We start from the raw sequence: 72089 nt of genomic DNA, 5'->3' as shown, positions 1-72089 counted from the left end.
CCCTTCTTTTCTCAATGCTTTAATTAGGTATTTTATCAGTTTACTACTCGAATGATTTCAACATTATTTTGTTCATTACTGGTTTTTATGTTAAAACCTAATGTTGATTGCGAAAAAAAAAATTGGTAAAAAACCAGCATAATCTTTAGAAATTAAAATGTTACAACTAAAAGTGATAAAATTAGTTTAAAAAAATCAGTTTACACATAAAACGATTAAAATCGATTTAAAAACAAAAATTATGTTTGCCATAAAGTTTTATTTAATTTTGTTTAATATGTACCATTGTGGGATTAAATGACAAAGTTTTAATTTTTAAAATTGCTTTAATACTTTTTGTATTAACGCTTGTACAAAAATTATCAAATAATTTTAATGATAGGTTAATTAGCCTTTTAGGCCAATATAATTTTGTTTTTATTTGTAGGTACTGTGCTGGCTTACACTGTACTGGTTTAGACAGTACTTAGTTTGGGCTTTGCTTGGTGTTTGGACTATGCTGGGGTTAAACTATGGGTTGGTTTGTTTGTTTTTTTTTTAATGGTATAATTATTTTAAATAGACTTTATCAAGAACCGAAATCAACCGAGGACCTCTTAAACATCTAAAGATGTAGTAAATACCTAAGTAGGAAAATAGTGTGTATGCGTATTGTTCAACTAATAAAGCCAAATGTATGTTCTTATAGTTTATGCGAAAAATATAAAGACTACTCGTGTGTTAATAGGGACAGCTTGTGATAAAAATGACTTGCACCTGGTAAATAACAACGCGGTAGCAGTCGCGGCTTTTTGGATGACAGAGAACAACAACAATAAAATAGAGAGATCGGTCGGTAAAAGGTATTGAGAAATAATTAAGTATATTAAATCGCTTATGGTATAATTTCATAGAGATTCGTCAGGTATAATTAAAATATATTATGAAAATTCAAATTCGGCGTGGATGAAATTCGATTGGGGTTAATTTTAGTTTGAAAATTTCAAAGGGACAGAGGTCTCTCCGTACAATCTAGGTTATAATATCAATGTCATAAGCAGAAACATATTGTGCACGTGTATTGTTCAAACAATAATGTGCTTTCATGTGAAACTAAAAAAATATAAAGGTTATGAATTTACAAAAAGTTGTTGTCAATAGAGAATACACAGGTGTAAGAGGCCTCTTAGTGATGTCGATGTGGATTTCGTTCGGTAACATTAAACAAGGCCTATGTATTGATTCTGATAGCATAAAAACTCGAAATAAATTTATAATTTCTTTGAAAGTACAAAACCGATAACAAAACAATCAGCTTTGCCTAAATTGATAGATAAATGTATGCTAATTAGCTAATTCCGACCCCTCTTACTTGTCGTAATTATTATAAATTATTGTAAATAAATTACATCTCTTTCCTTTTTTTTTTTATTCTACCATGGATATAGTTTTTAGTTTTTAATTTTATAACAATAATTGTTACTATTATTATTAGATAAGATAACTCGTGAAAATATAATTAGTTATAGTTTTGTAATTAAAGTGTAAATTGTAAATATATTTTATATTATTTTTACTGTGCACTAATACCAGCCAGTAGAGTAGGGTTTAGGCATAGTAGGGACGGAGCCTATTCGAATAAATAAGTATATTCCTGAACACATTTAACCTTGCCGTCTTTAATAAGCTATGACGCAAATAAACCCCGACTTTACTTGGTGGTTTTTTTAAATTTAAACAATTGATGTATGTTTTTTTTAGAAAAATTGTAATATTCATGTACAAAATCAACGCCAACAATTTTAGTTATTTCGCTACAGTGTGTGCACTTTAAACAAAATCATAAGTTGACTAGTGTCTCGAATCAGTCATCATATTTCAGATTTTTTCCATACAGATGTTTCGGTATATTCTTTTGAAACTGCTATAGGTGTTGTTTGAATATAAATTTAAAAAAAAATTATTTTTCATTTTGAATAAAATCGCCTGTAAAACACAAAAAAACCGATCATGTGCCCCATAATAATGTATGCAAATTATACACATTGTCTTTTGGTTTGATATTTGTTTTATGGCTACGTTTTTATGGCTTCTCTTGTCAGTAAAATACGTGCTGTAGAAGTTTCAGAACAAAAGCAAAACACCTAGAAAAGCCAGTACAGCAGGGAGAGGACGTGGGGGGGGGGGTAACGGAGTATATTGAGACGGGGGGTGAGGAACCATGGGCTTATAAGAATTTATCGGTTGTTTTTCTCGATCGAGTATCGTTTTTTGTGTGTACAAGTGTCCCACACTCTATAACGTTTTAAAATGTAACGACTTAGGTTAAAATTGTTAGGAAAAAAAAACTGCCGTCCCTACAAAAAAATAAATGAACACGTACGCGTAATACAGGTGATTTGTTTATCATGAGCCGCTCAATATATCATAGGGTTTAATAAGCAATTAAAATTTGTTTTTTTTTATATTGTTTTTATACAATATGAAAATAAAAATTGTAATTTCTTATTCAACCCTATGAGATATTGAGTGACTCGAGATAAAAAAATCACCTTGTATACAAATAATAAAAAAAAATTCCTAGCTACTCCTAAACGGCATGTATTTAAAACTTGTTCTAAAGGTAAACAATTCCTCAGGAACTAATTCGACTATTTCAACGGTTTACAACTTATTTTAAATTCGTAGAGCGCCGGAATTTTTAAGTTGAAAATGCAAAATTTGAAATATTTTATAAGAACTCAAACGATTAGTTAAAAAAGATGTTCTCCCTCGAAATGGAGAAAAACACCCAAAAATATGTTCACATTTTCTAACTCTAAATTACAAAGCACTAATACTTTTTCAAAAAAATAATCGAATTAGTTCGAAATTTGTATGAAATATGTTTTTAACATTGTACTACCAATAAACGTTGACAAACCAAAATAGTAATATAACGGGAACTTTTTCTTTACATAGCTTTTTTGATTTTAAAGTCTGATAATTAGACCTAAGGTAGATCCAAATTGGATCTATAACATATACAATTTTCTATATAATCAATCTTCTTTTTTTAACTAAGGAAACCCCCCCCCCCCCCAAAAAAAAGGAAGTTTTTGAACGTAGTCAATTACTTGGCTACTATGACGGTTTACCCTGTGTTTGGTTTAGATTGTGTCAATTTATACTGTACTTGGTTTTGGACTTAACATTGTGCTTGGTTTTACTGTAATCGATTCCAATGGTCTAGTTTTCTACTACACTATTTTTCTTAGTTATTTTTTACTGCGCTGGTTTCTTACTATCCATAAATTCTTATAGAAGCGTAACAATACATTATAGTTTGAAATTATAGTATTATTGTCATACAATGAACTTACTTAGCTTATCGTTTAACTTAAAAATCATACTAAAACAATTATACTTTATTATTCTCACTAAAATCGACCAAATATAAAATATATTTTTTTTAAACAGACACAATACTTAACCCTGCGTCAGTCGCGCATTCTACTTTCGTTGTACACCAATAATACATTTTATTTTAAATGGTTTTAGGACTTCCTCATCACAATGATAATTATAATACCTTTAAATGACATTATATAGTTGATATCTGTTATGATTTCGGACTTTATTTTTTAGTGTAGTTCTGTATATTGAGCGATAAAGTTACATGTTCTACTATTGTAGATTACGCGACGACTCAGGAACATAATTTTTATACATTGTACGTTTATGGGTATATTTAAAATTTTATATATGGATGTTATACATTATATTATAATATATATATAGATACACATACATAATAAATATATTATATATATATATTTGTATAGACTAATGCAGGGTTAATATTAAAGTTAGCTAATAACCTAACGTAACTTTATTCAATAAAAAAATTAATTTATCCGTTAGCTATATTAATGTTTAAAAAATATAATGTTAGGTAAGTTTATTATAGACAGACGACTAACTATAATTGTATCCACCATTATACTAAAAATACAATATTAAGTGAACTATTGTTTCTACAATGCTGAAATCAAATTTTGTATGATATATACCAAACATAAATTCAGACAGAAACGTTTTTCTTGAAAGTGATTTTGTTATTGTAGACACTGGATTTCACTTAAATAATTTTTACTGTGCTTAGTTTAGACTGTACTGGTTTGAACTTACTATCCACTGATTCGCTTCAAAGCGTTTACTTAGAAACATAATTTATTGAATATGTGTCTCTAGAGATCAACACATAACAGGTATTTTTTTTGTACTACCAAGTGTTTCAATCTCATAAATTATATTCAAAGAACTATAAAATTATGCAACGGTTTAACAAGTTTTTAGAAATATAATAAATTAATCTCCATTCTATAAGGGGTAATGTGTTCTGTGAATTATAATATATAAGTATTAATTACACTAACATGTATTTACAAATTGTTTCCTCCCCATCTCATCTCCAGGATATGAAAACCATAAATTAGCATTTTTTTTTATCATGAAAAAAAGCCTTTTACTATTTTATAAAAAATATGATATTTTTTAACTTAAAATTGTTCAAAATGTCAGTTGAAAAAAATAAAAACTAAAAAAAGTATATTTTCGGGCACAAATCCTAAAATAGTATGTCTAATGCGAAGATATTGTCAACCTATAATTTATTATAGCCTTCGAATTTTAATATACCAAGTTATACACAAATTAACAAGCGCTCATACAAATGCAAAATGAACAAAATTCGAAACTAAGTTTTGTTACTAATAAATAACAGATTTTGAAATTTTTTTAACAGCTAAAAAATAGCAGTGCCGATTGTTAAATTCTTTTTTTTTTTTTTAATGCTGCCATGTTTTTTATTTAGTTTATACTGATTTATTCCACCTTTTATTCGGACAAAATGCATTTTAAAAGAAAAGAGTTCTTAATAAGTGTTTTGTGCAACAAAAATAAATTAATATAATAAATCATTGCTTGTCTATATCGATACATTGGAGCACACAAGTGCTATGTCCACTTAAGATCATTTTTGAGCTCTTTAAAAAAAAACCCACAAAGGACATAGAATTTTACGGTAATTTGTAGTTGAACAATTTTTTATGTTCTTTGGACATATCACTGGTGTTTATTCGATTCAGTTTTGTATCACGAGCTCAGGGATACCCAAAATCACGATTTTGAAAAAAAAATAGACAAAAAGAAATGAATACAATAAATCGTAGCTTGTTTGTATGTTATATACAAAATATTATCGTTATAATATAAAACGCGATGTAAGTACGAATGTTTCAATGTAGTTTTCATTTTAAAACTAATAATTAAAATAATATTTTAATTATTAATGCAAGTTAATTGTTTGAAGAAAAATATCATAATTGCCATGGTGGTAAACCTACTCCAAATCATATTGTAAACTTATTATGATAAAAAATTACATTTCTTAATAAACCCCATAAGATACTGAGTGGTTCACGATAAAATGATCACCCTGTATGACATAAATAAACACGAACCACAGTAAGTACCTACGAACTAGTGACGACGATAATTATAAAACAAAATATATTACAGTTTTAATAAAAACACTTATAAAAACTACATAAGTATAGTGATTTTATTGTGTATCCTGACCTGTAATTTGTACACATTAAACTTATTATTAGTATGTTTATAGTTTAAAAAAATATGACTTGGTAAAATACTGTCGGATCGAGTACTAGTTTATTAGGAATGTTCCTGACTTAAGACCTGACTTTTTATGTGTAAATATTATTTAAACAAATTCTTCTGTGCGGAAGCGAGTAAGGTGATTTTTCGAATACATTTAAAACTTTTAAGCAATGTACTTGGATTGGAATATTTGAAGTATTCGATATTCGTATTTACGGCCTTTTATATATTATTCGAACAAGAATATAATATAATATTATATTAAATTAAAATATTCAGTTATTTGAAAAAGTATAAAACCGCGTGACACACGTGCCCAAACACAAGCTCGCTCTCTTTGTACGTACAAAGTATATGGAATTTACATTATACACCGAGTTTTATTTTATATAGAATATCCTTGAAATAATGTACTGTCGATACATGTTGTCAAAACCAAAAAAACATCTCATAGAAATGGGGTACTTTTTGTAATTTAATATTTTAGCTATAGTTTTATAGTTAGCTTAAGTTCTACTTAACCCCTAATACTAAATATATCATTTTAAGCAAATTATAAATTTGTGTCTGCTTGTACAGTGTTTTTATAGATTTGTGCGATTGGTTCTTTTGTGGGTCAAAGAAGTTTTCAACGACGTTCCTTTTCCTATTCTATTTTTTTAAATGTTCCTGTAAGATATTCGATATTGCCGTTTAGGAGTACAGCAATTTGGTTTTGATATTTGTATAGTGTATACGTGTTCATTTATTATTTGTAAGTACTAGGTACGTCCGTTTTTCTTTTAAATAATTGTATTTTATGATGTTACAATAAAAAACTTGGTAGATTGTGAGACACTTGAATTCATAAAATTAATACAGGTTGATCATTTTATCGTCCACTAAATATCTCATAAGGTTTAATAAGAAATTTAATTTTTTTTTTATAAGTTATAAGAGTTTAAAGCTTAGGGTCGAATGGAAAGTAGGTACACTCCACCTTTCTTTCTGTCCTAAACATCAAAAATAGTTATCCAAAAATGATTATCGACCAGTTATAGTTTGAAGTACATTATTCTCAATTAAAAAAGTTAATGAAATGGGTGCGTTGCCATTTAAGTTTCATAAATATCTAAAAAAAAGTACTAAAGGTAATGGGGAGCGGGTAACAACAAAAAAACATGGTATAAAATTGAAATCACATTGTATAAAAACATTGTAAAAAAAAAAATTACATTTCTTAATAAACCCTAAGAGATACTGAGTGGTTCGCAGACATATTATAGTAATAAAACAAATATCAAACTAAAAGACGACGTGTACAAATTATATATATATTAAGGTATACATAATCGTTGTCTGTGATTTTACATGTAATTTTATTTTAAATTAAATTAATTTAATGTTCAAAAAACACCTATGGTAGTTTCAAAAGAATATATCGAAACATCTGTAAAAAAAAAATTTGTTTGTGAGCTATAGTTTTGTACAAGACATTTATTTCAAGTAATTAACTGATAATTGTTAATTGATTTCATTCATTCGTCAGTTTTTTTTTTTGACGTTTTAGACCAAAATTCAGACTGTCTGATTTCAATTCCATTGAAATACGAGTTCTTTGGCAGCTTTACTAGGTTATGAAGGAAATCATTTTTTATTTTTTGCACTTTTTCATTAAACAAGTAAATCCACTTAAATATTATATAAAGAGAACTGAATGCAATCACACTGATTAAGATATATTATTATAGAATTACACACCCTAATAATTAAAGGACTGAGGACATGTCAAATCATATAAGAAACCGGAAGGTTAAAGGTGCTTAGGAATAAACTATTTTACTTTGTAAATGATGGGACCACTTTATGATATTTCATCAAAAATTTGTCAAACTTAAACAAATGCTAACAAAATATAATGGCAAAATGATTTATTATTTCATCAAAACTACATTTCTATGTGACAAAGTACATGTATAATTAAAAAATAATAAATAAATCAATACATTCCAGGAAAGAAAAAATCAATAACGATGAATAAAACTTCGTCACTAGAAAAACTGAAATCTGAAAGTAAAAAAATATACATTTTTTTACAAACGAATCAGGTCAATTTAAATGCAAAACAGTTATTTGAAATGCGGTACACTTGATAAATATTTTTATTTCAAATAATTACAAGTGAAGGACAATGATGTGTAAATTTGATTTTTTACCTATTAGTAAAGTTTAAAAAATGTAAAAAAAAAAATGATCATGTACCCCACATAAATTTAATTTTATATTACTGTTTTTCAATATTTTGTCTGGTCCGAGAATTATGATTTTTAATTTAAAAAATAAATATTATTTCCAGAAATACAAATGACAAAACTCCATAACTAAAATGTTTTTTCAATAATTTTGATCAGTTTATTCAAGACATTTATTGATTATAATTATATTGTTAATTACCCGATCTCGACAGTTTGTACGGTACTGCCGTTTTCGCATCTTCGAGATATGAAAATTTGGGCGGGCTATCATTATAACCCGCTGGTATACGTCCAAGTAGTGTTTTTAAATCAACAAAGGATATTCCATCTTGTTGTTGACACGAAGAGTCATTATACAGGTCATCGATCACGTGCTATTGTTTTTTTTAAATAAAAACTAGACATTAGAGTTTTTCAATAAAATTTAAAAAAAAATTGACTCAGAAAATGTTCAAGCATAACATTAATTCTCCAAACAATAATTTACATTTTTTACAATTCATCAAGAATATTTCAAAATTAATTTCAATCTATTTGAAATAAAACAGTAGAATTTTGGAATATTTCTAGTGTCCTTCACATACAACTTAACGGGCATTGTTATCTTTTTTTTATTTACCTCCATTGCCTGATTTAAGAATGTACAATTTAAGAGTTTTTTGACATATCTTTTACAATCCTCCACTGAGTATCTATAAACTGAAATTTCAAAATATTGCAGATTTTTATTAACCAAATAGGACAAACATTTTAACACGAAGAATTGAAAATAATAATGCGTAAAATGATAACAATAATAATGTGATATTATAGTAGACTGTTTTATCAAAATTTATAATGTTAAAAAAAATTATTTTTGTATCTAACATTTTGCTAAAATAAATTTTTCATCATCATAAAAAATTCCGCTAATTTCTAATATTTTTTTTTGGTTTTAATTTAATAAAATAATCTACACCTATATAAATGGCAAATTAAATGTATAACTGATTAAATGTAATAAATGACTTGATAATTAAAATATTTTTTCAGTATTTTTTGAATAATTTACATATTATTAGTTTATTGGATATTTGTCTATTGTTTATTACGTGATCCTATCTCTTTCAGGTCTTCAAAACGGAAAGGTTCATAAGGTCTGTGGAGTCGCCTTGCTACTAATTCAATGATATCGGCTACACCTTTTAAGTTTATGCACGACCAGTCATTATCACAGCCCTTGGATCTTGCATAATCCCAGAAAATGGTATTAATAGTTGCCTATTGTTTTCAGAATAAAAATTAGACATTAAATTGTGTATTTAAATTTACTCGTAAAAATCAAAAACGGGTTTTTCAGAGTAAAAACATTAATTTCACTGTAGTTACCACATTTTTTCTAATTGTTATTATGTAATGTTTATAAGTGTAAATATCACTTGATAAAGTTAAAGCGTTAAATAAATTATCCAAGCAAAATGCATAATACATTTTGCACACGGGTAAACGAGAATCGCTGTAGTTTCTATAAATCGTAATTACTAAGCGCTTATTATACATACAAGTTGTTCTGGATTACAGTGACATTGTAAAAAGTATAATTCCACGCAAAAAAACAGTATGACAGTTTTTAAATACATTTCAAATTTTTAAACAATATACTTGGATTCAAAATATTTAACTATTAGTTTTGGAAGTAAAAACTGTTTTGAAACTATTCGATAACAGTACTTAATACTTATGTCGATTTTATAATGAAATGGGAGTGTTGTATCTTTTTGAATTATCGCAAGACTTTCTATAAGAAAATATACTTCAGGAATGTAACGGTTTCAACACTGTAAATATTGAGCCGTGCGATTTCGCTGTAGACAAAAGTTGTTTACGACGTTCTTATTTCTGTTGTTCGTCATTTTCAAGACACACACTCTCTTACTGTTATTTTTTAGTAAATAATATATTTTCCAATGTTGATGATGTGTACCAAAGTCTGACGACTTTGGCTTGGCGTTCGTTGCAGCACGGTTTTCAACCATTTATTATTTGCTAGTAATTTTAAAAACAGTTTTGACTCAAGTTGTAACAAAAACGTTATGCATTGTGTGGCACAAGTATACAAAACAAATGATACCAACACCTTGATATTTCAGTATGTTGGTGAAATAATCATTAGATTATTACATTACCTACTACCTAATTTCAAAATATAATTTTCAAACATGTTTTTAAAATGCTTTGTTACGGATGACACCAGGAAATGTTTAATCCACCAAGCACTAAAACTAAATAGACACATCGAAATTGGGTGGTTGTGGGTGTTAGGAAATTATGATAACTGAGAGGGAATTTATTATTTATTTAATTTATTTATTCATATGAATTAAAGTCTGATCTAGTAATCTTCTTGTCGGATAATCTTTACATGAACCAATTCAGATCCAGACAGAACAGTAGTTTCAAGCCAGTACAGTCCAAACCAAGCACAGGGTAAACCAGCAAAGTTAGAAAGTATTTAATTGAAGGGCTGTATTTACAAATAAGCTTCAAAGCGTTAATTTGAAAGTGGTTTTATCCGATAGGACTAGTACAGTACATTATAGGCATAATGGAATCAAAGCATAGAGGTTACAGGTCCAAATAAATATTTCTTATAAATTTCAGCTCGATTCGACACTTTTTATTGAAATTATAGCCAGTAAAATTTCTAACTTACAAACTTGTATAGGTTTTTTCAAATTTCGACTGTGAAGAAGTAAACTTTTTCTACTTATATCCCCCCCCCCCCAAAGTACCAACTAGATGAAATTTGTGATTTATAGAGTTGCTACTCGACGGAATTGGTCCAGTATTAAAAAAGTTACAGTATATACAGACACTGCTTTGCAGCTGAAAAAAAATTTTTGGGCACAAATACTGAAATAGTATGTCTAATGCGATAATATTTTCGCCCTATAATTAATTATAACCTTTGAAATTGAATATATCAAGTTATATTAACAAGCGCTCACGCAAATGCAAAATAAAGAAAATTCTAAAATAAGTTTCATTAGTCATTACTAATAAATAACCGATTTTGAAATATTTTTAACAGCTAAATAATAGCAGTGCCGATTAGACCATTGTTTTTTTTTTTGTGTAAGCAATTTACTATGTTTCTTATTAAGTTTATACTGATTTAATACATCTTTTATTTGAACAAAAATGTGTATAACAAAAAGAAATGAATACAATAAATCGTAGCTTGTCTGTATGTTATGTACATAATATTATTTTTATAATACATAAAGCAATGTAGGTACGGGTGTTTCAATGAAGTATTTTTTTTAAAACTAATAATCAAATATTCTGAACTTAAGTTAGTTGGTTGAAGAAGTAAAATGTATTCGGAAAATATCATAATATTGTTTTTCTGCGTGGCGTTGTATTTTTTGCATTGCCATGGTGGTAATCCTACTCCAGAAGAACTTGTAAGAATGACGAGCACTTAGTATTTATGATTATTAGAAATTGCTTAGATTCTTGTAATTATATACAAACCCTAATTATATTATTTAGAAAGTTTCTAACGAAGAGTTTTTTTTTTTTTTGTAGTTTTTATTGAATTATAAACAATTTTTAATATCAATTAAAGCTTTAATTCCCAATAACATTATATTTGACATTTTTATTTCTCTAAAAAAGGCCGAGTTTTAAGTGTAAATTATAATATAAATTTTAAAGCCTTTTCCGAAAAATGTAGGAAATGATAAGGAACGCATTCGTACAACATACCAATCTTCAATATCGACGAATAGACGTTGGAGTTCTAAAAAAAATAATCGACGACGTAGCAGAGAAATCGGGCACGACCAGAGAACCTCCCAGTCTTGAACAATTGATAATGCAACTTAAAGGTAATTAACAATAGAAAAATATTCAATAAATATGTTAAACAAAATGTTCCACTACAATTGCAAAGTAATTTTAGTAATCAAGTTCGTCATTTGTATAGCCGTGAATAATTATAATTGTTTTTTAATTAAAAAATTATAACTCGGGACCAGTAAAAAAATTTTAAAAACATGGGATTTTTTTTATGGTAAAAAAGAATAGAAAAAAAAACATGGGACCTTTTTTTGATGGTGTACAAAACAAAATGTATAATTTATTATTTGAATTAAATAGCTTTGCATGTGTAACACGTTGTTATTTTCAATTCTTTTGCGGTCAAATTTTGATTGTTTTAGTTATTTAAAAAATGTACGATATTTTTTACTTTCAGACAGTAAATTTACATTGGCCGATGTTGAATGGCTCGTCAAAGAATATTTAATTACCCAAGATCCGACAATAACGGTAAATAAAAAACAATAATACTATATTACAGATAAAAGGCTCGTTAGATTTTTTGTGTGGGGATATTCGCAATATTTTAACTCACTATTCTCATAAGTAAAAAAGGTTTAATTTAATCTTTTAGTATGTTAAGTACTTTGTATTTATGATTAATACAAATTAGATAATATTTTTATGTTATATACATTTACAAAATGTAAATTATTTTCTTAGACAATTAAGTATGACAATCACTTAGTATTTATGATTATTAGAAAATTCTGAGGTTCTTGATTTTTAGTATGTTAGTTAGGGGATCCCCATATTAATTTAAGAAGTCACACTTGTTACTTTGTCCTTAAATTATTATTTACTAAATATCTCACCTGCACTTATAATCAAACATTATAACCAATTTAAAAAAAAATGTTTAATAGAATTAAAATTGTTTTAAACAATAGCAGTGTCGATTGGTACATGTTTTTTTTGATAAAAATCTGTCATATTTTTTATACAGTTTATATTGTATGTTTCTGTCATTTATTTCGATGACAAATTACAAAAAAGAATACATTCTTATACAAGTGTTTTGTATCACAATTACAAAATTATTGTAGTGAATTAATATAAATCATGGTTTGTCTTATGATGTTATATACATAATATTATCGTTATAATTTACATATAAAGCAATGTAGTTTTTATTTCAAAATTAAAACAAAAAATATTGTGTATTCAAGATTTTTGTTTGAAAAAGCAAAATATATTCGAAAAATATCATATTATTATTTGTCTGCGTGGCGTTGTACTTTTTGCATTGTCATGGTGGTAATCCTATCCCAGAAGAACTTGTAAGTATGATAAGTGCTTAGTATTTATGATAATATGAAAATGGCTCAGATTCTTATTTAACTATATACAAAATGTAAAATGTTGTTTAGAAAGTCAATGTAATGTTTTAACCGAAAATTTCATTTTCAAAGTGTATTTTTCCTAATAAAATGTTATTATGCTGAAACAAAAAAAAACGCAAGACATATAATACGTATGTCTGGTAGTTTGACAATTTGATTTTGCTAAATATGGCTCAGTTTTATGTGTAAAATATCAGAGTATACGATTTATCTTTTTTTTTTTTTGTTCTGAAACAATAGGAACTGATAAGAAACGCATTCGTACAGCATACAAATCATAAAAATGTGGTAAACGTTGGTAGTTTAAAACGAATAATCGATGACATAGTAAAGAAATCAGGCACGTCCAGAGAACCTCCCAGTCTTGAACAATTGATAATGCAATATAAAGGTAACTAACAATAGATAAATATTCAATAAATATGTTAAACAAAAAGTTCCACTACAATTGCAAAGTAATTTTAGTGTTCAAGTTCGTCATTTGTATAGCTGTGAATAATTATAACTGTTTTTTAATTAAAAAATCATAACTCGGGACCAGTAAAAAAATTTTAAAAACATGGGACTTTTTTATGGTAAAAAAGAATTTAGCAAAATCTAATCGCATTTCATTTAATCATTTTACTCAATGTGTATAATTTGACGTTACATAATTATTTATAATTCACAAAAATATTTGAATTAAAAATGTTTTGCAAGTGTAACACGTTATTATTTTCAACTCCTTGGCGATCAAATCTTTTCTGTGTGGAACGGAAAGCGCTATTTATTAAGAAGCAAAAGATATTTGACAAAAAATTAAAAAAATGTTATTTTGTATTTTCAGATGATAGTACATTTACAATCGACGAAGTTGAACTCATCGTTCAAGAATATTTACCTTCCCAAGATCCGAAAATAATGGTAAATAAAAAACTATAATACCTACTATATTTCAGAGAAAATTCTTATTAGATAGTTTGTGTGGATATTTGCAATAATCCAACTGTCATTTCTCCTAGAATTTGTGATTAATAAATAATAATCATTAGATTAATAATTCACTGTGATCTTAATTTTTCTCAATTTTTTAGTTTACACCCTCTTCAAACTTAGTTTACTTTTATAAAAACGTTTCAAACTTAAAATAAAAACGCATACAATTTAGTAAACTTTTTTAATTGAGAATAACATACTAACAATTTTGATAGTCGACAACCAGTTTTGGACATCTATTTTTAAGTTATAATATTTTAAAAGTTAAGACGGGAAGGGCGTCTGAAGTACGCCTGATAAGTGTGCGGAGATAAAAATAATACTACACTCCACCTTTCATCCTGTCATAAACTTGAAATTTCTAGTCAACATTTGTATTACATTGTTCTCAATTTAAATATTTAAGTAAATATCTTTTAAGTTTCAAAATATATTTTTAAGCACAGTATTGTCATGAAATACAATATTTATATCGATTACGGTAATCTCTGCCATTATCGTTTTTAATCTTAAACCAAAATATTTATACCTGTCAACAAAAAAGCGATTTGATTTTCTTTGTAAATTATTTTTCCAAAAAAAAAAAAAAAAATTAATAAAAGAACCATTCCTGAACGATATTTACCAGTTTTTTCTCCTGGAAGGAAAAAATTAAATAATAATGTTTTATTCTAATAAAAAAATAAAGTCCTTTCACTACTATGAAATTAATGTTATCGCGCTGATAAATGCACGTATTATGTCTAAGAGTTGGGCATTTTTGTTTCGCTTAAATCAGTTTTTATGTAAAATGTAATATACATTTAAATGTCTAATTCTTATTATGCAAACAATAGGAAATGATTAGCAACACTATCAAAAAATATAAAAGGACAACTAGCATAGACTTTGAAAGTGTAAAAGATGTAATTAAAGAAGTAGCGGATAAAACGGGCATATTCAAATGCATATCACCCTGTCTTGATGAACTACAAACGGAGGCGCCAAGTATTAAACAATATAAAAATATTCAATGAATTTGTTGAATAAAATGTTATGTATAATAGAAGTTTTAATTAACAAGTTTATCGAAGCTGTTTTATTTTTATAAGATAAGGAATAACAACTTGTAAATACAATTAAAAAATGTAAGAATAAGGGATCTTTTTATGATGATGATCAAAAAAAATTAGCATATTGTGAGATTTTTTCCTTAATTTATACATTTTACTAAAATTGTATAGTTCAATACTATTCAATATTATTTACACCATTATTCTTGAATTATAATAATTTAAAAAAAAAAACATTAATTAAGTTTAAGTTAATATTATTATTCTCAATCATTCCTTTGTCGGTAAATTTGCCTAAATTTATTTTTTAGAAAATTTATAATATTTTGTACTTACAGACCGTAAATTCACAAAGGACGAAGTTAAAAGAATTGCCCATGAATTTGTAGTATTTCAAGACCCGAAATTAACGGTAAAAAAAAAACTATATTACAATTATTATACTATCACTAGGCTGTTTAAGTGGGGATACTCAAAATATAAAAAACGTTTAATTCTTCTATGTAAAATAGATTAGGTTTAATCTTGTAAGTATAGCAAGTTGCGAGTATTTAAGATCATTAAACATAATGAAAATTCTAATGTTGTGTAAAAAATGTAACGAATTATTTAGAAAATTAATTTTATGTTTTGTACCATACCGATAGTAGTACCGAAGGGTTTGTATTTTTAAAAAATGTATGCACTTTTAGTTTGTTTCTCTATTTTTTTTTTTTATCTTTTTGGATCTTGTACAATATCGTTTTTTTTCGATTGCAAGCGGTATGTTTTTAAGGAGTTTTGTATAGGCAATATTTAAGAAAAAATATGTTTTAATAAAATTCGACCGTGCCAATTGATTTACCCGGTAATTTGTATAAGCTTCAAGGTGTTATTTTTAATTGAAATAATTTTTTCTATGAGTTAAAGCCTTTTTGATTTACTGTAGACCAAAAAGCCAGACAAAATATCGACTACGTAAAATGGTCCAATTTCAATTCGGTAAAGAGATTCAAGTTCTCTGGCTACTTTACTAAGTTATGCAGACAGCTGATTTTCATTTGAAAATTTCAGTTTCTTGCAATGAAACGAAATACATTTTTTGGTCTAGTACGTCAAAAAACCGACCTAATGCAATCTCCTAAAACTAATACTTTTTAAAATATATACTTTTAACCGGTAAAACGATACGGTTTTCTTAGTAAATGTTTTAGTTTACGATTTTTTATCTTTAAAGGAAACTAAAATGATTAAACGATTCCTTCTGGTGGTTGATCCAGAGGGGAAAACTAACATAAACAATATTTATTTTCCTTTTTTTTGTTGACATAAAAAATAACGCTTTAAATACATCGTAATGTTTTTACGTTAAAAAAAACTCAAGTCATATTTAAGCCTTCTAATTAAAAAATGGTTTTTCACCAAGGAAACTACTAATATTTACATTTTAATGTCCGATTCTTTTTCTAAAAACAACAGCAAATTATTAGAAAAATAGTCAACAAATTTGAAAAGCCAGATGACATGAACTTTAACGATGTAAAAGGTGTCATTAAAGAAGTAGCAAAAGTAACCGGGCTACCGGAAGAATTTCCCAGTCTTGAAGAATTGCGAATGACTGGATCAAGTAATAAACAATAAAATAATATACAATACATTTATGGAGTTAATTCTTGAAAAATATCGAAAAAACATTTTAATATTCAAGTGTATTATTTGTATAACTGTAATTTATATCAGGTTATTAAACCAAAATACACAACTTGTAAAACAGAAAAAAATAAAAAAAGACAGGTGACCATTTTTATTGGTGTACAAAATAAATTTAAAAATTGTGAGTTTATTTAAAAAATGTTACAAATTTTACTAATAATGTATAACTTATTATCACATTATTAGTCTGTTACAATAATTTAAGATAAAAATGTGTCAGAGGTGTAAGATATTATTGTTCTAAATTGTCTAAATTTGTTTATAGAAAAATGTATACTGTTTTGTAATTTCAGACCGTAACTTCACAGCGGATGAGGTTGAAAGAATCGCCAAAGAATTTTTAGCTTTCCAAGATCCGAATTTGAAGGTAGATAAGAAACTATAGAACCGTATTATTAGACAATAATATAATCTGTGTAAAATATTGTTTGATTTAACCTTGTAAGCATAACCAGTACTTAGTGTTTATGATAAATGAACAATACTGAGATTGCGTGCTATTGTATACAAAATTAAATTATTGTTTAAAAAAAATAATCATATGTTTTTACCATACCCATGTTCGTATCGAAGGATTGTTTTTATCTTTTTAAACAGTATTTTTTTTTTTCATATAAATCGGATGTGTATAATAAATATAAACATCCGGCCAATAAAATAATGTTTTTTTTTAGTTAATTATTTTTTACATTTCAAACAAATGAATGGAAGTACCATTCTTGAACGATTTCTTCCAGTGTTTACCTTAGAAAGGAAGAAAATTGTTACCTTTCCTATTTTTTTATTGTAATATAAAAAAAAAATTTAATTACAATGAAATTGATTTACAAAAAAATAAAAAGCCTACAATATGTCTGATAGTGAGATGTTTTTATTTCGCTAACAGAAAATCAGCTTTGTTTGTTAGTTGTAATTATGTATTAATGTCTATTCTTATTGTGACAACGACAGAAAATAATAACAGAACTATTCGACCAACACGAAAAGCCAGATGGTATAGAAATTAAAGAATTAAAGGGTGTAATTAAAAATGTTATAACGGAAACGGGCACAACTACAACATTCTCCGGTGTTGATAAACTGAAAAAGGCAATATCAGGTAATACCAGTAGAAATATATTCATTAAATGTTTTGACTGAAATATTAAAAAATTATTGAAAACACATTTTAATAATTAAGTTATGAATTTATTAAAATGTATATTTTAACAAAATTATTATTATTCTTATTTTTATTTTTAAAATAAAAAATTATAAATTTTACTAAAAATGTACTATTTAGTATTACAATATTGTTCTGAAATTACAAACATTCGATATAGAAAGTGTTTTACACTTGTATTGCAAGTGTAACACAAATACTTGTTTGCTGTTAAATTGGCACGATTGGTTTTATTAGAAAATTTATAATATTTTATACTTTCAGACTGCAAGTTTACTGTGGAGGAAGTTGAAACCATTGTCAATGATTATTTATTTTGATTTAAGTGTTTGTCTATTGTATTATCTGCTATTAAATAATTGCATGTATGTAGTATGTCATGTACAAATACAGTCTTGATTATATATGTGTGTTTATATACAGAGTGTTCCACAATGATTCGACAAATGAAATAACTTTTGTTCTAGTGAGTATTTTTTTTAAAAATTAATATATACTCATTTGCGCTATAAGCACCACGTTTTTTATTACCTATCTTACTTTTTTTTAAATGTTTTATTTTTTTTTTTGTTACATTTTTTTTTAAGCTTCAAGAACGGTCGAAACCATTTTCCCCACACTGTAAATCACGTATATAAGCAAAAAAAAAAAATCCGTTTTAGTAGAAATACCATTATTGATAAAAAAAATTGTACCTAATTACAATACCGTGATAAAAAATGTATTTTTGTTATTTTTAGGCATATTTTTAGCTTCGATGCTATTGGGTTTACCATGTGGTCTTTTTTGTGTCTGTATACACTGTAACTTATTTAATACTGGACCAATTCCTTCGAATAGCAACTCTATAAATCACGAATTTCATCTAGTTGGTACTTTTGGCACTATGTGGGGAGAGGGGGTGGGGTAAAAGTTGAAAAAGTTAAACTGCTCGGTAAACTGCGTTTTTCGAAGATTTTGTATAATTTATCAGAACCACCTTAAATCTTAAAATAACTATTGTGGTGGACGGTCGTCGCCGCTATCTCGTGTCATAACCGAGCGAGACAATGTCCTGTAGTAACCCGATCATGTTTTGCATACAACTTAATATACTACTTAATAAGCATACTTAATATACTACTTAATCCCATATTGTGCACACGACCGTGACGCTTTTTTTTTTTAATTGTCCCTTGCTAGAATTCTTTCGAATAGATTCTGTACTTGCATTTAAATATAATATTTACGTAAAACGGCACAGTCTTGAATCTTTTTATAAGATTTCCGATGCACGGTAGACCGTTTGTTTATCATCCTATTATATCTAAAATTTAAATTATGGAGTACAAACGATTGAAAAATAAATCATCGACCGTTCCAACTAAATTTAACAGGACTGATTGATCATGTGTTATTTGGGTCACTATGGTTTTACCAAAAAAAAAAAAAAGCCAACAAAACGGGGTGGGGCATAGTTGGGATGGAGCAGAGTGGGACGGGAAGTCACAGGTTTACAGGAATTATTACAGCAATAAAAACGCATCGATGCGAAACAGTAGTTAGTATTTTCAAACCAAGCACAGTATAAACCAGCATTGTAAGAAAGAATTAAAATGAGGTGCAGTGTTTATGAATTAGCAACAAAGCGTTTACTTGAAAGTGATTTTATCAACCATTTCAATAATAATTCCTGTAGACCTGTGACCTCCCCGTCCCCACGTTTTCAAATGTAACGACTTAAGTTTATACTGTTTAGAAAAAGAACAACGGCCGTCCTTGTGAATAATAATTGAACACAAACGCATTATACAGGGTAAACCATCTGATGTAAGTCGTTAATTTTCTTTATTATTTCTATATGAATTATTACTTCTGAAAGTGATTACAAAAATTAATATGAAGGAGTTGCTATCAATGTTTAGTGCAAATTTCAATTTTTTAAAAACGGGTTGAGACACCAAGTACATAGAAGGGTGACAGATATACATGAATTATTACAACTTATAGTGATAGCATCACTTTTAAATAAACAATGTGATGAGAATCTGTAATAGTAAAAATACATACATCGTTAAAAGGCGCCTTGTACCCAAAATTAATTAAAAAGTATACTTTAAAAATTCTTGATACAACGTTAAAAAATAAAAAGGTTTTATAAAAATTATATGTTCACAATATTCTCGAATCACTCAACCTATTTAGGTTTTTTCACACAGATGTTTTGATATATTTTTTTCAAACTGCTATAGGCGTTATTTGAATATTCATCCAATAAAATATATTAAATTTTTAATAAAATCACCTGTAAAAACACAGACAATAGGTTATGTGTACCCTAAAACCGGATCAAGAAAGAAATGTATAAAAACATACACATGGTTGTGATACGTAGGCGATTTGAAGGTATGAGGGAGATAGACTGGAGACAATAGAGAAGTAGATGTGTACTGGGTGATTGGTTAACTGTTGACCTGTCAATAACTTGATAATAGACTTTTTTTTTTTTTAATTTTTTAGTTATTAGTTGGGATAAATTTAATTAATTTTTTAATATTATAACATGGTCCCTTATATATTAAAATCTTATAAACTTGCGTTTTTTTTTTAACAGTAACGTATATATTTGATTAACTTTTTGAATTAAGAATAGTTTGCTGAATACTTTGATTGGTTGATAACCAGTTTTGGATAATTAGTTTTAAATTTAGTACGGGAAGAAAGGTGGAAAGTATAGATGTTTTTTATCTGCGCGCATTACTCAACCGCCTTTCACCACCCGTCATCGCTTTTAAAATGAAATAACTTGAAAACTAAACATCCAAAACTGGTTATCGACCAGTCAAAATGTCAGTATTTATTTCTTAATTTAAAATATTAATAAAATATATACGTTACCGTTTAAAATTCTTAAGTCTTAACAGTTTTAACATATAAAGGATGTGGTTATATTTTTCAAAAATATATTTAATTTGACCCAACTAATAACTATAAAATTATTAAAAAAAGTCTAACAACTTCTATAAGTTACTGTCTGGTCCATAGTTAACCAATCGTCCAGTACACGTCGTCATTTAGTCTGATATTTGTTTTATGACTATAATAAGGACGTGTTAAATTTAAAACATTTGTGATTACAAAAATGTAATATTGTATTTTCTTTATAGCTAAATACCTGTTGAAAAAGTTTTATAACAAAAGCAAAACTAAAATAGGCAGTAAAGTGAAGAGGGAGACGTAGTGGTAATGGTGCACTATAGGGCGGGACGAGGATCACATATATATATATTAAATGTTGTTAGATTTGAAGAAAAAGATTGAGAATATTGTACTTAAAATGTTGACTGGTCGATAGTTAGGTTTCGATAACTATTTTGAATTTTAGAGAAGGAAGAAAGGCGTAGTGGCGCACTTCCCCTCTAAAACTAAACTCTCTTCCCCTCTGTAGAAATATCTGTCTTGATACCGGAGAAGACGTTTTGTTTCTTCAGTATTGATTAACTGTATATCCGTCAGTGGAAATTTTAATAAATCCCTAATAGGTCTAGCCGGTGGTTTCTTTTTTAAATCCTCTCAGAGCGATTTTTCCGTTGTGTCAGATGTACTACGGTTAAACCGATTTTCTATTTTGTTTAACTTATTAGGATACTTGGTATGTTTTTCATAACAATACGTCCTCAGCATCCTCCCTATCTCTCTATTCACCCGCTCTAACACATTACCCTGTGGATTATATACCGCCGTAAGTAGTGTTTAAATATTTAATTCGTTCAAACGTTTCGACCAAATTTTGGACCTACAATGAGCATCGTTATCAGTTAAAATGCATTTGGGAATGCCTTTTATAGGTATAAAATCAATAGTTATGCGATTTAATATTTTTATAGCATTGTCTTTCTTAACAGCATATGACCTTATATATTTCGAAAAAGTATCAGTCATAGCTAATATTATAGCATCCTAAGCTTTAAACTATTATAGAACTTATAAAATACATTTAATTCCTTATTAAATCCTATGAGATTATGTGAGTGGTTCACGAAAAAATGATAACCTGTATTAGTTTTATGTACACAAGTGTCCTATAATCTACAACGTTTTTTAATGTAGCAACTTGAAATAAAATTATTTAAAAAAAAACGACTGTACCTAGTACTTACAAATGAACACGTATACACTATAAAAATATTAAAACTAAATTGCTAGAATCCAAAGGGCAATATCGAATATCTTAAAGGAACATTTAAAAAAATTAATAGAAATAAAAACAAATCCTTTTCTGAACCAAAAAGAATCTTTAAAACAGTTTATGATTTTTAAAGTAAAAAACATTTCCATTTAAATAATTATAAAATGATAAAAATGAAATAATCTTCGAGTAATAAAAATTGAAATGCGTTCAGTACCCGTTTTTTCAATTTTAACCTTTTTTAAAAGGGGTGGAAGATCTTTTGATAATTTTGTTTTTGAACTGTATTTAAATTACAAATGTATTAAGTACAGCGTTCTAAAATTCTATGTCGTCGACATTCAATTTTACATACTTTATTTTTATTTAAAAAAAATATTAAACGTACATAGGAAACAACTATTACTTAAGTTTTAATGTGTATAAAATAAAATCACATTCTACGTTCTTGATGAAACCATATTTTTTAACAATTTATTTGTTTTTAATATGATTTTGAATATAAAAGTTGATCTTGTACACACTATTTTTAACGTTTTAATTATGTTTTAAACCTAGTATACAAACATTTTTTTTTTTATTTCAAAAAACACATCCGTTTATACCTGTTAAATACTGAATTAAGGAAAGGGCTTTTAGTGTTACCTATAATTAAGAAGAAGTATAAATATTAATTGTTTAAGACAGTTTAACCGAAATATTCGTAGTGCATAAAATGCATTATATAGGTTAAGATTAAAGCAAATGTTAAAAAACCAAGAAACACCTCCCTGCAATCCTAAACTTCTAATACCCACAACTAGCGTTTTGTATTTATTTATGTATCTACTAAAAAAATTACACTATAAATATTATTTAATATAATATTTAAGTATACCTAATAATTGGAACAGTCAATCAGTAAGTATGTGTACTAATTCTAAAATTACCATTAAAAACGAGAAATAAAAAATTATATTGTTGGCAGTTGTCCGTTCAGCGTTCTGGCAATAGTACAAAGGATTGCGTTCCATTTTTTTTCCGGATAACACTGACCAGAATAGGTGCCTCTGAAACTTAAAAAAACAAAATTTTTGAAAGGCTGCAGGGAAAAATGATCAATGTAAATTTTTTTTGAAAATGAGATTTTGGTATCAAATTATTTGTATTGGCGTAGGTATTGGTATCTTTTATGCGCTCGAACCAGGGAAAAAACAGATTAGACGAGAGTAACGACCACCGAAAGTTTAGGCGTACAGGCAAAATGTATAACGTTTTGAAATTGAAAACATGATTTTCTCAGAATGTACAAAAAATGTACAAAATTTATTAATATTAAAATCATAACTTATAACATTATAAGTAAAGTAGTTAAATACATTATTTTATTTTACATATTAGAGATATAAAAAAAAAAAAAAAGGATTATATAATAAGTTAGTATTTCATACACACAATTAATTACGAATATTTTTTGTAAAAATCGAAGTAGTTTTTGAGTAAGCTAGTGTAGAGCGTTAAAAGAATCACCCTGCACAAGTTTCACACATTGCATAACGTTTTTGTTATGACGAGCTAAAATTATTTTTAAAATTATCGGCAAATAAATAACAATAAACGAACACGTACGCGCTATACAAATATTAAAAACAGTTGCTAGACTTCTAAATGGCATTTAAAGAACCCAATACCTTACGAAATCATTTAATAATATTAAAATTTACAAATGTATGTTATAGTAGTATTTATAACAAATTGTTTGGTCTAAATGTGTGTCTATAATATGGGCTCTAAACATAACAAAAACAGGGGAGGAGACTCGAGCTTTTTTACTAATGCGATCCAGTCCAGAGATAATATTCGACTATGCAATTTATATACTCTATATGTTAAAATGAATTATTGTGAAAGTATTAATATAAGTTAGAGGGCACTCAAGAGTAGTTTTCAGTAGGATAAAATTTCGCCTATTAATGATTACGGGATCATTGCAATCAAATAATGTATAAGATATCCAATTGAATATCATTTTTGAAAGAGAAACATTTGTAACTGAATGCTTTAATATTTTAATGTAGGGATTCAAACTAATTTCTTTAACAAAGGTCTACAATTTAAATTAGCTCATCTAATTACAAGCATAGTTATCTATAAACGTATTTGAACCGTCTATTAAAACATTAATATTAGTCGTATTGGATAACACGGGGTTTGTTTTTCATTTGAATTGGAAGCTATTGGATAAGTTATTTTTATTTCAGACCACTGTGAGGCGTCCGGCCGCGGTTATTACCTAAACAGGTTCGAGTCTAACTTAGCACTTTCTACATTAAACTTGGCAGCCTCCTAACTATACCCCACAGAATTGTTTGCATTTCGTTTCCACTTCTAAAACGTAATAATAATAAAGGTTTTGTGGCCAAAACATATTTTTTTTTTATCAAAACTAATATTTAATATTACAATTGTGTACACTATAGTCTATATACTTTGTATTTATAAAGAGAGCGAGCGGTTGTTTGGGCACGTGTGTAGACATGTCATACGTTATAACTTTACGCATGCCCAGCAAGCTAAACACTTGCTGATTTTTGTTCAGGGGTTTTGTGTTAAAAAAAAAAAATGAATATAATAAATCATTGTTAGTGTTTACTTCTTTTTTTTTTAATTTGATTAATGTTGATTAAAATGATATTATATTCTCGTTCAAATATCATATAAATGGCCGTAAATACGAATTTCGAATAGTTTCAAATTAGTTTTCACTTCTTATGTTAATCTGCTCCAAATTTAAAATGTACTCGAAAATTGTAATACTGTTTTTTTGCGTAACGTTATACTTTTTGCAATGTCAGGGTGTTCGCCTAACTAAACAACGTCAGGTAAGTATAACGAGCGCTTATTAATTATGATACTCGACTAATTATGTGCAATAATAATACATGTATTTAATATATTTATGTTATAATTTTAAATAAAATATTTAAAATATTTAACCTTACCAGAGTACGCGCCGAAGAGTTTATTTAAATGATTTTTAGAATTAAAAAGAATATAATACGATAACAATATAAAAAAATGCCTTAAATACTATGAATTTTATGCAAATACGCTGGAAAAATCCTTAAAGCATATATTATGTCTGGTAGTTTTTATGTGTAAATTGTAATACACATTTTAACGTCTCATTTCTTTCCTGAAATCAATAGAGAACTATTAAAAACATAGTCAATAGTTATGCCAAACCAGAAGGCATAGTCGTTGAAGCAAATAGAGAACCGACCATAAACTTAAATGGTGTCAAAGATGTGATTGAACAAGTAGCACAGCGACTCAGCATACAGATAGAACCTCCTAGAATTGAAGAACTGGAAACTATAGGATCAAGTAATAAACAATAGACAAATATCCAATAAATATAATAAGTGAATTATTCAAAAAGTATTGGAAATTAATTTAACCAAGTAATCAAGTTTGTCATTTGTATAGGTGTAAATAAATTTATATTTTTTAACAAAAAAACTCAAACAGCTTTTTAGCAAAATGTTAGATCAAAATTAATGTTTTTATTAAAATATTATATATTTTGATAAAACTGTACGATATAATATCAAATTATTATTGTAATGTTACGCATTATTATTTTCAATTAATTCGAGGCAAAATCATTGTCTTATTTGGTTATTAAAAAAATGTGCTATATTTTGTGATTTCAGGTTATAGGTACACATCATGGGAAGTTGATAGACACGTTTGTAAATACTTAGGTTATGATGGTGTTGTACCTTCGCATATGAGGGTAAATAAAAAATGTCATTACAATGCTAGTTATGTTGTATGTTTAGGAAACTCGATATATTCCATGTTTCAACTATTCCACATAAAATAGTTTGAAATTCATCTTGTAAGATTCTTGCTGATTTTAACAAAATATAAATAATTGTTTGTAGAATTAATGTAATGCTTGAATATTTTGAATATAAGTGAATTTTTTGATGCCTCACACTAGACAATTTGTTCATACTTTTATTGATAACATTCTAGTATATAATTTTTATTCTAAAAACAATAGATGACGGTAAGTTTTCTGTACGGATCGTTCGACCGGCCAGATGGCATATGCTTTCATCAATTAGAAGACATACTTAGACGTTTACGAGAGGGTTATGATAATACGATTGCCGAATATGTATTTGGTGATGAACCGAAAACTGCAATACCGTACAAAACGGCAAGAGCAGGTAATAAACAGTATAATTATAATCGATTAATGTTTCGATAAAATAATCAAAATTATTAAAAAAAAGTTTTGAGTAATGGAGTTGGTCATTTATTTTTCTGAAAATTATATTTATTTTTTTAAATAAAAAAAATCCTAATCCTCGGACTAGACAAAGTATTGAACAACTATTGGTGTAGAAAATAAATTAAAACATATGGGGTACAATATGATAAGTTTTTTTTAAATTGTTTTAACTTTACTAATAGGTTAAACATAACATTTGCATTCTTTTTCTTCACTTCTAAAAATTTGAAATAAAAATATTTATACCAAAGTGTAATTTAAGTTTATCGCATCTCAAATAACTCATTTGCTGTTAATTTCATCTGATTCGTTTGTTTAAAAAAGTATAATATTTTTTACTTTCAGAGTACAAGTTTACAAAGAAAGAAGTTATATTCATGGTTGTAAATTTTTTCTTTCCCGGAGTATATTGATTTATTTATTATTTTTTAATTATATATGTACTTTGTCACATAGAAATGTAGTTTTGATGAAATAATAAATCATTGTGCTATTATATTTTTTTAGCATTTATTTAAGTTTGACAAATCTTAGATGACATATTCAAAAACTAGTCGCATCATTTACAAAGTAAAATATTTTATACCTGAACACCTTTAACTATCCTGTCTCTTATAAAATTTGACAACTATGTCCTCAGACATTACTTATTTCTTAAGATAATTTTTTTAAGTTAATTTTTTTTTTTTAAACTACTTATAGATAAAAAAAACTAAACTTACAACATTATTCTACACTTAAAATAATTTAAAAAAGAAATATTTAGCGATTGTATCGCATCTCAAATAAGTCATATGGTAAAAGCATATAAAGTATACTTCTCCCTTAGTAAACTTGTATTCTGAAAGTAAAAATTATTATACATTTTTAAACGAATCCAGTCAAATTAAATTCAATTCATTCTTTTAAATTGACTGGATTCGTTTGAAAATGTATAATAATTTTTACTTTCAGAATACAAGTTTATTAAGAGAGAAGTTAAATTCATTATTAAATTCATTTAACTGATTATTTCTTTCCTGGATGTTATTGATGAAATTATTATTTTTTGATTTTATATGTTTGTGTATTTAGTTTGTTACATACATATGTAGTTTTGATGAAATAAAAACAAATTTTGCTTTTATTTTTTGTTAGCATTTATTTGACATTTTTTTAAATAAAACAACTGGTGTAAGTTAAAAAAAATGGTAATATCGAAGACAAAATTCTTCATTATAATATTTAAAGGATATACTTTGAAAGAGTTATCAAAGCATTCAAAAGTTACGCGTTATAGTTACAAAAAAGAAAATATTATTTATTATTTATATGTTCAACACAATACTTAAAAATCTATGTAACGCTAACAAAGTAGTGATTATCTAGATAGGTACTTATAAATATTATACTTTAATAAATTAATTTCAAAGTAGGTTGCTATACTATTTTTTGATAACACGTTCAAACTTTAAGTCATATTAAAGTAAAAGTTGGTAACGGTAATCATGCCGCAAGAGTAAAATAAATTAAATGATTTACTATTGTTATGGGTTCTCTTTAGATGTCTTTCAAATAATAAAACATAAATGCATTAATACAGAATTAGTACGATACACAGATTATTGTCATAAGTTGATTGTAAATACTAAAATTTTTTTTCTGAAATTGCATATTGTGCGGTTTGATTTAAACTGTACTTCGTAAGCAAATAAAATATTTCACAATTTCTAGTAGTTATCTAAAGCAAATAATAACAAGCAAATTGACTGATTACCTACTTTGTAAGAAAAGTATCACCGTTTTAAACGTTGAAACAGTTTACAAACACAAGTTATAACGAAATCGATTTTAGTAGTGTCGGATAACATTTTGATTACATATTAATCTAAAATTGAATTAAATCGGCTTGTCAATGAAAACACGTTGTAAGTATTTGTTAATCGTAATTGTTTAGGGTTCCAAATACCCCGAAAGGATTGGGTGACCCTAAAATATAGACTTAGGACTGGCCCTAGAAAAACGGGAAAAATGTTAGATATGCCAATATAATATCACGCTGTTATTATTATAATGTTAAACAATATTATTTTCAATTCACACAAGGTAAAATCATTGTCCTATTTGGTTATTTAATAAAAATGTGCAATATTTTGTAATTTCAGGTCATATACATATACATTGTTGGAAGTTGAAAGATACGTTTGTAAATACTTACATTATAGGGAATACCTAAGCATATGACGGTAAATAAAAAATTATAGTACAATGCTAGTTAAATTATATTATGTTGACACTCGAAATATTCCAAAATTCTATTTTCAACTATTCAACATAAATTATGTTTAAATTTATCTTTTAAGATTCTTGTTGATTTGAACAAAATGTAAACTATTGTTTGGAGAATTAGGGTTATGCTTGAACATTTTTTTTAGTTAATTTTTTTTTTAACTCTCTACCCTAGACAATTGGTCATTACTGTTATTGGAAGCAAGTTAATGTCTATTTTTTGTTCTAAAAATAATAGAGGTTGGTCAGTTTCCTGTTCAAGTCGTTTTTCCGGCCAAATGGCATAAACTTTCAACAATTAGAAGAACTACTTGGACGTGTACGAGTCGGTAGTAATAATACGATTGACGAATATCCATATCCTAATGAACCGAAAACGGCAATACCATACAAAATGGCAAGATTAGGCAATAAACAATATAATTAATATCCATAAAATAAGTCTGAATGTAAAACATTATAGTAATGGAGTTTGTCATTTGTATTTTTGGAAATAATTATTTTTTACACTAAAAATTTTAAGACCCGACAAAATGCTGGACAATTTTCGTTGTAGAAAATAAAGAAAATCATGTGTGACATGATCAGTTTTTTTTAAAAAAAATTTTAATCTTTATTAATTGGTTAAAACTTAAATTTACATTAATATTCTTCACTTATAATAAATTGAAAAAAAAAATATTTAGCAAGTGTATCGCATCTCAAATAACTCATTTGCTGTTAAATTGACCCAAATTGTTAAACAATTTTTACTTTCAGAATACAACAGTTTACTAAGAAGGAAGTTACATTCATCGTAATTGATTACTTCTATCATGGATTTTTTTTATCTAATTTGTATTTTTTAATTATATATATTATGTATGTATGTAGTTTGTCACATACCAATGTAGTTTTGATAAATTAAAAAAGCACCTCCGAAAGAGGGCACGAGCTATCGTACCGTTCCTTCATCTTTGCTAAATCTTTCTTTACAGATGCCCTATAGCAAATCTGATATCGTCTCTGTTGTCCAAGCCACCGATACCGAGGATCTTCATAATAATGCGTCTAGCAGCCACTCGGACCACAACGTCTAAGTCTAGCACTTTCTCAACCTCTACTTTGATTTTAGCAGACTTTTAACCTAACCTAACCTACACCTCAGAGAATTGTTTGCACTTCTTTTCAACTATTAAAATGTTAAAATAATGAAGTTTTGTTGCGGAAACATATTTTTTTAAGCAAAAAAAATTTCACATTGCAATTGTCCACATTATTTTGTGTATTGTATATTCAACATGACGTTGCTATATATATTTATACATACATGTGTATATAAATATATATATATATATATTTATTTATTTTATGTGTATTATATACAAAGAGAGCAAGCTAGTGTTTTGTATTATAAAAAAAATAAAAATTATAAATCGTAGATAGTTAATACTTATTTTATTTTAGTTTAACTAATGTGATCAAATAATATTAATAAACTCGTTGAAATATTATATAAAGGGCCATAAATACGAATAACGAGTAGTTTCAAATTAGTTTTCACTTCAAACCTAATAATTAAATATTGTAAATCCGAATTTATTGTCTTAAAAACTAACATGTATTTGAAAAATATTATACTGTTTCTCAGCGTGGCATTATACTTTTTGCAATGTCACGGTGCTTACCCAACCCCTGAAGAACTTGTAAGTATATCGAGCAGGTGTTATCAATTTATACGATTTATAGAAAATTCTGCAGTTCTTGCTTTATTATGTGCCAAATGAATATAATATAGTTTAGATAATTTATTTAATGTTTTAACTATTTATCTATTTTTCACACCGAAGAGTTTATTTAAGTAAGTTTTTTACTTATAAACAATACATAATAGCAATAAGAAAAAATGCCTTAACTACTATTGAATTAATGTTACTACGCTAAAAAATCCTCAAAACATATTAAATGTCTGGTAGTTAAGCGTTTTGATTTTTATGTGTAATTTATAATTTACATTTTAACGTTATATTATGTTTCAAAAAACAATAGGAAACTATTAAAAACATTGTCAAGGAATATGGAGAGCCAAATGGCATAAACATTGAAGAAAATGATGATCTAACCATAAACTTGAATGGTGTAAAAGATATCATTAAAGAAGTAGCAGAGCGCCTCAACATACACAAAGCACCTCCCAGTCTTGTTGAATTGCAAACGTCATTATCAAGTAATAAAAAATAGAAAAATGTCCAACAAATGTATTGAGTTATTTGTTCAAAATACATTGATAAGACATTTTAATTTATCATTTGTATAGCTGTAAATTATTTTATATTTTTGAACAAAAAATCTTAACTCAATAACCAGATAAAAACATTAGAAATTAAGAGGACATTTTTTTGATGGTGTACAAAAAAAAAAAGATAATGAGATACATGATTAACTTTTTTAAAAATTTATACATTTTGATAAAACTATATAGTATCAAATTATTATTATTTTAATGTTACACATAATTATTATTCTTAATTTCTTAGAGTTAAAATAGTACTAATTTGGTTATTTAAAAAATGTGCAATTTTTTGTGATTTCAGACTATAAATTCACATTGAGCGATGTTAAATATTACGTCGAAAACTACTCAGGATTAACGGTGTTGAGACCGGAAGTAATTGTAAGTAAATAAAAATCTGTATTTCAGTAAAAATGCTATTAAGGTTATTATGCCAAACAAATCCCCAATGCACATATGTCTGGTAGATAGACAGTTTTATTTCGCTTAAGAAAATTTATATTTAATTTCCTACCGACTAATACCTTAAATACCTACCGACTAATTTTACAGTAATTACATCTAATTACACTAGTTTATACTTAAAATAATTGACCCTTTGTTGTTACTCTTTTAGAAAATATTCTAATGTGTTGTTTTTATTCTGGAAACAATAGGCAATAGTAGAACTGCTATTCTTTTTTTGTGAAAAGCCAAATGGTATAAACTTTGAAGACTTAAGTGTACTTCTTGGCGAGATACAGGAGGCATATGCGAATTTAGTTGCCGAATTTCGATATATTGATGAACCGAAAACTGCAATACCGTATAAAATGGCAAACTTAGGTAATACAAAAATATAATTATAATCAATAAACGTGTTGAGTATAATTATTGAAACCATTAAAAAAATATGTTAGTATTGCCTTTTGTCATTTGTATGGCTGTAAATTATAATTATTCTTTTACTAAAAAAATATAATTTTTATAACAGGCAAAATATTGAACCATTTTTGTTGTAAAAATAAATAGAAAACATGAGCTTTTTTTAAATTTCTTAAACTTTACTAATAATGTAAAATGTAAGCTATTATTCTTCACTTATAATAACTAGGTATACAAATATTTTGCAACTGTATCGCATCTCAAATAACACATTTGCTGTTAAATTGTCCTGATTCGTTTTTTTTTTTAAATATATACATAATATATAAAAATAATTTATACTTTCAGAATACAAATTTACTAGGAAGGAAGTTGAATCCATCGTCATTGATTATTTGTTTTCTGGATAGATAGATATAGTTATGAACTTTTATTAAACCAATATGTTTATGTATGTCGTTTGTCATGTACAAATGTAGTTTTGATTAAATAATAAATCATTCTGCTGTTTTATTTTGTTTGAGTTTATTTAAGTTTGATAAATCGTGGATGAAATATAAATAAAATGGACCCATCTTTACAAAGTGGAATAGTTTACTCCTCAACACCTTTAACCTTCCCGTCACTCATAAGATTTGACACCACGAACCCACGGAGATATAAGGATCTCCAACCATATACTTTACAGTCAGATCTACAAATGAAAACTATAACCCAAGTTGTCAATGATTACTACAGTCGTTATCACAACTCTCTGTAAAACCATCCAAACCCTCTTGTGAAAGACCAAGACAATAACTTCTACTTATAGTTATCACGTACACTTAATGTACTTAAGTATAGATTTTATAATTTAAAAAAAAAACGTGTGTATACAAAGAGAGCATTTGTTTGAGCACGTGTTTTGTGTGGGTGTTTTTTATTATAATGAAAAAAAGGTTGATATAATAAATCATAGTTAGAATATGATACTATTTTTAATTTTCGGTTTGATTAATGTTAATTAAATAATGTTATATTTTCGTTCAATTACTATATAAAGGACCGTAAATACGAATAACGAGTAGTTTCAAATTAGTTTTCACTTCAAATATTCTGATCCAAGTATACTGTTTGAATATTTAAAATGTATTCGAAAAATGCCATACTATTATTTTGCGTGGCATTATACTTTTTGCAATGTCGTGGTACTCCTCCAACTCAAGAACAATATGTAAGTATAACGAGCGCTAAGTAATTACGATTAATAGCAACTTCTGCGATTCTTGGTTAATTATAAACAGAATGTATTGTATTGTTCAAAAAATGTATTTAATATTTTAACCTTACCCATTATCACACCGAAGAGTTTATTTAAGTGACATTTACACTTTTAAAAATACATGATAACAATAAGAAAAAATGCTATAACTACAATAAAATAATTGTTGTTATGCTGAAAAAAATGTTTTTGATTTTTATATGTAAATTTAAATGCACAATTAACGTCTAATTTTTATTCTGAAAACGATAGGAAACTACTAAAAACATTATAGAGGCATATGAAAATCCATATGGCACAGACGTCGAAGAAAATGGCGATCGGACCATAAACTTGAAAGGTCTAAAAGATATCTTTGTAAAAGTAGCACAGCGAATGAACATACGCAAAGAACCTCCCAGTCTTGAACAATTGCAAACGACAGGATTAAGTAATAAACAAATTATTGAGTAAATTGTTCAAGAAAAACTGAAAAGACATTTTTTTAACAATGAAGTTTATCATTTGTATAGCTCAAAATTATTTTATATATTTTACCAAATAATATTAACTCAAAAACCAGTTATAAAGTTTAAAAAATAGGAGAACTTATCTTGACGGTTGTACAAATGTAAGTTATAAACTCAAGTTTTTCAACAAAAAAAAAAATGTTAAATTTAGATAAAATTGTAATATATAATATCATATTATTATTATTATTATTATAATTTTACACATAATTATTTTCAATTTATTCAAGGTAAAATCATTGTCCTATTTTGTTGTTTCATAAAAATGTGCATTATTTTGTGATTTCAGACTATAAATACACATTGGTGGAAGTTCAAAGATACGTCGCTAAATACTTAGGTTATGCGGAATTAAGTCAGGGATTATCGGTAAATAAAAACCTATATTACAGATAAGTTAGTAAGGTTGTCTATGCCGGTCACTCGAAATATTTCGTTTTAACTATTCTATAACATAAATTACATTTAAATTAATCTTGTAAGATTAATTCTTGCTGATTTGTACAAAATGTAAATTATTGTTTAGAGGATTAATCTTATGCTTGAAAAATCCATAGCAAACTAATACGTTTATTATGTATTTAAATAACAAATACAATAACACATTTTGAACGAATTCTTACAGATTTTTCCCCAGAAGGGGAGAAATTAGAAAAAAAAATTATTGTTTTTCCTCATTAGAAAAAAATGCTTCAAACGCTATAAAAAAGATATATTGATTATGCTAAAAAAATGCTGGTGGTTAGGCATTTGTATGTCGCTAAAGAAGAATCTGTTTTTGAATCAGAAAGAAGAGTTTAAATAACAAATATTCATCTTCCACATAAGTGAGATTAAATGCTATGACATCGATGATATTATGCCAAAAAATCCCCTAAACAAATATGTCTAGTGGATTGACATTTTCAATTCGCTAAAGAAAATTTAAATTTATTTGCAAGATTGAGTACCTAGTGATTTGTCGAAAACCCTACATTAGTTTATTCTTAACGTAATGGACAATTTTTTGTTACACTTTTTGAAAACATTCTAATGTCTATTTTATACTTTAAAAACAATAGGCATGGGTAAGACTACTATACTGTATGTATGAAAAGCCAGTGATAAACTATCCAGAATTAAAAGATCTACTTAGCCAAATACAGGTAAGTAATCCAAATAGGACTGCCGAATTTCCATATCTTGAAGAATCGAAAACGGCAATACCGTACAAATGGGAAAATTCAAGTAATAAACGTTGTATTTATTAAAATAATCAAATTAAATGAATGATTAAATTAATAACAAATATGCAATTGTTAAGCCATTATAATATCCAATAAAGGTTATTATGAAAAAAAATGAATAATGAGTAAAATGATCAAAATCATTAAAAAAACATTTTGGTATTGAAGTTTGTGATTTGTACTCATGTAAATTATAATTATTTTTTAAACTAAAAAATCATAATTTATTGTTGGTGTACAAAATAAATAAAAAAAAATATGTAGAATACATGATAGGTATTTTTAGACTTAACGAATAATGTAAAATTTTATTTCACATTATTATTCTCCGCTTGATATAGTTTAAAATAATAAAATGTTGCAAGTGTATCGCATGTCTATTAACTGAGTTGCTGTTAAAATGACCTGATTCGTTTGTTAAAAAATGTATAATATTTTATAGTTTCAGAACACGTCAAGTTTACTAGGAATGAAGTTGAATTCATCGTCATTGGTTATTATTTTCCTAAATAGTTTGTTTTAATTATAAAATAAATAAATATGTTAATATTATTAAATATGTTAATATTTTATTAAATAAATATGGTTATGTATGTAGTTAGTCATATACAAATGTAGTTTTGTTTAAACAATAAATCATTTTGCTCTATAATTTTGTTAGAATTTATTTTATTCATTTAAGTATAATTAAATAATGAAGTCATTCATAAATTGACTATTATAAATTTGCTTATTTTGAAACGAAAAACTAAGCAAAATTCTAATCATTTTTTCAAAATCTTTTGTCGATTCTATTTTGGCGCAATGCCGTTCAAGTGACACTATAATTAAAGAAACGAGTAGACTTTTTTGATATAATTGAGCAATTGCAGTAAACATTTAAGTATAAGTATAATTTATATTTTGTAGGAAAGTTACACTTCCAAGACACAACATAAAAAAGTTTAAATAGTAGGTAGATAAATACATACAACAAACTCAAAACAGATTTGTCAAATGTCACTAAAAGTACGATTGGTCCTTATAAACGATATGATATAATATAATATAATAGAGTTATGATGTATAATAAAACCTAACATAATATTATTAATAAAAATATTATAATACATTTTGTCAAGCCAAATCAATGATTTTAAGAAACCAAAATTAACCTGATTTGGATTGCCATACAATAGTCGAAATGTGGATAAAATACAAAAAATTGTCCCATTTTTCACTAAGTCGAAGAAGTTACTCTGGTTGTGTATACAATTTTAGAGAGCGGGTAAATGTTAAAAAAAAAAACTGTTTTTATTTTCAATAATTTCTTCGCAAATTAATGTTTTTACTAAAAGTGATAATATGTTTAAAACTGAAACTGTAAGTCACATATTTTATAAATATAAATAAAATCAAAAATATCTTAACTAAACGTTTTTTTTTAAATATATATTTTATATATTATGTTAATATTCATTCTTTCTAAGACTCATGAAAATATTATTAGTAATTATTTAGTAATTCAAGTGTAAATTGCAAATATTTTTACTAATACTAGCCAGTACAGTGGAATTGAGACATAGTAGGAACGGAGTATTTTTCAAATAAAATAATTTATTCCTGAACACTTTTAACCAATCCATATCTTAGAAGCTTTGACACCAATGTGCCTAGACTTTACTAGGTGATTTTTTTAGTTAAACAATTGATGTACGGTTTTTTAAAAAATGGTAATATCGATGACTCATTTCTTTGTTGTAATAGTTTTTCCAAAATGTATACTCTGACTCACCATGCACACGTTGTATATTTATAAAATATAACATATTCAATTTAAAATGAATTGTACAAATTACAGACATAGCACACATTAAAATCGTTTTGCGTAAATCATTTTTACGCGTTATTTATACAATTGATTTTATGTATAATCAAAATAGTATTGGAAAAAAATGTATTTAAATATTTGTGAAGCAAACCCTAAAGTAGTATGTCTGGTGGGTGGATATTGTCGACCTATGATTTATGATAACCTTCGAATTTCAATACATTATCAAGTTGTATGAACGAGTGCTGACAATATAGCGAAAAAAACATGTCAAGGCAACGATATTAGAGTAAATTTGTGCGATTTTAAGTATAAATAAGCTACTACATTGTAGTTGAGGCAAGAAGTACATTACAGGATCACAGTTGTACACATCACTTTCAAATATATGCTGTGATGTGAATCTGTAACCGTAGAAGTACAAATATCAATAAAATAAAAGCATTGTACCCAATAACATTATTATTTTTCAAAATATATTAACATTGATATGTTTTTGGGCTGGGCGTCTTCCAAAATTACAAATACAAAATTCGTGTTACAATTTCGCGTTTTAAGTAGATAATATTCTCTAATCAGTCATCCTATTTTAGGTTTTTACCACGGAGATATTTCGATAATATATTCTTTTAAAACTGCAATAGGTGTTAACTACCGTCCCAAAAAATAATAAATGAACCGGTGTACACCCCAAACCTTTCACTGAACACTTTCCAGTTATCGATAATAAGAATTTATAAACAAAAGTTAACTAGAGACCAATTTTTGCATGCTAAAATTTCGTTAAATTCATATTAAATGTTTAGAACTTTTAACTTGTTAATTTTTATTATTAATTAGGTACATATATATGATATAAGTAATTTATAATTTCTTTAAAGAGGTACAAATGAATTGAACGAAATATGTCTAAATCGTAAACAGAAGTTTTGGAACTTTATTTTGTTTGAAAATTAAATTGATTAAATTCCTTCTCAGTTATGATTATTTATTAACGCACACAACTATCCAATAATTGTAATGTACCTATTTAGATTAAATGCTTGTAAAACATTTTCCGGTTTCGTCTATGATAAAAAGTATTAAAAACATACTTCGAAATATAATATTACTATTAGTATGTAATGTAATAATCTAATGATTATTTCTCAACATACTGAAAAATTAAGGTGTAGTTATAATTGTTTGTGTATACAAGTGCCTTACAATCCATAGCGTTTTTTTAATGTAACGACTTAAGTTTAAATTATTTTTAAATCTACTTACAAATAATAAATGAACACGTACGCATTATACAAATAATTAAAAACAGTTGCAAGACTTCTAAACGGCATTTATTAAATTCAATTACCTTACAAAAAACATTTGGTAATATTAAAATCTACAAATTTACGCTTGTTACGGTTTTTTTTAAATTGTAAACCATTTATATTATGTCTGGATTTATCATCGCATTTTTTTTTTCTATTTAAAGATAATTTACTGTCTATGCTATTTTAAGAAAATATTTACATTATTATGTATACAGAAAAAATAAAACGTTGATATAATACGAGGAGGTAGGCCATCCAGTGATAAAACCCAACGTGATTTTTTCCTAATTATTTTTAATTAGATGAAATTAATCATTGTTAGATAAATAGATCTCGACACCAACATCTTTGGAGTCGGCGAGTGCGATTTCTGCAAGCTGTGATATTAAAGGGTTTGAGTGAGTTTGTAATTTGGAATGGAATTTTTGGTAGTATTTGAGGCTAATTGGTTTAATGATTCTATTTTAAAGTCGTATTGAAGTGTATAATTGGATACATACAATGGGACGGAAGAGATTATAAGTAGAGTGTTGGATTTGATGGCTTGTGAGGTACGAAGTTGTGATAGTTTTGCACATCCCCAAATTTGGATTGCATAGGTCCAAATAGGGATTTGTATATTATGATCTTAGCATGGAAAGCAAGGATTTTTGATTTAAGGATTGGGCCTAGTAAATGGAGTCTGCTGTTAGGACTTTTCTTTTAGATTTTATGTGAAGGCCTAAAGTTATCGAAGATATCGGGATAGGTAATCCTTGCAATTGGGGAGGGGATCGATCGGATTTTTCAGCGTGAAAGGGCCGTATACTGATTTTTCAGGATTAATGTTAACTCTACATTCGGATGACCAGTCAACAATTAGATTTAAGTGTGTTTAAAGAATATTGGAAGTTACTTCAGTGGCATTTCCTGGGGAAAGTATTACAGTTTCATCTGCATAAGAGGCCATAAACTTGAAAGGTGCAAAAGATATCATCGAAGAAGTAGCAGAGCCAATCAACATACAGATGGAACCTCCCAGTCTTGAAGAACTGTAAACGATAGGATCAAGTATTAAACAATAGACAAATATCCAATAAACTTATTAAGTAAATTGTTCAATAAATATTGAAAAATAAAGTTCGTTATTTGTACAACTATAAATTACTTTATATTTTTTTAACTAAAGGGTCATAGCTTATAAACTTTGTTCGCGTACAAAAATTTTTTTTTTAAATATGATAGATATTAAAGTTTATTTTTAAAAATATTAATAATTTTTACTAAGAATGTACAATTGATATGACGTAGTTATTAATAAAAACTCAAAATTGTAATAATTTGGTTATTTCAAAATTGTGCAATATTTTGTGATTTCAGACTATAAATTTACATTGTGGTCAGATATTGGTGGATTACGAGCTGTATTTTACAAAAGTAGCAAAGTCCAAAGAGTTTTCCGGTAGTGATGTATTGCAAAGGAATAGTAAACAATAGGAACAGTTTTCTTAGGAAAATACTATAGCTATTGAGGAATATAATACAGTGTATAATATGTACCTACAAGTGTCTCGCATCGGATGGACCACTCCGTATGAGGATTTCTGGTTGCCAAAACGGTAGGCAACGGTGATCGCCTCGTCCAGGTGTGTTTGCAGCTTTGCTCCCGAGTGGCGTTCTACTTGCGACTGGTCCAGGTGCTCTTCGACCCTGACCAGCTGCCCTTTTTGGGGGGGGGGCGATAATACAGAACGGGGAGGGCGCACGTGGTGGATCCACGGAAGTAGGTGTCGACTACGCGACCGGGTCGTACACAATGGTATGCACACAAACGTGTGCTCGTCAAACAACGACGATATGTGCCCGTGTACAGGTATTTATGGTACAATTTATGTGTACATTAGTATTTTCATTTTTGTCTATTATATTATGGCCGCGCTTATGCGGTGTTCGGCTTCCGGAACACATGTCGGCACGCGACCGACAAACCGGTTGCACGCGTCCGGCACATGTCATTATTATTACTATTGCACAGGCCCGTCGCCTTGTGTTTGCCACCGACGAAAAGATGACACGAAAACTGTCCTTGGAGCAGCTGCACCGCAAAAGGGTTACGCCAGGTCGGCGAATTTCGAAACGATTACCCGTCGTCTCATCAGCGTGTAGTGTTTGAAAATTTCATGAAATATACAATTTCCGGACATTTCGAAAACGGTGAAATATTTCAATTTTTGTTTTTTTTTCGTTTTTTCGTTTTTTGTCTGGTAAAATAATTAAATAAAACAAATTAAATATTTCACCGTTATACGATTTTTTGTCAATTCACAGTATTTCGTTTTATTTAGCAATATTGAAAATATTCATTTTCTTTATTCCGAAACACCTTATGAATTTGAACTCTGTGTTCACCCATTATACATTTTAATATGAAGATAAAAATTAACACATTAATTACACTTAATTGAACGTAAAAATTAAATAACTTCAATGCGCGATAGCGATAGCGCGTTGAAAAATGATAATACTGTTATCTAATTATCCGGATGCTTATATATGTAAGGCAGTAGGGCCAAAAAGTGAAATAATTAATAAAAAACCAATATTTCACATTTATAATAATATTGTTGGTTATTTAAGTGGTACAGTTTGATTTTGTTTGTAATTAACTTGGTAAAAAATTTAACCTAATGATTTAAAGCTCTAAATCTGCAGATATAATTACAATAATTTATATGGACTACTGTTCCTTTTCGGTAGTTTTTCTTGTAGTTATTTTACTGAAATATCGCTATTTTCAATTAACCCAATTGTCCAGCTATCCTAACAGGGTGCTCGTGAATAGGTTTTTAAAATATTTAACGCCTTATGGTGAAAATGTAAACCATGTCACGATGAAAACCAATATTAAGAGTTTCTACAGAAATGTTTGGAAATAAAAAAGATAATCAATGAAATTATGAAATTCAAAAAGGTTTTTTATACATAATTTATGCTTTTAAACATAATCACAAGAGATTAAAATATGAATATTGTATTTATGTAACGTATTCTTATAATTTGTGTGACTTTTATTCAATATTTAATCTCAAATTTGATAAAACAAATAACAAAACAAAAACGCATACCTATTGAAGAAATATCTCATTGACAAATAACGTTTGATAAAAACATCCAAAAGTAATATATCATTTAATATATCATTATTATTATTGTGTAAAGGCCCACCCTGTCCGTCTGCGGGGCCGATCGTAGTCCGGATAACGTCCCAAACCATTTAAAACCAAAATATATTTTTTTATCCTAGTCAACCGTCGAAATGCATAATATTATAATATCGGTGAAATACGACCGAATGATGGTGTTTAAAAGAAATGTCCCAATCTCAGCGGGCACCGTGACAAATTGGCACGCACCGGTAGTTTTTCTTCTATAGGTGGTCCGCGGTCGGGTATTATAATATGTCCTCTTGTACGATCAGACCGCGGTTATTTGAGTATAATAATATACAAAATATGTATTTTTTTGTTAATAATTTCATTAATATTCTCAGATACGAGGTATGCACACACACACACACACATAATATCATCTACACTCGATCCGGGACTTTTGGCCGGCTAGTTATGAAATTAAATTAGTTTACAACAGTGACGTCGTGTAAGATGATAATAATGTAAATGTATTCACAAGCCCCGGAGAAGGATATGAGAAGCTCCCGTTGTGCATGACAAATCGATTATCCATCATAGCTAGGTATGTGTTTTATTTTATCGTACATACCTCTTACACGGGCTGGCAGTGTGTGACCTATAAGATTTATGACCGTCGATCAAAACACGGTGCGACATATTCTATTTTGCCGCCCATCAACCGGATCTGTGTAGTTTGCCGTCATCACTCGGCAGGGACGGATCTAGAAATAAAAAGAGGGCAGAGGGGGGGGGGGTGCTAGAAAATAATTCACTTCAAATACATACACAAGCTAGCTATAGTTATTAATACATTCATTGGACTTTTGAATAGAACCGAAGTCGAACCGCAATATTAAATTGAGAGACTATGCAGTTAGCGTGTTGTAGGTTGCATTTACATCGGTATCGTTGCAATCTTTAAAATAATATTAAAACAATAATATTATCATATGAACGTTAGATATAATTATTTATGATGTTTCACTTCAGACCCGGTGGTCGCACATTTTGTGCATAATATAATCATTGACCGCAGTGGTTTGGCATGGCACCAAAAAAAAAAAAAAAATATTTATTATAGATATATTACAATAAAAACGTCAATTATTATACGTCGATAGTGCCTAATAATTATTTTTAGATTCAGCCGGCTCGAATCATTTGGATAAAATTTACAATGTACAGGGTATATTAGATAATATTGAATTTTTTTTTTTTTTTCTAAAACCCTGTCGAGTTTTGAAAATTAAAATATAGTAACGTTTTTATTTAATTATCTTTTTTAATTAAAACAAAAAAAAAAATAATAAGAATTTGCTGGAAACGTTGACCGGTCGACGACCAGTTTAGGACAATAATACTTTCCATCTTTGTTGCTCCCGTCCTCCAAACGTTGTATCTCAATAACTTGACCGGTCAAAAATGGTCAGCAAATTATTCTTAATAAATTATAATACATCAAATACATAAGTTATCGTTAAGGATGGACACATATTTTTTTGAAAAACGTATCAAAACTGGACTACTTATTGACCTATAATACATAGTATAATATTTTTAAAAAGTTTTACTTCTTCGGAGATATCGTCGCCTGGGTCGTAGCTAACCAATAGCGCCCTGTGTATATGATTATTTTTTCACGCTAATGACCGTCTAAAATAATAATTTAGATTCGGCCGTTACAAATCATTCGGATAAAATCTATTATACGACACGGTGTGAACATAAAACGAATTATTCTACTCCGCGCTACGGCCATCGCCGGTTACCGGTCCTTTTGGCAATAAATTCAAGTATAGATTTCACCGTCTGTTCCCTTTAAATAATAATTATCGGACGCCCGTCGACGTTTCGGCGTAACAGAGACGTCGGTCCTAATATAATAACAATAATGTATTATTATTAGGTACATATATATATATTATAGGATACGATATCCAACGACAATTAAGGATTTTGTTTAGCCCGAAGTACAGTACCGAAACGCGACACCCGCTGATTTACCTTGATCGCGCCAGAGTAGATTGGGATCGTTCAAAGGTCATTTAAGTGTACAGCATACGTGCGCCGTATAACACAGGAATATACAAGTATCATCGTCTCTATTTACTCTCCCTCTACCGACAAAATCCCCTCTCCATTGGCGACTAGAGGGGTAGAGGGGGGAGGGGAGGCTAGGGAAGTTCAAATACTTCTGAGCTTTGTTCAGGCTTCAGTAAAGTTTATAATTTTTACAGAAATTCCGACGGAGCTTTCAGAGTTTGTAAAAGGTCTGAACTTTTTTTTAGAAACGTCAACGTCCAGATTTGGTCACAATCTCCTTGCTACAATGTCTCCTTTTTTTGTCGTGCGTGTCTTTTACGACGAAAAGAATGTTCTCAAATTGTTCGAATATTTTTTTTCAGAAAGCTGAGAAAATTTCACGTGTGTAAATTTCAAACTAGGATCTCCATAAAAACAAAATAAATGAAATCTCATAGAAAAGTCGAGTACAACTTTTGGAAGTCGAGATTTAACATTTCATTAGATACTTAAAAAGTAAGTACAGCAAGCAGTTGTCGAAAAACAAAACCGAAAAAATGTAGCAAATAAACTTTTTTTCAAGTCGATCCGACGGTTTTTATCAAAAAAAAAAAACTAAAACCTATGTGAAAGTATTTTATCGGTAACGAAAAATCATTCGCCTCCAATAAAAATCCACAAGTGAATCTCAACGTTATAATTCATCGCCACAATAATAATTGTTGTTCGTATAAAACGTGTCTTTTTTTTGTTTATTTTTTTTTCACGACTGCCATTGTTTTTTTGTTTTAATAATGTGCCTACATAATTTTTTGATATTATTTTTCATACCGTTTTGCAATAACAAAACATATATACATACATAAAACAATAACAGCAATGTTGAACGTGTGTACACAATTTGTCGAGTCGCCGGTACGGCGATAAATAACTATTTTTTGTGTGTAAAAAAAAAAACCAAATAAATAAAAAAATGCACTTGCCTATACGTGCGAACGCGCTTTAGGCGTTTAAAGTGTTTAAACCCTTCGCGGCGTTATTTGTTTAATTTATTGATTTATTATAATGGAACGGGGAAAAAAATGAAAATCTCATGAACGGTATTTCTTTTGTCCGTACAACCGGAATGCCCTCGTCGGCCATCCTCGGTCAGGTATGGGTATTCCCTAGGGATAGATCAGAACGGTAGATACATCACAATAGGTAACCACAATATACATGTAACTGCATACTATTTAACATGCACACACGGTATGCCGCACATATTTTTCTGTATTCGTATACCCTCTCCCCTTCTCCCGATCCCCTCCGCAATGGTCTGAGAATATAATGTAAATGGCAAAAATACAATTTATAACATTTTTTTTTTGCACTGGAATCACAGCCAACTAAAGCTATGCCAAAAAAACTTCAACAATATAATATTATTATTATGTTTTCGATTATAGAAATAGAAATTTAATTTAAAAAAAAGCAACGTAATGAAACTTTATATGTGTACATTCGGAAATTTGCATTACAGTCGTTCATTGAAAATATTATGAAAAAGGGTTAGTCTTTCACTTGAAGGAGAGACATTGGATCATTAATATGTCTTATAATACGTCTTGGAGGCTGGAACGCAAAAATGACTCAAGTCAAAAAACCTATTAACGTAGGTATTAATTAAATTTAAAACTTAACTTACCTATCGCTAGCCTACTGAACTTTTTCAATTTTAGGTCTAATAATGTACCTTTCAGGTACGATTACTGATCTATTGAGTTGGTACACGAAGAAATTGGTTAAGCGACTTGGAAGGTATCGTGGGTCCACACAAAAATAAATTATAAAAAGACATCTATGATCAAATAAACTTGTAAATCTAAAGCATAAATATATTACACAATAATCAGTTTATACGTCTATTATGAGTTTTAAAGATCAATAATTGTAATTTATTTAACGGTCAATAGGCCTATATTGCAGTTGGTTAATTTGGCAAAATAATTACATTTATTCTATAGCTATTGTATATTAAGGTTGTTTATTGTAAAAGTGGTGTAACTCTAAATGTTTAAAATATACATATTTTTGCGTAATAGAGTCACATTTAGTCAACTCCAATAAAATGCAAAAATAAACAAACAAAAAATAGAAAACACTGAATTTGTATTGTTTTTCATACACATTAATTTACAAAAAGCTCGTTATTACAAAATTGAATTACAAGAAGATAATTCACTTTTACAATGAACGACACATTTATAGCTGAGAAAATGGCTGTTATATTGGATGTAGTGCAAAGTTGAATAGATTTAACCCAGAAATATTAAATTTCCCATGTTTCATACCCGTCAAGAACTTAGTATGTGACATAACAGTAAATCGGTTTGTCTTTTTATTTTATTTTATTTATATTTCAATGACCGAAAAAAATAAAGAAGTTTTATCATCGTCATTTATGAAAAAACAGAATAACCAACATTTAAATCACTATGCTTCACCAGTTGAAAAAAAACCGTCATTAAACTGGAATTTTATATTTACACTAGTAAACATAATAACATATTGACGAGTTGATTTTTTTGAACATTCGCTATAGTTATTTTTTAGCATAATATCTATTTTTCATATTTTCAGACCACTGTGGCAATCTATAGCACATGCCATCCCTGCAGATAAATAACAACCTGTTACTATTTTTTTTTTTTTTCTTATTACTATTGTAATTGTCATTGGCGTCTACCTATAATATTATAATAATAATATATATATATATATATATTTGTATAATCGTTATTTGTAAATCTGGTGCGCCCAGCAAAGAACAACGGTGTCGGCAGCCAAAAGATACAATAGATATTAGGTACCAAAGGTGGTGTAGCATACAATGTTATTTATTGCACCGACAGGCGCCACCGGAGATGCGTCCGGAGATCCTCCACAATGTACTTCTGGTGGCAATCAGCTATCTTTTACACGGTTTGCACGCAACGAGAGATAACGAATCGATGCTCAAAAAAAAAAAAAAAAAATGTCATTCCTGATCCAAATTTATGGCTAAATTACAGCGTTGTATAATGTACGAGGTGACCCGTCGACGTGTGAATCTCGGTTCTGTACGGATAATATAAGATAATATTATATATATATACCATGTGTATTACATACTTACAACACCTTTATTTACCGCCATAAATATTAGTCACAAGGATCCGAGAGACTTAAACCGATAAACCGGCAACAACAATGATAAATGTTTGCTAACCGATATGCTCTTAAAATTATAATAACCCAATCGCGATTATTCGCGAAATAGGTTTAGTCCAAAAAATTAAAAAATAACTGTTTTTTACTTAGAATTTTACTTGAAAGAAATTATAAAAAATCTATACACTCTATACTCGTTTAAATTTGTGAATACCAATTTTTAAAGTTTATTTTTTAACCAACAGTAAGAGTTTTAAGTGAACGAATTTGACACATTTCAAACACTTCAAACTGTTTAAAAATTATGTTTGAAAAATCATATCGATCACATAATATATGATATATTTTGACATATTATGTGATGTACCCACATGCGGAGTAGTGACAGCCAAAAGGGTGTAAATTGTTTAATTGTAATTTTACAATAATATAAACATTTGTCATTTAAACATTTCCAGAAAGAAAAACTATAAAACTGTTTTTTTTTTATAATCCGAGAAAATGATTTTCTTACGTTAAATTGATCATCCTTTTTGTAAAATTGCTTGCAATAAATTATACATTTGCAATATTCGACTTCTTTAGGTTAGATGGGGGATGGAAATGGGGTTAGGGGTGAGGGTGGAAATGGGGTTGGAGTGAGAATGGGGGTAAGATATAGGAGATGAGAGATAAGAGATATTTGTACGTTCAACGTTCAAATTAGAACTAAATGATAAATTCAAAATAGTTTAAGGGCCCAAATTATCCAATAATAAAAAATAAATTCAATGTAATTTAACTGGTCGTATTTCCTATGAATTGTTTAGGGCCAAATATTATGTAACCACTAAAATATTAGCCAGAAACTTGATATGTCTACTAGTCACCTTAGATACTAGCTTGTTACTGCTTGTTAATACACTATTTCATTATCTATAATTCCACCACTACTCTAAATTTATTCGGTACTTATCACATAATAAAATGATGTCATGTAAATGCTAAGTGTATTTAGTAATTGGTAGTTATTGGTTAATTGTCAAAAGTATTAACAGTACTAAAAAGTTGTATTTTTTACAATAAAAAACCAATTTTATGTATTAAATAAAGTTTTGCACTACAAACTACATAGATAGAAATTTTCAATGCGATTTTGAATTAATTTTTTTCAAATATAGCAGTTCACACTTTTTGGTGTTGACAAAATGAATAGGATTTTATAATCTAGACCGGTGAAAAAAAAGGAGACCCGGCTTACATTCCTGGCACATTAAAATCACCTGTTGTGGATGCACTCTCTGTCGGCGGGCAAGCTGATGGCGGCAGGTGTAACGCAGGTGGCATAAATTATTATTCTTTAGTTTTTTCGTGATTAATAATAATATTTTATAGATACATTTTTTTTGGCTTCGTTTTAAACTTTCTACGCGGTACACTCTTATCGACAGCCAATCCTGCCGACAGCAACAACTCTTGTGATGTTCACATGGCTCAAAACAATTCGGTAAAAATATTTATGTATAACTTGTTGAATTAATTGCAATTTTAATAAATGATACATTTCAAATCATTTTCCAAAAATCCAAAAACGTCCACATCGGCCACGACGCAAAGCCAAAAATGGTCGAACAACAATAATAATTTATAACGTCGTACTAGATCTTCGTTGATCATTTATCCGGGTGTTTTTACAGAAAGCGGGACAGTAGTTAACAACCGTCTTGAGTAATTATTTGTTTTTCTTTTACGACGCCTTTAATGTGTACTGTTGACGTTGGTCTTACGACCGATCGAAGGAACAGTCAAAAGACGACGTGGATTTTTTTTTTAAAACATTTTGGTAATAATTATATTATATTGTTTTGGTAATAATTATATTATATTGTTTTTTCACGACCATTCCGCCGACGGTGTATGTTGTGCAGAGTTTTTTTAAATTTTTTTTATTATTATTGTCCCTTGTTTACTAATCATTAAAACGCGGATTAAGCCGTGTGTTCTTCGGATGGCATTAAACGAAAACTAGCGTATTTACTACCTTCCATAAAATCGGAAACGACGTCTCCATAAAAAAAAAAGTAAAAAAAACCTCCATTAGCTCTAATGCCCCGTTGTAAGTCGATTGTGTATAACTTGAGTAGTCCAACGTTGGCAATAACGGCAACAAAACATTAATGTAATATTTACATAGTACAATACCAATAAACGACAATCGATGACTATTGAAAATCGAGCGACGAGTTGGAGGCTTAAAAAACGTCAATGTACAATAATATTATTATGTATAATACATACATAGTTATTCATTAAGAATAAGACACTGCGTTTTCTCTTAAGATAATTATTGAAATTTGGTAGTGTTTTTCTATTTGGAGATTGCTCAGTTTATGTTATCTTACAATATATATATAGACAATATTCAAATTGTGTTATACTTTCTACTTTTGTCAAGAACTCTTATAAATTTTAAAACTTAAACGTTAACGTACGTATCATGTTAACTTTTTACATTCAATTACAATTTAAAAATTATCTTTATTCACATTCGTGTTGCTCATATTTTATTTTGAATATTTTCTAGCGAGGCAACATATGATTTAGACATTTTTATACTATAAAAAAAAAAAATAACGAAGTAGTATAAATATTATTATTATTTTTTTTACTACGATGGAAGGCCTTACAGTACGGTTGACAGAAAGTATTGTGTTGCATATTGTTTTACAATCACAGTGTGGTAAAAATCAAATCATTTTAAGTAGAAATCAGCGCATTGTCTCAATTAATCACTCTGTACAGATTACTAATTCTGTGCCTTTAACTGTGTTGTATTGTTTAGATTTGAATAGTTTTGAAAAAGTCATTCAACAGAAATTGTTGGTTCAGCTATTTTAACATGGTCAGAGTAGAACTATACGAAATTGTTGTGCAGAACGACGTATTTTAATTCGAATTGTAAAAAAATAAAAATCCTATACCAATTTGCTTTTCGATTAAAAAATAACATACATTGAAAAAACTATAATACTGTAGCTCGGATCTAATTTTGTATACAATACTATAATAGTTTAATGGCAAATATACTTGACCTGGAGTATAAAATTGCTCAGCAAAATATCGCTATTTTATCTCTACCATTTCAATTTTACACAACAACAATTTGACACACAGCCTTGACTTTACCACAGATGAATTGAGTCTGATTAAAAATAGTTCCCTGTCAGTCCATACCCACTTAGAACAATGTCAAATTCAATTGGTCAATTAAAAGTGCTATTACATTTTAGTCCTGAAATGGACGAGAGCCGTTAAAAGACACTAATTTTCTCGAAAATATAAACATTTAAAAAATTATTTATTACCTAAATTTGTAGATGTTACTATATTTTTTAATAATTTGCAAATAATTACCTCTGTCCCTTATACGTAAAATATTTATACTCCATAGATTCAAACAAAACTTGTTGGGAATGTACTGATTAATATAGTGCTTGGTTTGAATTTGAACTGTACTTGTTTTTTTTTTTTATTTGTATAAAGACAATTATTAAGGATTCACAATTTTGTATGATATTTTTACCTTCTTGAATAAATTAATAATGATGTTGTAACAAAACAATTGAACACGTATATTATATTAATAACTTCGATCAATTTTTATGATATAAGTTATAATATCCAGGGTCGAAATTCTATTGTATAAAGAATAAAAACAATGGTCAACAATTTTGCTGTAAAAAGAAATGTATTTCAATTTTTTTTTTCTATTGTTTTTAAACATTGGTATAGTGTTATTATTTTTTAATGTAACATTTTAATTGTGTAAAAATATGTTAGAATCGTATATATTTCCTGTAACTTGAGGGCAAAATAATTCTATATGAGTAGTAAGTACTTACTATACCTACATTGTTTCTGTTTTAAGCTGGTTGTCTGTTATAATAAAAATGAATATGCCTCGTTTCGTTCTACTTTGATTAATTTTGCTATCGCCAAATCTCCATAGCCTAACCAAGCATAGAGTTCTTTGACTCAATTTACCATCGGTAAGTGTATTCGAACGATAGTTGGAATTAGGGGAAAATGCTTCATTAAGAAAATAAACTTGTGAACTTTAAACTTAAAACTTCTGTAGTAATAGTTTAAGTAATATTCTGGTTCTCTTCAGGAACACTTTTTGGTTTATATACAAAGATTATATAAAACTTTATGATTATATAAAACGTAAAATTATATTTTTTTGGCTTAAACATATGTTTTAACAAAAAACAAATTATTAGATAAACTAACTCAAAATTCAAAGTAGGTTGCTCCATTGGGTGCTCCCCTACTGCATGTTATTCAAGGAATTTTCTAAGGAAATCAGTGTGTTTTTTAAATATATTTCACAGGCAAAACCGGTAGCTGACTTGTTTGAAATAAGAAAAAAAAAGAAATTTACGCTTAAAATGTCTTAAAATTAGTGAAATAATGTTACAACAACCTGTAGCAGAAAAATGTAATCTGAAATTTTTTTTTTTTTTTTTTAACACAATTCATACCTTTATAGGAAATTAATGATTTATAGTATCATTTAAATTGTGCGAATAACCGTAGAAAATTTTTTTCATTTCAATAAAACTTTAAGTGAAAAAATAATACTGCAGGTAGTAAGTACTTACTAAAATTATTTGTGTTTTAGGCTGGTCGTCTGTTACAGAAAAAAATATGAAGGTTACTCGTTTTGTAATACTTTGGTTATTTTTGTTAATACCAAATTTCCATTGCCTAACCATGCAGAGAGTTTTACGACCAAATTTACCAGTAGTAAGTGTATTTAAATGATAACTTGTAATAGAATACAATATACTACATCTCAGACAGAATGTATAGTACACGTATGCACTATTGATTATTGATATAAACACATTGCATAAAACACCAGTAAATAAAAACAATATTATATTAGTTATGTACATTGGAAATAAATATTTTTTTAATTTATCTATTTTATTTGCATTTTAACCTTTTTAAAATAATATATTAACGATAACATTGTTTAAAGTTTCACCATCTATCTTATCAATTTTAATCAATTAAAAGGAAATATATTATTATACCTACATCAAGAGTACAAATCGCATTACATAGATAATAATTTAGTGTTACAACAATATGTATTGAGTGTTTAATATGTATCGCCTGAATAGTGTAAACAAATGTTCAACAGTGTATTTAAATTCTACAATTTCTGGAGAAAAATAATTTTAAATAGTCAAAATGTACTATTATGCATTTTTTGTGTTACAAGTTGGTCGTATGTGTCAAAACAAAACTTCACCCATACGTATTCATAATGTTATAATTAGTAATTTCGGATTCACTATTTTAAACAATTTTACCCTCTATATCATAACAATGATGTTATAACAAAATAATCCAACTGTTCATATCATTAACTTACCATTAACTTCAACTAAATTATAGGATATATGTTATTACATCCATGGTCGAAATGCTATTATATAAAAAATAAAAATTACAATGCAACAATTTTGCTGTAAAAACCGTGTAATTCAATTTTTCTAAAAATTTCTATTGTTTTTAACTAGAAAACTGTTTTTGTAACATTCCAATTGTGTAAAAATATGTTAGAGTTGTATATATTTCCTGGAACTTTAGGGAAAAATCACTCTATATAAGTAGTAAGTATTTACTATACGTACATTGTTTCATTTTTAAGCTGGTTGTTTTCTGTTACAGTTAAAATGAATATTCCTCGTTTCGTTATACTTTGGTTATTGTTGTTATTACCAAATTACTATAGCCTGACAATGCAGAGAGTTTTACGTCCAAATTTGCCAGTAGTAAGTGTATTTGGATGTAAACTTGTAATAAAATAAATAAAACATTATTTCATTATTACACATCAATATACAAAATTATAGGGACCATACCGAGTAAAACACAAAGCTATTTTTGTTTGCGATGAAAAAGTCGACTATTTAATAAGCTTTAATGTTCATCAACACAAATCTTCTCAAACCCGAGTGGAAGTAAGGGGAAATGCTTCATTGAAAATACCACTTGACGATTCCTTAAACGTAAGTAAATCGTTGAAAATGGTTTACTTAATACTCCATTTGATATGATGTTTTGGTCTTTATCTGTGGTATGGTCGATGTGAGTCTCTAGATAAAATATATATTAGGTTAGGTTTATTTTACTAGAATAAAATATTACTGCACACAGCACGATTATTGAAATTCTAATTGAGTAAGATGAAATATAATTCGGTAGAACTGCATTTTTGGGCTTTAGCTTATTAAATGCATTCTTTTAAAAATATTTATAGAGATTAGTACTATATTTAATTAAAATACTGAATAATTTTTTTTATTCTTTTAATTAAAATTGTTACTATATGAAAACAATGAATTTGAAGTGTTCCCTGCTGTAGCTAAGCGTTTTGTTTTAAGGGTGACAATTATACTTTTATTACTTGGGTCTAAACGATACAGGTGAAAAGGCTATTTTTCCTAATAAATAGTTGCGTTGTTATTGATAGGCAAGCCAACAACACAATACAAATATTTTTAATCACTTATTTTTCGGTTAATGTTGATAAAATAAATATTTTACTACATATATTAAGGTAGTTGAATAAGTCAAGGCCCAACTAAAAGACTACCTTCAGTTTAATTTTTAGACATACAATCCTAATACTAGACCTAAAATAGTGAGATAAAGGAAAAGTTACTTTCTTCTGAAGGAAAGGTTTATGAAAATTAGTTAGCAGATGAATTATTTTTTAGCAAAATATAAGAAAAACTTATTTAAATTTATCTTTAGCTTTTATTATGATATATGCACTCTACACCCATATATTACTGTGGAGCGATCACAATTGTAAATTATGACAAATTTAAACAAAATGTTTTTCAAAAAAAAAAAAAAAATGTCAAATATCTATAATTTTAAAAACATTGGTACTAAGTATATAACTTGACCTTTTTTTGGGGGTTACCGTTGATAAAAAAAAAAAATTTACTAAAAATGTTTTAAGAAATTTATAAGTTACTGCGCCATTATGTGGCTACCTTCAGTTTAATTCTTAGACTTAAAAATCTAATCATAAAGTCCAACCCTAAAAAAGCAAATTTAATCAAAAGTGTCTACTATTCCCATGTGTAAGAGTTTATGACTTATTTTATTTATTTATTTAAAATTACAAATTACAGTTCAATTTTAATATGGCAGTACTTAGTAAAATCGGAGGATGGATAGACCACGCATTCGATTACAGTGCTCAACACGCTTGCACAACTTTAAAAACATTTATGGGGCCGGCCTGGTCTAATTTTATGAGAGGCTGGAATATAAGTGCAACTAAGCAGTGTCCATTGGAAAAGGTATGTAAAAAAATTAATATCAAGTTATAATTTTATATAATATAGTATACTTTGAATAATATATGTATATCAAAGGCAGACAAAAGCAAACATTTTTGAATAATGGTCAGGTGTAATCAATTACAAATTATGCAAAAAAATAATTAATAAAATATTAGATGCGACTTTTTCTGAATCCAAAACATTTGTATTTATTTATTTATGAACACCATGAAGACCATGGGAATACGACTACTAAATGCAATTTAAAGATTCAGGCTCAGCATTATATTATAGTGTTAAAGGGGCAACACAATCATTAGTGTGTTGTTCTTGTAGTACCTGAGTATTGTTTTGAGGTAGCTGAATTAATTGAAATCAATACATTTTTGTGTAAGAAGATGAACCCAGAACCATTGAACGTCTACTTTTAAATGCGTACATTTATAACTATTTTAGTTACATATCACATAATATAAACAACAGTAATGTAAATAATTCATAAAACCGAAAATAGCAAACGAAACAATGCGGCATATACAGGGTTACTCATAAGGGATAGTCTAATTGTGTAAAAAAAATGATTGTGAACAGTGTCCACTAAGCAAAGTATGAAATATTGGTTTTGTAATATAGTTTAATATAGTTAATCATCAACCACCACTAGTTATTTTAATTGAAAATATTCATTTTACAGGGTGAGTACAATATCCGATATGATTTATCAGAAGTGATGTACTATCGTATCCCTAAAGAGTTCATATACGGAACTTATAAAACTCGATTATACTACACGGATAAAACCGGGATGGTCGTCGGCTGTCTAATTATAGTATTAGAAGTTGTAAGACCATGGGAATACGATGATTAAATGCAGTTCTAAGATTTACTCTTAGCCACTTTTAACATATGCACTATTAACTGTGTTCAAAACAACACATTGTACTCTGAAATAATGGTGGATGGAAATAAAGTGTAAGAGGGGCAACGCATTAAAACAATCTAATACAGTAAATACAATTATTAAATTTATCTGTATAAGGTGATTTACGTAAATAATTGTAAAAATAATATACAATTAATAAACTACTGACATAACATACAGATTGTAAATTTTGTTTTTCTTATCAGAGCCCCTTCCAAACCTCGTTAGATATAAATTATTGTACAAGGTCAACATTTCACTACATCCATAATAATATAGCGTTACAACAACTGTTTTAGGTCATTTAATGTACAAATATTTTATGTATTCTCACACTATTTATAATTCAATTTTTATCTTACAATTTATTTTTAAAAAAAAAAATTATTATAACATGACAACATGCGAAATAACTATTTTGTTAGACTGTTTAAAATGTGATAAAATAATTAAAAAAATTCGCATTATTGTCGCGGATATTCCACTTTGGTAATTGCTTTCTGTGCTTTATTATACAGTGCTGGAATCGTACTATTTCCAGATTCTTGTGGTAGCGTTTGATTGTGATGAAATCTTTGCTAACTTTTTCTGTACTGATATCTGTAACTGATAATTCTATACTAGATTTAGATTGTGTTGATCTATACGGTTTTGGCTTAACTGTGCTAGTTTTTACTGATCTAACTGTTTTTTTTTTTCATAGCTAGTTAAATTTTGGTTGAATAACCCTAAGATGTAGATAACCCCTGTAGATTATCAATGAAATAAAGAACCAAGTATACAATATGCCGCTAACAGAAAGTTATGTCCTAAGAACTTTTATGTCTTTTTATTTTTCATAATTTTAATTAAAGTTTTATTGACAAAAAACTAACAGTATACATTATGACATTCTGGATTTAATGACATGAAATTTAATAAAAAACGAACAGGTGAAAACACAGATGAAAGAACTAAATAAATGTAATCAAACCTTAAAAATACTCTCCTGAACACGATATTGAAGTGTGAAGACGATATTGAACGCTTAGTTTTAAAGCCCGTGGAATACTAAATATAATATAGTATTATTTTGCACTTGAGCTATTATTATAAAAAACACATACGTTTATATAATTAACGTATAACAATGTATTTCACAGTACTATCCACTATTCTGTTTATAATATTTTTAACTACACTAGGAAAGTAAACCCTGCAAAGCAAATTATTTTCTTACGCAGATGATACAGGTTAAATTATACTTAAAACTTCTAGTTTAAAACAAAGAGACCATTAGAGGTTCAATTTAAATCAAATTCAATTTATAACATTTTTTTACACATTTCCAACGATGCCAAAAAACCCTAATATACTAATATACTTATAAGCAAATTAAATTTGGAAAAATTCAAAAGCATATTTATTTTACCACAGATTGTTGTAACACTATATTATTATTATTATCATGATACGATTTTGACCCTCGGTATATAATTCTATAATAAATATTAATTTTAGTTTAAAAAATGTTTTATTTTAACCTTGTTACACATAGTAACGACGATGTTGTAACAAAAAAAGTAACTGTCCATCTTACCAACATGAATCAAATAAAAGGAAATAAATTATTATGTATCCAGGGTCGAAGTCGCATTAAATAATAATATATTGTTGCAGCAATCTAAACAGAAGTCCTTAATAAGTATTGCCTGAATGGTATAAACAAATTTTAAACATTTTTGTTTCCTACAACCGCTAAGGGAAAATTAAATAGTAATGATGTACTTAGTACTATTCATAAATTATTTGAGGTACAAATATGGTCGTAGGTAAAAAAAATGAAGGTTACTCGTTTTGTTATACTTTAGATAACTTTTTTAATTCCAATTTAACTGTGTAAATAACCGTTGAAAATTGTTTTTGTTTTCTATAAATCCGGGTGCAAATTAATATGACCAGTACTTAGTATTTACTATTCCAAATATTTTGTTTCTTAAGCTGGTCGTCTGTTACAGGAAAAAATGAAAGTTATTTGTTTTGTTATACTAAGAAAGAAAGAAAGAAAGAAAGAAAGACAGAGAGAGAGAAAGAAAGAAAGAAAATAAGAAAGAGAGAGAGAGAAAGAGAGAAAGCGAGAGAGAAAGAAAGAAAGAGTAATAAAAATTGAAATGCGTTCAGTCCCCGTTTTTTCAATTTTAACCTTTTTTAAAAGGGGTGGAAGATCTTTTGATAATTTTGTTTTTGAACTGTATTTAAATTACAAATATATTAAGAACAGCGTTCTAAGATTCTATGTCGTCGACATTCAATTTTACATACTTTATTTTTATTTAAAAAAAATATTAAACATACATAGGAAACAACTATTACTTAAGTTTTAATGTGTATAAAATAAAATCACATTCTACGTTCTTGATGAAACCATATTTTTTAACAATTTATTTGTTTTTAATATGATTTTGAATATAAAAGTTGATCTTGTACACACTATTTTTAACGTTTTAATTATTTTTTAAACCTAGTATACAAACGTTTTTTTTTTTTTATTTAAAAAAAAACATCCGTTTATACCTGTTAAATACTGAATTAAGGAATGGGCTTTTAGTGTTACCTATAATTAAGAAGAAGTATAGATTTTAATTGTTTAACACAGTTTAACCGAAATATTCGTAGTGCATAAATGCATTATATAGGTTAAGATTAAAGCAAATGATGCATATTGTTTTACAATCACAGTGTGGTAAAAATCAAATCATTTTAAGTAGAAATCAGCGCATTATCCCAATTAATCACTCTGTACAGTTTACTAATTCTGTGCCTTTAACTGTGTTATATTGTTTAGATTTGAATAGTTTTGAAAAAGTCATTCAACATAAATTGTTGGTTCAGCTATTTTAATATGATCAGAGTAGAACTATACGAAACTGTTGTGCAGAACGACATATTTTAATTCGAATTGTAAAAAAATAAAAATCCTATACCAATTTGCTTTTCGATTAAAAAATAACATACATTGAAAAAACTATAATACTGTAGCTCGGATTTAATTTTGTATACAATACTATAATAGTTTAATGGAAAATATACTTGACCTGGAGTATAAAATTGTTCAGCAAAATATCGCTGTTTTATCTCTACCATTTCAATTTTACACAACAACAATTTGACACAAAGCCTTGACTTTACCACTGATGAATTGAGTCTGATTAAAAATAGTTCCCTGTCAGTCCATACCCACTTAGAACAATGTCAAATTCAATTGGTCAATTAAAAGTGCTATTACATTTTAGTCCTGAAATGGACGAGAGCCGTTAAAAGACACTAATTTTCTCGAAAATATAAACATTTAAAAAATTATTTATTACCTAAATTTGTAGATGTTACTATATTTTTTAATAATTTGCAAAAAATTACCTCTGTCCCTTATACGTAAAATATTTATACTCCATAGATTCAAACAAAACTTGTTGGCGAATGTACTGGTTAATATAGTGCTTGGTTTGAACTTTGAACTGTACTTGTTTTTTTTTTTTTATTTGTATAAAGACAATTATTAAGGATTCACAATTTTGTATGATATTTTTACCTTCTTGAATAAATTAATAATGATGTTGTAACAAAACAATTGAACACGTATATTATATTAATAACTTCGATCAATTTTTATGATATAAGTTATTATATCCAGGGTCGAAATTCTATTGTATAAAGAATAAAAACAATGGTCAACAATTTTGCTGTAAAAAGAAATGTATTTCAATTTTTTTTCTCTATTGTTTTTAAACATTGGTATAGTGTTATTATTTTTATTTGTAACATTTTAATTGTGTAAAAATATGTTAGAATTGTATATATTTCCTGTAACTTGAGGGCAAAATAATTCTATATAAGTAGTAAGTACTTACTATACCAACATTGTTTCTGTTTTAAGCTGGTTGCCTGTTATAATAAAAACGAATATTCCTCGTTTCGTTCTACTTTGATTAATTTTGCTATCGCCAAATCTTCATAGCCTAACCAAGCATAGAGTTCTTTGACTCAATTTACCAACGGTAAGTGTATTCGAACGATAGTTGGAATTAGGGGAAAATGCTTCATTAAGAAAATAAACTTGTGAACTTTAAACTTAAAACTTCTGTAGTAATAGTGTAAGTAATATTCTGGTTCTCTTCAGGAACACTTTTTGGTTTATATACAAAGATTACATACAACTTTATGATTATATAAAACATAAACTTATATTTTTTTGACCTAAACATATTTTGATACATCTGTGGTTTGTTACCAAAGTTTTAAATTTGTTCAGAATATCTCATAGCGGTGTCAACTTTTATATTATTTAAATAACAATTTTAAAAATATAGGTAATTTTTACTGATCGATAACCAGTTTTGAAGACTTTCTCTTACAGCTATTAAATAAAAATATTTTTCTATGTTGTTGATTGGGTCAAAGTTAAACAATAACCCTATATTGTCGTTTCAAATATTGAGATTTTATTTGTTTTTATGTAAGAAGGAGAGGAGTTCACGAATTTTGTTTTTGCTATACTCTAAAAAAAAATAATGTGACAACTACCGTTTTTCCCATGTGCCCTTCACTTTAAATATGCATGAATAAGAAATGTACTAACAAGTATGAGAAAAAATAATTTTTAAAATGTTTATATTTTCTAAGTAAATCAGTGTTTTTTTAAATTATATTTCACAGGTAAAACCGATAGCTGAATTGTTTGAAATAAGAAAAAAACGAAATTTACGCTTTAAATGTATAAAAACTAGTGAAATAATGTTACAACAACCTGTTGCAGAAAAATGTAATTTGAAGTTTTTTTTTTTAACACAATTCATACCTTTATATTTTGAAATTGATGATTTATAGTATCATTTAAATTGTGTGAATAACCGTAGAAAATTATTTTCATTTCAATAAAACTTCAGGTGCAAAATAATACTGCAGGTAGTAAGTACTTACTAAAATTATTTGTGTTTTAGGCTGGTCGTCTGTTACAGAAAAAAATATGAAGGTTACTCGTTTTGTAATACTTTGGTTATTTTTGTTAATACCAAATTTCCATTGCCTAACCATGCAGAGAGTTTTACGACCAAATTTACCAGTAGTAAGTGTATTTAAATTATAACTTGTAATAGAATACAATATACTACATCTCAGACAGAATGTATAGTAAACGTATGCACTATTGATTATTGATATAAACACATTGCATAAAACACCAGTAAATAAAAACAATATAATATTATTTATGTACATTGGAAATAAATATTTTTTTAATTTATATATTTTATTTGCATTTTAACCTATTTTAAAATAATATATTAACGATAACATTGTTTAAAGTTTCACCATCTATCTTATCAATTTTAATCAATTAAAAGGAAATATATTATTATACCTATATCAAGAGTACAAATCGCATTACATAGATAACAATTTAGTGTTACAACAATATGTATTGAATATGTATTGTTTAATATATATCGCCTGAATAGTGTAAAAAAATGTTCAACAGTGTATTTAAATTCTACAATTGCTGCAGAAAAATAATTTTAAATAGTCAAAATGTACTATTATGCATTTTTTGTGTTACAAGTTGGTCGTATGTGTCAAAACAAAACTACACCCATACATATTCATAATGTTATAATTAGTAATTTTGGATTCACTGTTTTAAACAATTTTTCCATCTATATCATAACAATGATGTTATAACAAAATAATCTAACTGTTCATGTCATTAACTTACCATTAACTTCAACTAAATTATAGGATATATGTTATTGTATCCATGGTCGAAATGCTATTCTATAAAGAATACAAATTACAATGCAACAATTTTGTTGTAAAAACCATGTAATTCAATTTTTCTAAAAATTTCTATTGTTTTTAACTAGAAAACTGTTTTTGTAACATTCCAATTGTGTAAAAATATGTTAGAGTTGTATATATTTCCTGGAACTTTAGGGAAAAATAACTCTATATAAGTAGTAAGTATTTACTATACGTACATTGTTTTAGTTTTAAGCTGGTTGTTTTCTGTTACAGTTAAAATGAATATTCCTTGTTTTGTTATACTTTGGTTATTGTTGATATTACCAAATTACTATAGCCTGACAATGCAGAGAGTCTTACGACCAAATTTGCCAGTAGTAAGTGTATTCGTATGTAAACTTGTAATTAAATATATAAAACATTATTTCATTATTATACATCAATATACAAAATTTTAGGGTCCCTACCGAATAAAACTGAAAGCTGTTTTTATTTGCGATGAAAAAGTCGACTATTTAATAAGCTTTAATGTTCATCAACACAAATCTTCCCAAACCCGAGTGGAAATAAGGGGAAATGTTTCATTGAAAATACCCTTGACGACTCCTTAAACGTAAGTAGATCGTTGAAAATGGTTTACTTAATACTCTATTTGATATGATGTTTTGGTCTTTATTTGTGGTATGGTCGATGTTAATCTCTAGATAAAATATACATTAGGTTAGGTGTATTTTACTAGAATAAAATATTACTGCACACAGCACTATTATTGAAATTCAAATTGAGTAAGATGAAATATAATTCGGTAGAACTGCATTTTTGCGCTTTAGCTTATTAAATGCATACTTTAAAAATATTTATAGGGATTAGTACTATATTTAATTAAAATACTTTTTCATTAAAATTGTTACTTTTTGGAATCATTGAAGTCGAAGCGTTATGTTCTTAGGGTGGCAATTATACTTTTATTACTTGGGTGTAAACGATATAGGGGGAAAGGCTATTTATCCAAATAAATAGTTGCGTTGTTATTGATAGGCAAATCAACAACACAATACAAATAGTTTTAAGACACCAGATGAATGTTAACTGAAACGTAATAGAAACCTATAAATGTATCATTTATTTGTCGGTTAAGAAAAATATGTCAAATATATATTATATTAAAAACATTGGTACTAAGTATATAACTTGACCTATTTTTTGGGGGTTACCGTTTTTAAAAAAAAATATTAAAGAAATGTATAAGTTACTGCGCCACTATGAGGCTACCTTCAGTTTAATTCTTAGACTTAAAAATCTAATCATAAAGTCCAACCCTAAAAAAGCAAATTTAATCAAAAGTGTCTACTATTCCCATGTGTAAGAGTTTATGACTTATTTTATTTTAAATTACAGTTTAATATTAATATGGCAGTATTTGGAAAAATCGGAGGATGGGTTGACCACGCATTCGATTATAGTACTCAACACGCTTGCACAACTTTAAAAACATTTTTGGGACCGTCCTGGTCTACTTATATGAGAAGTATGAATATAAGTGCAACTAAACAGTGTCCACTAGACAAAGTATGTAACAAAATAATTATAAAGTTTTTTTTCTTATTTTATATTGTTTTCATAGAATAACCTACGTATACCAACGATAGTCAAAAAGATAGTATTAATATATGTCTTATATAAGTTTTTTACTGAATCCAAATCCGCTCACATTTCTTTTAGGCAAACATTTGTAATAATTTGTTTTCGAACAGCCCTCAAAAATACACCAGTAGATATTTGAATAGCAAATTTTGTTTTGCAGGGTGAGTACATTATGCGTGGATATGATTTAACAGAAGTGGTAAATTATCATGTCCCGAAAGAGTTCTTTTACGGAACATATAAAGCTCGATTATACTACACCGATAAAACCGGAATGATCGTCGGTTGTCAAATTGTAGTTGTAGAAATTGTAAGACCATGGGAATAAAATTACTAAATGCAATTTTTAAAATTAGGCTGAGCATCAAAACATAGGCACTATTGATCATTATTATCAACACATTGCACTCTGTAATAATGGTGGATAGATATAAAGTGCCAAAAGAGTAACACAATAAATCAACCTCAGTAAATAAAAATAAAAATATTTTATTTATGTGTACTGGAAATAATAAATTTCCAAATTTATCTGTTCAAATTAATTTACATGAATTGTAAAAATACTGTTCATTTAATAAATTACTGATATAACACTTTGACTGTAAGTTTTTCTTACCTTATGAACTTCAACTGTCGTCATTATTATTTATCAACTACTACTGATAGTTATAAATTGTTAAAGGACAATACAAAATGTTTGATATTTATAGGTTATTGTTTTTGTTTTAACTGATTGTCCAAACCAGGCGAGCTCAAAAACATGGTAAATTCATATAGATCTATCAGTTTACTACCTACGTTAGGTAAACTAGTCGAAAAACTGCTTCTAAAAAGAATTAAACCTATTTTTCAATAAAAATAATACCAAACACACAGATTGGTTTTAGAGAAAAACACTCAACAATCTTTTAGGTACACAGGCTGACTGACACTATTGTTTCGGAATTAGAAAACAAATAATACTGCACCGGACTGTTTCTAGAAGTCGCCCAGGCATTTTATCGTGTCTTGAACATTGGTTTGCTCAACTAAAAAAAAAAGTCAATACTGTTGGGTCGGGGTATAATGGGGATGGAGCATAGAGAGGTTACAGGTTTACAGGTATTTTTAAATCTGAAAGTGATAAAATCACTTTTGAATAAACGCTTCGATTAATATCAGTAGTTAGTATTTTCAAGCCAGTACAGTTCAAACCAAGCACAGTGTAAACCAGCAAAGTAAGAAAGTAATACATTGAGTTGCTGTCTTCACAAAAAAGCATCAAAGCTGTTATTTGAAAGAGATTTTATTCAATTTTATCACTTTTAATTATAATAATTCCTGTAGACCCGTGGCCTCACCGTCCCCTCGTTGCTTTGATTCCATTATCAATTTCAGATTTTACTAAATCCTGTAAACCTGTGACGTCCCCGTCTTCACTATGTTCCGTCCCCACTATGCCCCGACCCCACTGTACTGTTTTTTTTTTTGCAAAAACATAGTGGCCCAAATAACACATCTTCAATATCCTGTTAAATTTAGTTGGAATGGTCGATGATTCATGTTTCAATCGTTTGTACTCCATAATTTAAATTATAATCGCTTATAATCAATAAAAATAATATTTATGTATTACATACTTCCATTAGAGCAATCTCACACTAACTAATTATACTTTATATATATTTATTCATAGGTCTATTATACTTTTACAATGTAAAAGTATTTTACTCCTACAATGTACAAAACAAAATGCAACTAAAAAACCTTTTCGTAGATCCTTAAATTTTATATTATTTATTTTTGTGGTCCAAAGAATAATTGAGTTTCTAACATTGAAATTAAAAATTAATCTTCTACTGGTACTGTGATGGAGAAAACAATACATTTTATTTTACAAAAATTTTAACAATACTGTAACCTTTTATGGAGATTTTAAAAATTGTGTTTTTTTAATAATAGTATAGAAGCAGTATCACAAATTTAAATTTTCCTGAGATTTGATTTAGTCATAATAATATAAAGTGTTATTGTTCATGATTTTTAATTATTATTAAAATATATCTTTATTTTATTATAGTAATAAAATAATGTAATGTTTTATACAAAATCAGCACTACAAGTTGATAAACTAGAAAATTAAAATTAGCACGAAGCAGATTATCTAATATTGGATAATTTAAACAATCAAGCTTGTATCTCTTTAAATGGATAATAGTATAACAGTATGCAAAACATTAGTGTTCCTTAAAAAAATTGTGTTATATGAAACTAATTTTGGGACGGTAGACTGCATAAAAGACCAACACTTAATCTGGATCCAATAAACATCAGTGCTTTACATAATTTGCTGGTAGTCGGACTAACTCATAGTTGACCTTCAGTACGTTCGGCCGCGGGCAATAAAATAAAGTAAAAGTTCTAACTTAAAAACTCGTATGGTTTTTTTTGCAATGAAGAAGTAAACTTGTTCAACTTTTACCCCCCATAAGTACTAACTAGATGAAATTTGTGATTTATGGAGTTGCTATTCCAAGGAATTGGTGCAGTATTAAGTTACAGTGTAGACTGACAAAAAAAAAGCCCACTAACATGGTAGAACCAATACCTTCGTCGTTTTGCATCGAACATTATTATCAACACATTGCACTATGTAATAATGGTGGATAGATATAAAGTGCAAAAAGAGTAACACAATAAATCAACCTCAGTAAATAAAAATAAAAATATTTTATTTATGTGTACTGGAAACAATAAATTTCCAAACTTATCTGTTCAAATTAATTTACATGAATTGTAAAAATAATATTCAATTAATAAATTACTGATTTAACACTTTGACTGTAAGTTTTGCTTACCTTATGAACTTTAATTCTCGTCATTATTATTTATCAACTACTACTGATAGTTATAAATTGTTAAAGGACAATACAAAATGTTTAATATTTATAGGTTATTATTTTTGTTTTTAACTGATTGTCCAAACCAGGCGAGCTTAAAAACATGGTAAACTCATAGATCTATTATTTTACTACCTACGTTAGGTAAACTATTCGAAAAACTTTTTCTAAGAAGAATTCAGCCTATTATTGAAGAAAATAATATAATACAGAACACCCAATTTGGTTTTAGAGCAAAACACTTGACAATCTATTAGGTACACTGGCTGACCGACACTATTGCCTCAAATTTAGAAAACAAACAATACTGCACCAGACTGTTTCTAGATGTCGCCCAGGCTATTTATCGTGTCTGGCACATTAATTTGCTCTACATATTAAAAAAAAACAGTACAGTGGGGACGGGGAGGTTACTGGTTTACAGGTATTTTTAAATCTGAAAGTGATAAAATCACTTTTGAATAAACGCTTCGATTAATATCAGTAGTTAGTATTTTCAAGCCAGTACAGTCAAAACTAAGCACAGTGAAGACAGCAAAGTAAGAAAGTATTACATCGAGTCGCTGTATTTACAAAAACCCATCAAAGCTTTTATTTGAAAATGGTTTTATTCAATTTTATCACTTTTATTTATAATAATGAAATGTTTTATACAAAATCAGAGCTACAAGTTGACAAACTAAAAAATTAAAATTAGCACAATGCAGAATAACTAATATTGAATAATTGAAGAAATCATACATATATATATGTATGATAAAACAATAAATATCATGGACAAAACAATAAAAGAAGCTTTTACCCCAGAACACTAACTATTCGTTTTCTCTGGTTCTTTGTTTGCCATCGATTGCTCTTTGACGGGTTTTTTTCTTAGGAACTTTCCCAAAAGAAGTTTCGTCTATTGTTACATTTGTTAAATCATTATCGTTACTATATGTAGCAAGGTTAAAATAAAAAATAAACATTTTTTAAACTAACACTAATATTTATAACATTATGGATACATTCATTCTAACTCTGGGCACAAGCATATAATATGATTACTAATCAGTAAATACAAGTTAGGTCCAGTTAGGTTAGGTAAGGTCCAAACAGTTTCAAATAAACACTGAAAACAATGAAATATGAAAGTTCTGTGTTGGCCTAAAATTATTTGTAACTATCAACATTTACTGATAAATAATACTTCCATTAGGAAGAGGACGTAAATGAGAGTTCATAAGGTAAGAACAATGTTTGCAAGAATAGCCTTAAAAAAAGATAATTAAGAACAAAAATAATCAAATGACTTAGTAATAAAATATTATAATTATTTTTTTTTACACAATTAGATTATCCCTAATGAGTAACCCTGTATATAACGCATTGTTTCATTGGCTATTCTCGGTTTTATGAATTATTTACATTACTGTATTGTTTATATTATGTGATATATAACTAAAAAAGTTATAAATGAACGCATTTAAAAGTAGGCGTTCAATGGTTCTGGGTTCATACTCTTATACAAAAATGTAATGATTTTAATTAATTCAGCTACCTCAAAACAATACTCAGGTATTTCAAGAACAACACACTAATATTCTAACTTTTAATTTGTTTTGTGCTAACTCATTGGTTTAAGTACCTTCAACATGGGATTATAATTTCTAAATCCCGATACGACAATGTGAGCTCTTAGAAATATTATTTTTTTCTAAAACATTATTTGAGTTAAAAAATTACTCAATAGTATTAAATAATTGCAAACAGTTGAAAAAACGTTTTGTATTGTTCTTTAACAATTTGTAACTATAAAAAATAATAATCCCCTTAGAAAGATGAATTGAAGTTTATAAGGTAAGCAAAATTAACAGTCAAAAATGTTATATCAGTAATTTATTAATTGAATATTATTTTTTACAATTCATGTAAATTAATTTGAACAGATCAATTTGGAAATTTATTATTTCCAGTACACATAAATAAAATATTTTTATTTTTATTTACTGAGGTTGATTTATTGTGTTACCCTTTTTGCACTTTATATCTATCCACCAGTATTACAGAGTGCAATGTGTTGATAATAATGATCAATAATGCCTATGTTTTGATGCTAAGCCTAAATGTTAAAATTGCATTTAGTAATTGTATTCCCATGGTCTTACAAACTCCATAACATAAGTTAAACAGCCGACGATCATCCCGGTTTTATCCGTATAGTATATTCGAGCTTTATATGTTCCGTAAAAGAACTCTTTCGGGACATGATAATTTACCACTTCTGTTAAATCATATCCATGCATAATATACTCACCCTGGAAAACAAAATTTGCTATTAAAATATCTACTGGTGTATTTTAAAAGGGTTGTTCGAAAACAAATTATTTTTGATTCAGAAAAAGTCGTATCTAGTATTTTATTAATTATATTTTGCATAATTTGTAATTGATTACACCTGACTACTAATCAAAAATGTTTGTTTTCGCCTGCCTTTGGTATACATATAGTATTCTAAGTAAGCTATATTATATAAATTATAACTTGATATTAATTTTGTCACATACTTTTTCCAATGGACAATGTTTAGTTGCACTTATATTCATACTTATCATAAATTTAGACCAGGACTGCGCCATAAATGATTTTAAAGTTGTGCAAGCGTGTTGAGCACTGTAATCGAATGCGTGGTCAACCCATCCTCCGATTTTACTTAATACTGCCATATTAATATTAAACTGTAATTTGTGTAATACAAACAAATTATTTTTTTTTTTTTTGTATGCGTTAAAGCAATAGTAGTGAAAAAGTGACTAACTCTAAGTAATGACTGGTTATGTTTGATTAAATTTTATTATTCAACCATATTATTCAAAAATATATCCCACTATGGGATACATTTTTGAATGTTTCCCACCATGGGAACGCGTATTGCCCATATTAGGCTGCTTATGAAAGTGTCCCCGGGTAGGAGGCTACCATTGTGTGTACTTTTATTGTTTTGACCATGATATTTATTGTTTTACCATACATATATATATATATATATATATATATATATTATATGACGGTGTTATCACAAAAAAGATAAAATTATCATCACCTAACCTAACATTTGAAGACACACCATGGAAAAATGACGTATAATTTTTTCTTCCTATAAAAATGTACACAAAATCGCTGCCTCCCAGGTGCGGTCATTTTTCAATCTGAATACGCGTTCCATATATTTAGTTCAGTGCTTGATGCCATTCGAAATATTTTCGTTGCTAACCCAAAATAAACACTTGGTTTGTGACAATGGTAACCACGGTACTCGAATGGTAGGTGATGATTAATTTTATGTTGTGGCCAAAAGTTTTTCAGTAGTTTTTTAATAATTGGCGTTAATCGATTTATTGGCAAAACGTTCACTTGGCTAGTTATTTTTAATCAATTCATTAACTATTTGTTTAAGTTTGTTCGTTATGAAAACAACACATAATTAAAAATATTAACATCCCCTCCCCATCCCCATCCCTATTCCAACCTTATTCTCATCCTCATCCTCATCCTTGACCTCGACCTCGACCTCATCCTTGACCTTAGCCTCATCCTTCAACTCAGCCTCATACCCATTCCCACCCCCATTCCCATCCCTTATCTCTCTTATCTGATCAGATAAATCAGCTAATTTTTTCGTTATGATAACTGGTGACAATTTTTCCGTTTTTGTGCCAAAGCAAAAACACAAAAATGTCAAAAAACTAGATTCAATTATCTTAATAATCTGTAGTAAACCTTTATTTTTATTACAACCCTCCCACTCAAAAAAAGGGACACATTTTCATGCTTTTTTTTCTTCAGGTAAGTTGTTGAGCACACTCCCGTGAACCTAACTGGCATAGTACTTTTCGAAAATTCCACCCCAAAAGATGGCCTCAAACACGAACTTTGTACTTTAAATACGAAATGTTAAATAAATTATATGTTTGTAACCATGGTAACCACGGTACTCGAGCGAATGGTGGGTGATGATTAAAAGAACAGTCGAATTTATGTACCACGATTCTGGGCAAACTTTTAACTGTTGGAACGGGATCTGGGACTAAGACTGGAACCGGGACTGGGACCCTTAAGAGGAGGACATAACCTAACCTAACCTAACCTTACCTAACCGAAAAAGTGTCACAAGAACGCTGTCACGCTGTTATCTGATAAGAGACAAGAGATTAAAGATGAGGGGTGGGGTGGGGATGAGGGTGGTTATGGGGGAATGGGAATTAATTTACTCAGCCCTGGCAGACTAAATCTCGAGCAACGCTTGGTCCGGACAGCTTGTGTAAAATAAATCTACTTTATTTTTTTTCAAATAATAACAATTTTATTCAACGTTTTAATAAAATGAATAGATCGTACTTTGGCTTATAAATTAAAAGAAGTATCGGAAAGACAGCCTTTCAACCTATATCGTTTAGACTCAAGTAATAAAAAAATAATTGCCACTCTAAAAAACACAACGCTTAGCTGCAGCAGAGAACACTGCGACTTCATTGTTTTCAAATAGTAACATAATAAATAGTAAAAATAATAATAAATAGTAAGTAATAAAAAAATAAATAAATAAAAAATAATAAATAGTAATAATAATAAGTAAATTAGTAAAAATGATAAAATCAAAATTGTATACTACTTTAATGAAATATATTTAAAATCACAGTAAATATTATTAAAAGGATGCAATTAATTAGCTAAGGCGCAAAAATAAGTTTCTACCAAATTGTATTTCATTTTACTCGATATTAGAATATCAATAATCGTGCTGTTTGCAGTAATATTTTATTCCAGTAAAATAAACCTAACCTAATGTACATATTTCTAAAGAATTACATCAACCATACCAGTATATTACAAATAAAAACTAAAAAAGGTTTCCGAAAACAGTATTATTTAAACTATTTACAACGATATACTTACGTTTAAGGAATCGTCAAAGGGTATTTTCATTGAAACATTTCCTCTCATTTCCACACGGGTCTGAGAAACTTTATGCTGATGAATATTATAGCTTATCAAATAGTCGACTTTTTCATCACAAATAAAAGCAGCTTTGAATTTCATTCGGAATGGTCCCTAAAATTTATTATATTGATGTAAAATAATGAAACAGTGTTTTCTATGTTTAATTACAAGTTTACATCCAAATACACTTACCACTGGCAAATTTGGTCGTAAAACTCTCTGCATAGTTAAGCAATTGAAATTTGGTATTAACAACAATAACCAAAGTATAAAAAAAACGAGTAACCATTATTTTTTTTTCTGTAACAAACAACCAGTCTAAAACACAATTAATTTTGGAATACTTACCAGTTACTACTTGTAGTATTAATTTGCACCTGGTTTTTATAGAAAATAAAAACAATTTTCAACGATCATTTACACAGTTAAATTGGTAATAACAAAATTAACTAAAGTATAACAAAACGAGTAACCTTCATTTTTTTTAACCTACGACCACATTTGTACCACAAATCATTGATGAATAGTACATCATTACTATTTAGTTTGCCCTTAGCGGTTGTAGGAAACAACAACAATTTTAAACATTTTTTTATGTTATTCAGGCAATACTTATTAAAGACTTAAACAGATTGCTGTAACAATATATTATTATTTAATGCGACTTCGACCCTGGATACATAATCATTTATTTCCTTTTATTTGATTCATGCTGATAAGATGGACAGTTACCTTTTTGGTTACAACATCATCGTGACTACATGTAACAAGGTTAAAATTAAAACAAAAACAATTTTTGTTTAAAATTAACATTTGTAACATTATGAATATGTTTTATAATTCTGTGTACTTGAAAATAATTTGATTAATAATCAGTAAATAAAAGTGAAAATCAGTTAGGTTAGGTAAGGCTTAAACAGTTTCAAATAAACACAACAAACAATAAAATATGAAAGTTCTGTACTGGTCTAAATTTTTTTTTTGTTACGTCGAAATTTATCAACTGGAACACATAAGTTAAAAAAAAATTTTGTTTCTATTTATACTATTAATACATTTTCATTTTAATTACTGGGGTTGTATGACTCTGTTGTTACTGGTGTATTTTTGGTAAGTGTTCTAAAACAAATAATTATAATTTTTTCGAAATTAAACTGTTTAGTTTTGAGATATGCTCTCTTTAAAATATCTATTAAAACCCTTATTTTCTTCAAATTGAACTTGATTATTACTGACGAATAATTAAAAATGTTTGTTTTTATCTGCCTTCGGTATACAGATATTATTCTATAAAATAAATACTTGATATTAATTTTGTTTCACACTTTGTCTATTGGACACGGTTTAGTTGCACTTATATTCCAACCTAAAATATAATTACGACATAACTACAACACAACGAGAAATATTCATTTTTATTATAACAGACAATCAGCTTAAACACAGAAACAAGGTAGGTTTAGTAAATGCTTACTACTTATAGCGAATTATTTTGCCCTCGAGTTACAGATATTCTATAATATTATTACACAATTGGAATGTTACCGACACTAATACCTATAGTTAAAAACAATACAAATAAAAAAAAAAAAATCGAATTTATTTATTTATTAAATGGGACACCCCATAGGGGTATAAATACAGTTACATATGTACAAATTAAAAATTAAAAACATAATATGTTAGCTTAAAAAGCGGATCGAAACAAAAATCATAATTACTATACAAATTACAACTATTTATGATGCGGCACTCCGGACTAGATAATACAGAGTTTTGATTGGAAAAGGGGGGGGGACAAACGTTAGATTATTTCTCGTATCGAAAACACGAACTTTAAATTAATTTTTTTCTAGGAATTCAGGGCACTCAATGTCGCCTTTCATTAGTTTCGTGACAAATTCCACGTCTAAATGAATCAAACGAAAGGAAATAAATTAATATGTATACAGGGTCGAAGTCGCAAATAAAAACAATATTTTGTTGCAGCAATCTAAACAGAATTCCTTAATATATATTGCCTGAACGGTATAAGAGAGTGTTAGAAATTGTTTTTGTTTCCTAGAACCGCTAAGGGCAAATTAAATAGAAATGATGTACTTAATTCATAAATTATTTGTGTTACAATTAATGTAGGTGGTGTTTCACGAAAAAAAAAAATGAAGGTTACTCGTTTTGTTATACTTTAGTTAATTTTGTTACTATCAATTTAATT

At 27.9% G+C, this 72089-nt stretch overlaps 4 protein-coding genes and 1 long non-coding RNA gene across 7 annotated transcripts; all 5 read left to right on the top strand.

The window, feature by feature from the left end:
- The first annotated feature begins 12920 nt into the window (after positions 1-12920).
- On the top strand, positions 12921-18327 carry LOC126839906 (uncharacterized). Its single transcript, XM_050575349.1, has 9 exons — positions 12921-13018; positions 13322-13472; positions 13908-13984; positions 14893-15043; positions 15447-15520; positions 16567-16714; positions 17094-17167; positions 17752-17899; positions 18227-18327. The coding sequence occupies exons 2-9, from the start codon at positions 13460-13462 to the stop codon at positions 18280-18282; spliced, it is 741 nt and encodes a 246-aa protein (XP_050431306.1). The 5' UTR covers positions 12921-13018; positions 13322-13459; the 3' UTR covers positions 18283-18327.
- A 6521-nt stretch (positions 18328-24848) lies between these two features.
- On the top strand, positions 24849-26913 carry LOC126839875 (uncharacterized). The gene is made up of 5 exons (XM_050575298.1): positions 24849-24991; positions 25319-25496; positions 25826-25908; positions 26182-26350; positions 26761-26913. Exons 1-5 carry the CDS (start codon positions 24881-24883, stop codon positions 26826-26828), a joined length of 609 nt encoding a protein of 202 aa, XP_050431255.1. The 5' UTR covers positions 24849-24880; the 3' UTR covers positions 26829-26913.
- Positions 26914-30234: 3321 nt separating this feature from the next.
- Positions 30235-32319, top strand: LOC126839904 (uncharacterized). The gene is made up of 5 exons (XM_050575343.1): positions 30235-30368; positions 30712-30889; positions 31257-31336; positions 31612-31780; positions 32168-32319. Exons 1-5 carry the CDS (start codon positions 30282-30284, stop codon positions 32227-32229), a joined length of 576 nt encoding a protein of 191 aa, XP_050431300.1. The 5' UTR covers positions 30235-30281; the 3' UTR covers positions 32230-32319.
- Positions 32320-32876: 557 nt separating this feature from the next.
- On the top strand, positions 32877-35467 carry LOC126839883 (uncharacterized). Its single transcript, XM_050575313.1, has 5 exons — positions 32877-33032; positions 33333-33510; positions 33879-33958; positions 34651-34816; positions 35258-35467. The coding sequence occupies exons 1-5, from the start codon at positions 32946-32948 to the stop codon at positions 35326-35328; spliced, it is 582 nt and encodes a 193-aa protein (XP_050431270.1). The 5' UTR covers positions 32877-32945; the 3' UTR covers positions 35329-35467.
- Positions 35468-38132: 2665 nt separating this feature from the next.
- LOC126839908 (uncharacterized) lies at positions 38133-45008 on the top strand. 3 transcript variants are annotated; one of them, XR_007685994.1, is made up of 5 exons: positions 38133-38988; positions 39298-41670; positions 43514-43646; positions 44653-44784; positions 44852-45008. It is a non-coding gene; the product is annotated as an uncharacterized LOC126839908 (long non-coding RNA). The 3 variants fall into 3 exon arrangements; XR_007685993.1 differs by having other exon boundaries at positions 44579-44784; XR_007685995.1 differs by having other exon boundaries at positions 38133-39026; positions 44579-44784.
- The last annotated feature ends 27081 nt before the right edge of the window (positions 45009-72089 follow it).

Source organism: Adelges cooleyi, unplaced genomic scaffold (genome assembly GCF_023614345.1).
Source record: "Adelges cooleyi isolate 19-005CV unplaced genomic scaffold, UGA_ACOO_1.1 ACOO_flye_CR_arks_rails_tigmint_CR_PRNA_31, whole genome shotgun sequence".
NCBI classification, from domain to species: Eukaryota; Metazoa; Arthropoda; class Insecta; order Hemiptera; family Adelgidae; genus Adelges; species Adelges cooleyi.
The sequence above is the reverse complement of the archived record's forward strand: the minus strand, read 5'-3'. Positions and strand labels throughout refer to the sequence as shown.

What these genes read in the sequence shown, in the direction of transcription:
- LOC126839904 (XM_050575343.1), top strand. Translation starts at nt 30,282, where the DNA reads ATGTATTTGAAAAATATTATACTGTTTCTCAGCGTGGCATTATACTTT. An exon ending in TGTTGAGACCGGAAGTAATT is followed by an intron (nt 31,337 to 31,611) that starts GTAAGTAAATAA and finishes TGGAAACAATAG; the next exon opens with GCAATAGTAGAACTGCTATT. An exon ending in GTATAAAATGGCAAACTTAG is followed by an intron (nt 31,781 to 32,167) that starts GTAATACAAAAA and finishes TTATACTTTCAG; the next exon opens with AATACAAATTTACTAGGAAG.
- LOC126839883 (XM_050575313.1), top strand. Translation starts at nt 32,946, where the DNA reads ATGTATTCGAAAAATGCCATACTATTATTTTGCGTGGCATTATACTTT. An exon ending in ATTGCAAACGACAGGATTAA is followed by an intron (nt 33,511 to 33,878) that starts GTAATAAACAAA and finishes TTGTGATTTCAG; the next exon opens with ACTATAAATACACATTGGTG. An exon ending in AATTAAGTCAGGGATTATCG is followed by an intron (nt 33,959 to 34,650) that starts GTAAATAAAAAC and finishes TAAAAACAATAG; the next exon opens with GCATGGGTAAGACTACTATA.
- LOC126839875 (XM_050575298.1), top strand. Translation starts at nt 24,881, where the DNA reads ATGTTAATCTGCTCCAAATTTAAAATGTACTCGAAAATTGTAATACTG. An exon ending in GCCTAACTAAACAACGTCAG is followed by an intron (nt 24,992 to 25,318) that starts GTAAGTATAACG and finishes TGAAATCAATAG; the next exon opens with AGAACTATTAAAAACATAGT. An exon ending in TTGTACCTTCGCATATGAGG is followed by an intron (nt 25,909 to 26,181) that starts GTAAATAAAAAA and finishes TAAAAACAATAG; the next exon opens with ATGACGGTAAGTTTTCTGTA.
- LOC126839906 (XM_050575349.1), top strand. An exon ending in CCCAAGATCCGAAAATAATG is followed by an intron (nt 13,985 to 14,892) that starts GTAAATAAAAAA and finishes TGCAAACAATAG; the next exon opens with GAAATGATTAGCAACACTAT. An exon ending in ACTACAAACGGAGGCGCCAA is followed by an intron (nt 15,044 to 15,446) that starts GTATTAAACAAT and finishes TTGTACTTACAG; the next exon opens with ACCGTAAATTCACAAAGGAC.